This window comes from Bidens hawaiensis, unplaced genomic scaffold (genome assembly GCF_021521415.1).
Source record: "Bidens hawaiensis isolate Kalapana, Puna unplaced genomic scaffold, B.hawaiensis_p1.1 tig00053999_1, whole genome shotgun sequence".
NCBI lineage: Eukaryota > Viridiplantae > Streptophyta > Magnoliopsida > Asterales > Asteraceae > Bidens > Bidens hawaiensis.
Genome location: NW_027499725.1, coordinates 70,562 through 130,767, shown reverse-complemented (window position 1 = coordinate 130,767; position 60,206 = coordinate 70,562). Strand labels below are relative to the sequence as shown.

The 60,206-nt window shown below is 40.0% G+C and overlaps 2 protein-coding genes and 1 pseudogene across 3 annotated transcripts; all 3 read left to right on the top strand.

Annotated features, from left to right (window-relative positions):
* Window positions 1-21,814: 21,814 nt before the first annotated feature.
* Window positions 21,815-22,591, top strand: LOC143600382 (secreted RxLR effector protein 161 pseudogene; annotated as a pseudogene).
* Window positions 22,592-40,665: 18,074 nt separating this feature from the next.
* LOC143600380 (DDRGK domain-containing protein 1-like) lies at window positions 40,666-51,274 on the top strand. 2 transcript variants are annotated; one of them, XM_077078090.1, is made up of 9 exons: window positions 40,666-40,709; window positions 48,344-48,418; window positions 48,498-48,609; window positions 49,710-49,816; window positions 49,897-49,998; window positions 50,094-50,255; window positions 50,375-50,431; window positions 50,762-50,798; window positions 50,926-51,274. In XM_077078090.1, exons 1-9 carry the CDS (start codon window positions 40,695-40,697, stop codon window positions 51,129-51,131), a joined length of 873 nt encoding a protein of 290 aa, XP_076934205.1. In that variant the 5' UTR covers window positions 40,666-40,694; the 3' UTR covers window positions 51,132-51,274. The 2 variants fall into 2 exon arrangements, with proteins under 2 accessions (XP_076934205.1, XP_076934204.1); XM_077078089.1 differs by lacking the exon at window positions 40,666-40,709 and having other exon boundaries at window positions 48,294-48,418.
* A 538-nt stretch (window positions 51,275-51,812) lies between these two features.
* Window positions 51,813-54,986, top strand: LOC143600378 (COBRA-like protein 10). The gene is made up of 2 exons (XM_077078088.1): window positions 51,813-52,674; window positions 53,552-54,986. The coding sequence occupies exons 1-2, from the start codon at window positions 52,137-52,139 to the stop codon at window positions 54,976-54,978; spliced, it is 1,965 nt and encodes a 654-aa protein (XP_076934203.1). The 5' UTR covers window positions 51,813-52,136; the 3' UTR covers window positions 54,979-54,986.
* Window positions 54,987-60,206: the final 5,220 nt, after the last annotated feature.

Below are 60,206 nucleotides of genomic sequence, written 5' to 3'. Positions count from 1 at the left end.
CGTTATGATAAGTTAACGAATCAGAGGACGAATCAGATGATAAGGTGACGAATCAGGCTATGTTCAGATAACGAATTAGCTAACGAATTAGGCTTAATTTGTTATAGAGAATGAGTTAGCGAAGTAAAAAATCATTTAAAATTCTAATGGAAAATGTGTTAAGACAGTTAATGAAAATAAAATTTTTCCAAGCTGACCTGGCAGCTTAACCCCAGCCAGGGGCTCTGCCCCTTGGACCCCGCTAGGGGTTGCCACCCCTAGAACCCCCGCTGTCAGGGGCGCTGCCCCCGGACCCCTGTTCGTTGTGGGTTATAGTTAAGCTAGAAATGCGATATAGGAAGTGATAGTTAATTGATACGCGTAATTGTTATACAGTTAGCCGTGCACAGCTCAAGAAAGGGATAACCATTAATGGTGAACATAACCGCATTCAGGTGAGTTTCTAGCCCCATTTCCTTGTTATGTTTCTAGGGCTGTGTGCATACTCGATGTGATAGTTAATACACTTACCTTAAATGGTAAGTGTATGCCCAGTATGATTTATATGTTGTTTATGTATATCTTGAATGTGAATGAAATCTTGTCAGTACGTGAATGATTTTCGGATATTGCGCGTATCAACAAGGGAGGTATGTATATGAGGAATGAAATCTTGTCGGTACGTGAACAATCTTCGGATATTGCACGTATTAACAAGGGAGGTATGTATATGATAGTTAAATGTGAATGTTAGATATATGTACAATGTATGGATATGTATGAATGATTAAAGAAAGTATACATGTGTTATGGGTACGTAAAGATAGAATGTACGAAGATGAAGAAGAAAGGGATTAGACCCTAATAATATCTGAGATAGAGAAGAAAAGGATCAGACCCTAATAATATATGAGATAGAGAAGTAAAGAGGGATCAAACCCTACTAATATCTGAGATAGACAAGAAAGGGATCAGACCCTAATAATATCTGAGATAGACAAAGGAAAGAGGGATCAGACCCTAATAATATCTGAGATAGAAAAGGAAGGGATTAGACCCTAATAATATCTGAGATAGAAAGGACAGTAATTATATAGTATGAAAGTAATAAAGTATGAACGTATATATGAAATTATGTAATGAAAGTAACATAGTAAAGTAATTATTATGTATCTTCGGATGCATAATTGAAGGTATGTATATGTATTGTATGATTTGTGATTAACTAGAACTCACTCAACGTAGCTGACTTTTAGTATGCACGCAGGTGAGTAGAATGAGACAGCTGGCTTGAGCGAGTACACATGGCAGAAGAATAAGAGTATGGCATCCGAAGACTGATGATGTTTTATATTTAATGTTTTAAATTTGAAAGACAAGAATGTTTTAAGACAAGTTATGGATTATTATTGTAATGCTTATGAAAGTTTTATATTCCGCGTAAAGTTTTAATTAACTCTGATATTTAAAACTGTGTTTATGAGTAAATCCAACACCAAATATAGGGCACCCGGGGGGTGGGTTTGGTGTTGAGTTGATATGATTTAGCTTCCAAACAACATTTTATAGGCGTGTTGAGTTGACAAATGTAGGACTTAGTAAGGATGAACTTTAAAAAAATAATAAAAACCATGAAATTCCTCTTGGAAATGTAACTGAAAATGGTGTCATGGTCGTAAATAAGCAGAAAATGACAACTTTGATGTTTGTTTAGCCACAGAATTAGATTGGTATAATTTTAGTTGTTGTCTTGTGCTCTTATCAAGGTTATTATTGTTACAATAATACGAACTAAAGTATTCGACATTTAATCCCATACTTAGCCCTTTTTCTAATAAATAAGTAGTATCACTAACACTCGATAACTTAAAAGTAAATAACGTGTGTGATTAACTGATTTTGTATAATAATGTTATAAATTTCTTATTTTTGGTATCGTGTAAAGTATACTGACTATAAATTTTGCTATAACAAACCTAACATCTATCGACCAAATACATGTTACGTCTCCGCCGTAATGCCCGGGCTTTTCTACTAGTACGATGTGATAGGGCTACAACACCATTATATCTTTAAAATAAAAATCACCCTTCTGCTGATATGGCGTCACGTGTCAAAAATCGCCCTCATTTGTGGTACTTCACTACACATTGTCTATGGAGACAAGTATATTGCAAACAATTTGTGTTTTTGGAAAAAAAAAAAGGATAAATACGCTAGTTAATAGTGCGGGCCCAATTCATGTGTCTAGTTTTGAGTGTTTTCTTGCATGATGCATGCATTACATATATTGTCTAGGATATACATATAAACATAAGATCAACCACAATAGTGAAGGAGTAAAAAGAAATTAAACGCGACACATCAACTGTCGTATTAGGTTTTCATATATTCATTTTCAAATATCAAAAACTCTCAGTTCTATTCTAACACTACATCAACTTTTAAGCACCCTTATTTTCCACATAATCATATACTTCTATATTTTCTTTCTGTAAACTAAAATACTTTTATAAACTAAAATTTTGCTATAACAAACCTAACATCTATTGACCAAATGCATGTTACGTCTCCGCCGCAACGCGCGGGCTTTTCTACCAGTATGATGTGATAGGGCTACAACACCACTACATCCCTAAAATAAAAATCTCTCATCTGCTGATGTGACGTCACGTGTCAAAAAATCGTTTCCATTTTGTAGCCCTCCACTACACATGACCTAAAAAGACAAGTATATTGCAAACAATTTGTTTTATTGCGTTTGGAGTTTTTGGAAAAAGAAAAGGATAAATTCGCTAGTTAATAGTGCGGGCCCAATTCATGTGTCTAGTTTTGAGTGTTTTCTTGCATGCTACATGCATTACATAACTTGTCTAGGATATACATATAAACATAAGATTAACCACAATAGTGAAGGAGTAAAACGAAATTAAACGTGACACATCAGCTGCCACTTTAGATTTTCAGATATTCATTTTCAAATGCCAAAAGCTCTCATTTTACTACAACACTACATCAATTTTTAAACACCCTTATATTCCACGTAATCATATACTTCTATATTTTCTTTCTGTAAACTAAAATACTTTTATAAACTAAAATTTTGCTATAACAAACCTACCATCTATCGACCAAATACATGTTACGTCTCGGCCGCAACTCGTGGACTTTTCAACTAGTATGATGTAATGGGGCTAAAATACCACTACATCCCTAAAAGAAAAATCACCCCTTTGTTGACGTAGCGTCACGTGTCGAAAATCGCCCCATTTTATAGCCTTTCACTACACATAGCCTAAGGAGACAAGTATTGCAAACAATTTGTTTAATTGCATTTGGAAAAAGAAAAGGATAAATGAAGAGGTATGTACCCCGCCTCAACACCAAGCAAGGCGGGTCAACCCACAAGATAAAGACATTATGAAGGCACAAAGCCAAAACCCAGGCGCATGGCGCATACAAAACATGCTCAGGCATCATATGCTCGCGCATCACATATGCGCGCCGGCGCATATCACATGCTCTTGCACATCACATATGCTCGCCGCGTCACATATGCGCGTGGCGCACCAGCGCGCGGCACATATCACACGCTCGTGCATATCACACCTGCGCATGAAATATCTGCGCGTGAGAATAAAAAGAAGACTTCGCGCATCCTCAGGATGGGCGCATATCACACGTACACATAATCAACCTCGTCCTTATCCAAATCAGGATCAGGGCAACCTTGATTGTGCACGTCAGACAATCTTCCAGAAGGCATCTTTTTAAGAAGTAAGAATATGCTGATGTTGACAGCTGCCAAATGAAAGGTCGACAACTCAGCATGACACATGTGCTACCACATGATTACAACCAACGAGAAAGCGCCAGGTGTCCCAGAGGACACGTGGCGCAGTGCGATTGGAGGAGGCCAACGAGGCTGAGCCCAACCAGTGGAAACCCTAGCACTATAAATACAGCATCAACTCCACTTTGATGACACATTCATTCACACTCAATCATTGACAGTTACAAGCAGTGATATCACATTCAATCATATTGAATTATATTCACTCAGAGTCAGTTACAGAAAACACACAGTCACACAATCAAGAGTATTCAGCGATTCAGCAATACTCTTGAGATTCACTGACTCACACTTTATTATCTTCTCCACAAAGATACTGATTCTCACGCCGGAGGGTTACCCCAAAGAGGACCCCTCTGTCCCTTTCTGAGGGGTAAGTAACGGCGTTGTTCATTTTGTAGGTGGAAGAACACGGACTCAGAGGAACCATCGGTGAAACAGTTTAATCATACCCGAGGAAAGTAGATCTGCTACCAGTGAGTAGATCCACGGTTCTTCATTGGCGCCATCCACTGTTACAAACGGCAATCAGATCTCATCCAGATCTACAAAAAAAAAAATCAATCACCATGGTTTCTGGAGTTCGTAACGTTGATCAAGCTCTGGAGGATATTGAACGTGAGGGTGTTAACGACGGACAGCAGGTTCTGAGGGTTCCGCGTGATTCTACGCGTACCACCAGCAACCGTCCCTTCGTCACAACCCCTCACGGCCAGACTGAAACTCCTCCAGACGATCACACGTTACAAAATATGGCCGGCGCGAAGCTGAAAGGACCAATGGGTCCAGAAGATGAAGCAAATGATCCGAATGAATGGCTCATAAACGAGCAGCGGAGTCTGATTGAAAAGTACAACGAAATGGTCAAGCAGAAGAAGCTAGCCGACCAAACACAAAGGCAGGCTTTTGATAAGCAGACTACAAAGAGGCCGCGCGCGCCGGAAGAGGGACATTCTGTTCACACTGCACACACTGAGTTCAGTGATGAAGAAGTGCATAGCATGAGGAAGACACGGGATACTCATGCAGGAGGCTCACAGCTCCGCGCGCCTGTGAACATGGCGCCTGGAGCCAGAGCAGATCTGGATCTGCACATGCCCTACAGCCCACCGATCAGAGGGCAAGTGGACGTAACCACGCCCTACAGACCAGCCATCCTGGTAAAACACTCAAAGTTTACTGCGCGCATCGCGCAGGCTCCCATCCAGCACAAGACAAAGATGCCAAGTGGTCTGGGCAAATATGATGGCACAACAGATCCAGATGACTTTTTGCAAGGTTTCTATAACACGGGAAACCTAGAGAGCTGGACGATGCCAACATGGTGTCATATGTTTGCTCGCTGCCTCACGGGCGCCGCGCGGGGTATGGTTCGAAAGCTTGCCGACAGGGCAAATTGATGGGTTCGAGGAACTATTAGAAAAGTTCCAAGCCCACTTCGTACAGCAGCGCAGGCACACGCGCGATCCTGATGACATCATGCACTGCACACCGCAGGAATGATGAAACGATTGAAGATTACATCACTCGTTTCAATCAGGAATCCCTGGCAATCGGGGGTATAACTGAGCAGCTCCTGCGCGTGGCCTTTATACAAGGCGCGCGCAGTGATCAACTCCGCCGGGCTCTCGTAAGCAAAGATGGTATGCCCACCACGTGGGCCAAGTTAATGGAGGCATCGCGAGTTTTCGCGAGAAATGAGAAACAGATTGCCCAAGATAGGGCAAGAGAAAGAGCGCATCAGGCAGAATCACCGCGCAGTAAAGAGAAGAGGGCCAAACAGAACTCTGTATGGTCCAGGTTGCAGCCAACAAGTTTTCCTTCTGCGGAAAAACAAGCGCAACCAACCTCACCACAAGCCCCAGAAAGAAGTTCGTAATCGCGGGGAGGGGTGACAAAGAGGGAGGGCGGCAGAGATCCTAGCAGACCTCTGCCAAGAATTTGGACGCCCCTCACTAAAACACCTTCACAGGTGTTAAGTACTGAGAATGTCCAATTCAAGCCCCCCAAGCAACTACACTACAAGGGACCGCAAAACACTGGCAAATATTGTGAATTTCACAGGTCCCCGGGCCACAACACCGACGCATGCCATCATTTAAAGGATGCGATCGAGAAGGATGTAAAGTCAGGCAGGCTGGCTCACTTGGTAAAAAACCAAAGAATAGAAGATGAGCAACCGGAAGGAGCCTCTGCCAACAAGAAATATAAAAGAATCTGTGTGGCTGAGGGGGGACGACAAGGGCAGACGTCAAAAAAAAGAAGCGCGCAAATCCACGGAGATTGGCGCGAGGAGCAAGTCATCTTCCCAAGAATCAGGGGAGGCCCTTCAATAAGCAGTCCTCTCGTCATCACCACACACATTGCTCATTACGAAGTGTCAAAGGTCCTGGTGGACACTGGAAGCGAATCTGACATTATGTATGAGCAGTGTTTCAGAAAGTTAGACCCGGCAGACCAAGCGCGGCTCGAAATTGTGAACGCACCAATCTGTGGTGTCTCAAATGAAATCATACATCCCCTAGGCCAGATTCAGTTTGAACTAACTATGGGGGATGATGAGCACAAGCGAGCCGAAGTTGTTAACTTCTTGGTCTTGCCCACCACGTCATGCCACAATATGATCCTGGGTAGGGGAACGATTGCCCAATTTAATGCTGTACCGTCGCCAGCTCACGGCGCATTGGGGATCCCTACACCAACAGGCGTAACATTTGTTTACCGCGATCATTTGTGCGCAGTGACAAGCACGCCGCGGGAAGGGAGAATGAAACTTCCAATGGCTGACAATGCGCCAGAGAAGTGGATTTTAAACCCAAAATTCCCAGAGCAAACGGTCACAATTGGCGCTACCATTTCAGACGAAACGAGATTGAGAATGAAAAAGTTGCTCACAAAATACACGTCGGTTTTCGCGTGGCAACACTCCGATATGACGGGGGTCCCGCGAGACTTGGCGCAACATTCTCTTAACACGTTCAAGTCGGTGGAGCCAATTGCTCAAAAAAGAGAATCATGGGGGATGAAAAGGCGAAGGCCATGAATGAGCAAGTGGAGGACCTGTTGCGCGCAAACATCATCCGCCCGATCCGATACCAGACATGGGTAGCCAATCCTGTGATGGTAAAGAAAAGCAACGGGTTATGGAGAATGTGCATTGACTTCAAGGACCTCAACAAAGCATGTCCGAAAGACTGTTACCCCCTACCAAACATCGACGCAAAGGTGGACTCCGTGGCGCCATTCAAGCTCAAATGTTTCCTGGATGCCTACAAAGGCTATCACCAGATTCAAATGGCATCACAGGATGAAGACAAGACTGCCTTCAGAACCGACAAGGGTGTTTTTTGTTACACAAAAATGCCCTTTGGTTTAAAGAATGCGGGCGCAACCTATCAGAGACTTATGGATTCGGTTTTCAGTGAACAAATCGGAAGAAATCTAGAAGTCTACGTTGATGATTTGGTGATCAAGAGCAGGGAGGAGAGACAAATGCTCAAAGACATCGAGGAAACTCTTCAGCGCCTAACGGAAGTTAACATGAAGCTCAACCCGAGCAAATGTACTTTCGGCGCAGAAGAGGGGAAATTTCTTGGTGTAATGGTCACTAAGGATGGTTTCAAGGTGAACCCGGAAAAGGTGGAAGCCATCCTTGACATGCCTTCACCATCCACCATGAAAGAGGTTCAGAAGCTGAATGGTAGATTGGTGTCAATCAACAGGTTCCTGGCGAACCACGCCAGCAAATCTACTCCATTCGTTAACACCTTGAGGAACTGTTTGAAGAAGAGCCAATTCAAGTGGACGCCTGAGGCTGAGCAAGCTTTCACTGAGATAAAAGAATGTCTCATAAAGTTGCCAGCGCTCACAGCTCCACTTCCTGGCGAGACCCTTACATTGTACCTGTCAGCTGGAGACCGCGCGATCGGCGCAGTATTATTGGTGGATCGCAAGGGGATACAAACGCCGATATACTATGTGAGTCGGGTGCTCACAGACCCTGAGACGCGCTATTCCATCATGGAAAAGTTAGTTTTGTCACTAACACACGCGTCGCGCAAGCTCCATAGATACTTCAATGGTCATCCTATTGAAGTTCTGACTGGTTACAACATCCAGCAAGTCTTGCGACGCCCCGCGCTCTCCGGAAGGCTGACAAAGTGGGCGCTGGAATTAGGTGAACACACGATCACTTATAAGCCCCGTCCAGCGATAAAGGGTCAAGTTTTGGCGGATTTCATCACGGAAATCCCAGAGGGAAAGATTGAAGAAGCTCAGCGCGAGGTAGACCCTCCGCGAGCAAATGATGAAGAAGATGTTTGGAGGCTATTCACTGATGGAGCCTCCAACAGCGAAGGGTCCGGCGCAGGCCTCAAACTGGTGGACCCTGATAATCATGAATATACTTATGCTATCAGGTTGGACTTCAAGAGTACCAACAATGAGGCTGAGTATGAAGCCCTGCTGGCTGGTCTGCGCATCGCGCGCAAGTTTGGGGTTAAAAAACTAGAGGCGCATGTTGATTCTTACTTGGTAGCTGCTCAGGTCAACGGCCTATATGACGCCAAGGAGAACACAATGCCTCTGTATCTAGAGCAGGCAAAAAAGCTCGTTGAGCAGTTTCACTTCTTCAGAATCATACACATCTCGCGCAGCGAAAACAAGTCCGCTGACGCGTTGAGTAAAATGGCATCAACTAATTTTGATCACTTTGGCAAAGATGTCAGGGTGGAAATAATGAGCAGCCCGTCAGTGCAAACGCAATCGGTCCTTGTAATTCATACAACTCCTTCATCCTGGATAACTCCAATAATGGAATTCCTGAAGGAGGGGAAGTTACCGGATGATCGCGCACAGGCGAGAAAGATAAGACACAAGGCACAGAACTATGAATTACTTGATAGTACATTATATCGGCGCTCTTATCTTGGACCGCTCATGAAATGCCTGGATGCTGAAGAAGCAACCTATGTGATTAGGGAGATTCATGAAGGAATCTGTGGAATTCACGCTGGTCCGCGCATGGTGGTTGCCAAGGCGATGAGCTCAGGCTACTATTGGCCAGGCATGTACTTGGATGCGCTAAAAGAAATCCAAAAATGCAAGGCATGTCAGAGCTACGCGCCAAACACCATGCGTCCAAAGAACAACTTGATTCCAGTCACCTCCGCATGGCCTTTCCACAAATGGGCCATTGATATTGTGGGGCCCCTGCCGCAAGCGCAAGGGCGAGTGAAATTTTTGGTAGTGGCGATAGACTATTTCACAAAATGGGTTGAAGCCAAGCCACTAGCAAAAATCACAGCTGAGGCGATGAAGCAATTTATCTGGAGCCACATCATTTGCCGTTTTGGCCTTCCTATGGAAATTGTGAGCGACAATGGCAAACAATTCACTGACAGGAAGATATCAAGCTGGCTCAAAGAATTGCACATCAACCAAATCTTCACGTCCGTCTACCACCCTCAGGGGAATGGCCAAGTGGAGCGCGCGAATCAAAGTTTGCTAAATGGGATGAAGAAAAGGTTGGAGGGAGAATCCCATTCTTGGGTCGAAGAGTTACCTAATGTCCTGTGGGCGCACAGGACATTAAGCAAAACTAGCAATGGCGAATCCCCGTTCAGCCTAACCTATGGGACAGAGGCTATGATCCCAGCAGAAATTGGATGCCCATCCCATAGAGTACTCATGATGAGCAAAACTGATAACGAGCGCGAAAGAAGATTGGACCTTAACTTGCTTGAAGGGCGCAGAGAAGCGGCTATCATTAATGAAGCCAGATACAAGAAAAAGCTGGAAAAATATTATAATCAGCGCGTTAAAGAGTGCCACTTCAAGAAAAATGATTTTGTCCTTCGAAACAATGAAGCTAGTCGCGCAATACCCCCAGGAAAAATGTCCCCCAATTGGGAGGGACCTTATCAAATTTCAGAAGATTTGGGGAAAGGCGCGTACACTTTAAAAGATTTGAATGGAAAAAAGATACCGCGCGCGTGGAACGCGGCACAACTTAGAAAATGCTTCATGTAAAAAGTTCAAATTTGTAATCAAGGCTTTTAAGCCATCATGAATGATGATTCGCGCTATCTTTCAATATTTGTCGCGCTATCTTTCAATATTTGTTCTATTACCTTTGCATACATGTTTCACACTTCCTTTATTAAATTGGAACAATATGACAACACTATATTGACTTCAAAACAAAATAAAGCGAAGTAAAACATACATGCGCGAGCCTTAGCTCAAACACGTTAACGAGTCTTAACTCTAAAACGCCAGGGCCTTAGCCCAAACTTACGAGCCTTAGCTCAAACACGTTAATGAGTCTTAACTCTAAAAACGTCAGGGCCTTAGCCCAAAACAAAGAGCCTTAGCTCAAAACACTCACAAACATCCATCTTACATCCCGCGCAGCCTGATCATAAAAATCCTTAAACACAACTAAGGCAAAGTACATGCCATATCATGTTAAGGTCTCAGGTCGAGGCCGCGCGCGGAATCATAGTGGATATCTGAGTAACACAAGCTGACATGTAATGGCTAAACTCATACTTCCATACCGCGCGACAACGACGCGCGAAAAAGAAATAACGAAAAGTTAGCGCGCATGTCAGCATGAGCAAGATACTGCGAAAACCACAAACAAAATAGAACAGAGGTTAAGTGAATAATTTCCTTACAACCTTGTTCTTATTTTAACGTACAAGCATATCTTATATCTATACAACCAAACATGAAGAGATGAATGGAAATGCGCAAGATATGAAAAGGAGAGAACAAGTTTCATTCCATTGGATCGAAATTTACAAGTATGATGAGTTACAAATTACAAGTATAAAAAATAAATATACAAAATTTGATGAAGGGCTTCTCAAGTCTCCACGTCGACGTCAGCCGCTTCATCACCCTCATCATCTCCCGCAGCATCTGGCGCGGTCTGCTCCTCATCCCCGAACTGACCATAGTCAAGTTCTTCCTCCTCATTGGAGTCTTCGATCACAACGGTGTCAGGAGCAGATTCTTTCGCCGCGCCAGAGCCGCTGGCAGGGGCAACATCCCCCGCGCCACCATCATCGCCACCAGCCCTCTCGCAATCATCAAGCAACTTCTTTAGCGCGCCGAGGTCGGGCTGGTCAGCAAGCGCAGCTATCTGTAAATCATTAGAAAAGTAATGAGTACAAAACACTTAGAAAAGTTAGTCAAGTAAAACTCATTAAGATCAAGGTACCTGCATAAGGATGGGGATGGGAGTATTCATATACTTTTCCCCCACCGCGGCCATGTCCGCGCAGGCCGCATCGCTCTTGTAAGGGTACTCGGATGGGTTCTTCCTCAACATGCCATACTCATACCCATCCGTAAACCCTTCAGCTCGGCCCACCAAACGCGCGGCGGCATTGCAGTCCATCACAAGGGCTTGAAACTCGGCGGAATATTTCATCGCCAAAGCGCAGCGAGCCATGCCCTGTGACACCAGCCATTGGCGATCCTGCGCGAGGCCAGCAACAGACGTCTCGAGGGCAGGAACCTGAGAGTTTAATAACTCAACAGTTTCCTTAGTCTTTTTTAGTTCCTCCTTATCAGACGCTGCTGCCGCCAAAATTTTTTCTTTCTCCGCCTGCGCAGCACCAAGTGCTTCCTGGCTAGACGCCGCCGTCGCCAAGGCCTCATCTCTATCGGCCTGCGCGGCCGCCAAATCCCTTTTCAGGCGCGCAACCTCGCTCTCCAGTGATGATTTCTCAGTGATACTCTGGACGATAGCTTGGTCACGCGCCTCGGCCTGCTGTTCCAAGACACGCACTCTGCGCGCGTACTTGGCAACTTCGGCCTCCGCCAACTGCTGCTTCTCCCGCGCAGCTTGGAGCTCATGCCCGCGCTTGATGTATGCGGTGTTGGCACTTGCTCGGTTTTCACTGAGCTCCGCCTGGAGTTTCTCAGCTCGCGCGCGAGCATCAGACAGGTTCCAGGCGGCCACCTTAGCCTCTCGCTGGGCTTCCACAAGAGCGTCGCGTACTTTAATATAATCACGACGAAGCTCTTGGGAAGCAGCAAAGAAAGCCGACCCAGCGAAAACATGGTCGTTCAGCAAGTCCGCGCGGGTGCGCTCCTCCTGATACCTCCTTTCAGTAGGAGGCACGGCATGAGCCCAGAAGTCCTCGCATACGCCCATGGATTGAAAGGAACTCTCTTCATTAATATTCCATCTCGGGCGGTAAACGTGGTCACCTTCCTGCAAAACACAAGAAAATTTCTAAGTCATAAAGCATACTTATATGGAGGTACGCGCAGCGCACCAACAAATCAATACATACCTGCGGGGATGAAGCAGGAAAGGCAGCGCCAGCCCCACCAGAAGTCTGCGCTGCGAACACCTGCGGCATCACAGGGCTGGCGCGGTCTCCCAAGGAGTCTTCAACTTGAACCCCCTCGTCCTCCTCATCTTCTTCAACAGGCCTCTTCTCCTGCGACCTGGAAGGCTCCAAACCAGCCTCGCGGGGAGGGCTGCGTGCAAGAGGAGGCGAGGGAGGTCTCGACGCCGCCAGTTCGGCGCGCAATACGGTTTCCTGCTCCTTGGTAATCCCAATAAGGGGAGACTCAGCACTAGCAGGAGCAGGACCAGAACCAGCGGCGCCGGCAGCGGCGCCAGGAGTATCACCAGCAACTGTTGCGCCAGCTACAACTCCTATGAACAAATAAACAAGGAAAAAGTGTTTATGACTGACTCCAAAGGGAAAAAATTCAGAAGACATATGTGCAAAACTTACCTTGGCGCAATTCTGTTCGCGCATCGAACATCGCCATAAAATCCATTCTACCCTTTTCAGAGGGTAGAACAGGGGACTTTGATGGAGCCCCCGGCGCAGCCGTGGCACCTTGTGGCGCCTGCGGCTGATCTGTTACCGTCGCTGCCTCTGCAAACATTTAGAGGAGCAAAGGTTTAATAACAATTCAGCCAGATAAAGATAAATAAGTATACCTGTTGCAGGCGCGGCACTGCTTCTCTCTTCAGCCGCGCGAAAGGAGGAGGCGACGCCACCATACCTCAAGTGGACAGGAGGTCTGCCCACTCTCACAGGCAGAGAAGCTAAAGAAACCTTTGTGGTAAACACCTGGGTTTCCTTAGGTCCCTTCGTTTGAGCATGGGGATGAGCGACAGGGGTGTCATCTTTCTTCTGTTTCTTACTGGCCCCTGCGCCAGACTTCCCCTTAGCTTTGCGCTTTAGTAGGGGCGCCTCCTCTTCTTCATCCTCCTCTTCCGCGAGCTCTAGCTCGTAGTTTTCAAGCGCATCTACAAAAACAAGCGACAGAACTGTTAATAAACTTGGGTATTCTAAAGGAATGAGCAGGAGTGCGAAGGCTTACCAGGCGCGTCACCGTCAAAGTCAAAATCCAGATCCACTGGGATGAACATGTCATCGAAGCGATCCGGGAAACCAACCTCCCCAGCGCCAAGTTCGACGGAGCCGCCCTCCACATGTTCATCATAAGCGGCAAGGATGTAATCCTTGGTGACTGCGCAAAGACAAGTTAAATGATATCAGCAAAAGAACGATGTTCGCAAAAAAAAAAAAAAAAAAAAAAAAAAAAAAAAAAAAACTTACACAACCCGTCGACTTGGATAACGGGCTCAAGCGCGCTGTCGGCCCAGAGCCTGCTCATGCCGACCCCAACCAGCGCCTCCTCGCAAATTTTCTTCGCGGGGGATGGTTCGGCGGTCAGTTTCTTAACCCATGCGCCAGTTGGGTTCTTGAGGACACCCTCATCCGTAGGCGCAGAAGTGATAGAGCGCATGGTCATACGGATGGGGATCACACCGGCCTTAATGTAAAAAAACCTCTCAGACCAGTCATGAAGGCTCTTGAATGAAACAGTGGAGCACTTCACCTTCTGACTGCGAGGAATAAAAGAGATCCAATTGTCTTGGATCTTGGCCTTATAAAAATATTGAAAGCGCCGAGGAGTGGGTTCCTCGCGCTGGGATTTGCACATGAACTCAAAGTGAGTCACGCGCACGAGTCCAAATGGATGGACTTGGGATATGTGAATCCCATAGAACTTCAGCAGTGCACCCACAAACCTTGTCATCGGGAGACGAAGGTTGCAGTGGGTGAAAAAGTGGCTATATAGAGATATATAGCCGGCAGGCGGGTCCGCCGCCGTTTGCCCGGACCTAGGCAACATGCAGCCAAACAGGGTGGGAAAGCCCTGAGAGGTGATAAGGTTGTCGAGATCTGCCTGCTTCAATTTGCAGGGGATTTCATTCCACCTTTTGGTGGCCTTGGTCCTCCCTACTTCCTCCGATGTGGTCTCAACAACCTTCTTCCCCTTCCCCTTTTGCTTCAATGTCGACATCACCACAGATTTCACACGGCGTCTTCGAGAGGCAACGGAGGTGATTGAAGGGCTAGACGAGTATGAACTATCAGACATACAACTGTAATAGCCGATAATCGAGGATTCGAATCGATGTAAACACTCAAACCAGAATGTGAAAGCAGAAACTTGAATTTTAGCAACAATGAAGATGAAGATAAAAATTTCCTAAGGGCCTGCTTTTATAGGCCCAGGAGAGAGAAATGTGGCAGCTGATCGGATTTCACGCGCCCCCACTCGCAGGGGCAACCCAACGAAGGCGCGACACGTGTCCCTAACAGCTGTGTGAGGGGACAAAAAGATGTAACCGACCTGCCACGGAACAGAGACGCGCCCCCACTCGCAGGTACTAACCAATGCGAGTGCGACACGTGTTCAAGACAGCTGTGTGAGGGGACGTGAAAGGCAACTGTAGCACCTCGAGCACACGAAACGTCTGACACGTTTACGGCGCACGTCATCACCAACCAACCACGTGTTTGGACCTTTCGTTTTCAACCAAATGGATAGAACTTCGCGCGACGATGGAAACAACCAAGAAAACGACAAAACCCCCTATAAAAGGACAATTCAGTGAGTCTAATATCTATCTTACCACGCTCGCGCAAGATAAGACACACATTAGACTGGGGGGGCTTGAAGAGGTATGTACCCGCCTCAACACCAAGCAAGGCGGGTCAACCCACAAGATAAAGACATTATGAAGGCACAAAGCCAAAACCCAGGCGCATGGCGCATACAAAACATGCTCAGGCATCATATGCTCGCGCATCACATATGCGCGCGGCGCATATCACATGCTCTTGCACATCACATATGCTCGCGCGTCACATATGCGCGTGGCGCACCAGCGCGCGGCGCATATCACACGCTCGTGCATATCACACCTGCGCATGAAATATCTGCGCGTGAGAATAAAAAGAAGACTTCGCGCATCCTCAGGATGGGCGCATATCACACGTACACATAATCAACCTCGTCCTTATCCAAATCAGGATCAGGGCAACCTTGATTGTGCACGTCAGACAATCTTCCAGAAGGCATCTTTTTAAGGAGTAAGAATATGCTGATGTTGACAGCTGCCAAATGAAAGGTCGACAACTCAGCATGACACATGTGCTACCACATGATTACAACCAACGAGAAAGCGCCAGGTGTCCCAGAGGACACGTGGCGCAGTGCGATTGGAGGAGGCCAACGAGGCTGAGCCCAACCAGTGGAAACCCTAGCACTATAAATACAGCATCAACTCCACTTTGATGACACATTCATTCACACTCAATCATTGACAGTTACAAGCAGTGATATCACATTCAATCATATTGAATTATATTCACTCAGAGTCAGTTACAGAAAACACACAGTCACACAATCAAGAGTATTCAGCGATTCAGCAATACTCTTGAGATTCACTGACTCACACTTTATTATCTTCTCCACAAAGATACTGATTCTCACGCCGGAGGGTTACCCCAAAGAGGACCCCTCTGTCCCTTTCTGAGGGGTAAGTAACGGCGTTGTTCATTTTGTAGGTGGAAGAACACGGACTCAGAGGAACCATCGGTGAAACAGTTTAATCATACCCGAGGAAAGTAGATCTGCTACCAGTGAGTAGATCCACGTTTCTTCAATAAATATGATAGTTAATAGTGCGGGCCAAATTCATGTGTCTAGTTTTGAGTGATTTTTCGGATGTTGCATGCAGTACATAACTTATCTAGGATATACATATAAACATAAGATCAACCACAATAGTGAATGAGTAAAAAGAAACTAAACGCGACACATTAGATTTTCACACATTCATTTTCAAATGTTAAAAACTCTCATTTCTCTTTCAACACTGCATCAACTTTTAAACACCTTTATGTTCCACATAATCATATACTTATATATTTTCTTTTTGTGAACTAAAATACTTTTATAAATTAAAATTTTTCTATAACAAATCTAACATCTATCAACCAAATACATGTTACGTCCCCTCCGCAACGCGTGGGCTTTTTTACTAGTATGATGTGATAGGGCTACAACACCACTACATCCCTAAAATACAAATCACCCCTCTATTGATGTGACGCCACATGTCGAACTACACATAGCCTAAGGAGACAAGTATATTGCAAACAATTTGTTTAATTGTGCTTTGGAGTTTTTGGAAAAAGAAAAGGATAAATACGCTAGTTAACAGTGCGGATCTAGTTCATGTCTCTTGTTTTGAGTGTTTTATTGGATGCTGCTGCATTACTTAACTTGTCTAGGATATACATATAAACATAAGATCAGCCACAATAGTGAAAGTGTAAAAAGAAACTGAACGCAAGACATCAGCTGTCATATTAGATTTTCACACATTCATTTTCAAATACCAAAAACTCTCATTTGTCCTCCAAAACTTTTATATTCCACATAATCATATACTTATATATTTTCTTTCTGTAACTAAAATACTTTTATAAATATCTTATTTTTTATTTCATATTATTTAAATATTTATAGATGGTTATTATTTTTCAAAATAAAATTAAGATGGTTGCCACTGGTATGTAAGTTTAGAAACAAATAATATATTTTTATTAAAATTTTTTATCGAAAGTTTAAAAACAAACAAAAAAATTATTTTTTAATTCAGAAAAGAAAGATATTAAAGTAGGGGGTTGAAATTGGTTTTAAAATTTAATTAAAAATTAATTATATTAAACTTATTGATAATGTTTGCTTCTATTCAGTTTTGTGAATACTTTAAAATAAACATCAACTCCAATAGGCAAATTATTTAGAATTCTAAATAAGAACTAAACATGGCATTAGAGTTACTCTAATAAACCATTCAACTACATTAAAATAATATATATAGCCATGGGTCAAGTTATTCTACAAAGGGTAACAAAAATGAGAAGGATTAGAAGCCATAATTAATTGACATGTGTCATGTAGGTACCAAAGGAAAAAGAGTATAAAAGTAATATTACACAGTTTCTCAATTAACATGCAAGTCACATGTTAATTCCCCTATCATTTTTAGACGTCTATAACTTTTTCATATATATTTTTTTAAAATAAAATTCACCATAATAACAAGCTTTTTTTATCTTTAATATGCGTATAATTGTGTTATATAAGAATACAAAATAATTTACGTAATTGTGTCTTTTTGCTTACCATTGTGTCTTTCAACTGATCATTGTGTTTTTTCGCCATTGTGTCTTTCAACTAATGATTGTGTTTTTTTTTAAAATATTAATAACACCATTGTGTAATAATATATAGGGGAGAGTTATCCTAAAAATAAGAAGTTTCCTAGAAAGACAAGGAATAAATCATAACCAATGGATCATGTGAATCAATGGTTGAGATTTAAAATTACCAATAACAGACATAGTTTCTTATAATTACTCTTTCATAATTATAACCAACATAGTTTCCTATAATTGTTCTTTAACCATAATTTGAATGCCAAATGTCGAAAAATTGTTGGTTCTTATCACTCATAGGAAACTACTTATTCTTATTTAAACCCTTTGTTAGCCATAATTTGGTTTGGTCCGGTCCATCGAGCCTATGGTGGATCGGTATCTTGGAGACCAAGTCGAGCACATGATTTGGGCTACAAGTTATTTATTAATTATTATTTAGATTTGTTTTTACCAATTAGTATTTGAATATGATTATGGTATATGTATTATAGTCTAGTTGGGTTTTGAAATCTAAATTAGTATATATACCCGAGCATGTGGGTTATATCATATGCATTGTAATTTTTCGAGCTAATGAAAGTTACAAGGATCGAGCTTATGATCTAAATTCGTTTTGTGTTTTCGATTCTGGTTAACAAACTTTAATTGGTATCAGAGCTCGATTTAAAACACGAGTTCGTTTCTTTGATTTTGTTGTTTGAAGACTCTTTTATTAAAACAACAAATATTTTTATGTTGGGAGACCTGACGCAACAAGTTGGTGGCTGTGGTTGAATTCAACACAAAGTCAAAAACAATAATTTAGTATTCTGGATAACTACTTTCTTTATTAAAGGTATTGTTTTTTTGTTGAAGACCCGGCAATCGTTTCTCAATTAGTTGAAAGACTTCAATATAAAATAACAATTGTTGTTTCTGTTGAAGACCAGCGCAACATTCAAGTGTCTCCGTCAATTATTTTTTTTGTTTCACGATCGACTCAAGAACCCTAAAAACTTATAGTCGCCAGAGAAGAAAAGGAGTCATGGGTGATTCTTCAAACCGCACGGGAGGTTCTTCAATTCCTTTACTATGTCCGATGCTCACGAAGAACAACTACACCACGTGGGTGCTTCGAATCAAAGCCGTGTTTCGAAGCCATGATTTGTGGGATGTTGTTGAGCCGAGATCGGTAGCTGCAGTAGATGAGAAGAAGAACAGTGCTGCGATTGCATATTTGTTTCAATCCATACCGGAAGAACAAATCTAACAAGTTGGCCAATACGAGTTCGCTTGGGAAATTTGGAATGCGATCAAGATCCACTATGTCGGTGAAGAGAGGGTTAAGGAGGCTCGACTAAATACCTTAATTACTGAATTTGAAACCATGAGGATGAAAGACACCGATACTATTGATGACTTTTCCGGGAGACTATCCGGTATAGCCTCAAAGTTCGCCTCGCTCGGTTCGGCACTCGATGAACAAAGGCTAGTAAGAAAGTTTTTTACAAGCATGCCTAAGAGTTTTATAAGTGTTGTTGCCTCGTTAGAACTAGTTATTGACTTAAAAACCATAAAGTATGAAGAAGCGGTAGGTAGACTAAAAGCCTACGAGGACCGTGTGAAAGTGTCGATGATATGGATGATAATCATGGTAAGCTCTTGTTTAATAAATCTTCCTCTCCGAGCAACTCCAAGGGTAGGAAAAAAGGGAAAGGAAAACGACATCAAGAGCAATCCCGAGACAAATCGAAAGGAAAATACAACCGGAACAAAGAAGGTGATTCGGGTATGAAAAAGGATTATTCGGGCGTTCAATGTTTTCGGTGTGACGAGATGGGTCACTTCGCTTCGGCATGCCCGGAACGAAGAGGAAAACGAGTACGAAATCTTACTTTTCTGTGAGAACGAAGAAAACGTGCATCCGAAGCGGTACGATTCAGAACCGAAGGAGGATGGCGTTTGGTACCTCGATAATGGGGCGAGCAATCATATGACGGGTACGAAATCTTACTTTTCTGATTTGAAATGGTTGCTGGGCAGGTTCGTTTCGGTGATAGTTCGTGTGTAGACATAAAGGGAAAATGGTCGATAACTACTATTTGTGATGATGGTGTTGAGAGGGTAATCACTAACGTTTATTTTATTCCAAGTTTAACGTGCAATATTTTAAGCTTGGGACAAGCTACCGAAAACGGGTGCAAGGTGATTATGGAAGATGACCAACTTTTAGTGCTTGATAAATCGAGAAAGGTAATAATGAAGTCGGTTAGATCAAGGAATCGGTTGTATAAGGCGCGGCTTCGGGTTGGAACGCCGGTATGTTTATTATGAAACATTGAAGATCCGGGTTGGTTATGGCAAGCGCGTTTAGGCCATTTGAATTTCGAGTCAATGAAACTTCTAACAACCAAGGATATGGTACGTGGTGTTCCTTCGTTTATTGCTTATACTAATCCGTGTGATAGTTGTTTAGTAGGTAAGAAAACCCGAAAACCGTTTCCCGATCAAACACGTTTTCGAGTCAAGAAACCACTTGATTTAATTCATGGCGATTTATGTGGTCCAATTTCACCGAGTACACCGTCGAGTAAGAAATTTATTTTTCTTATTGTTGATGATCACACGAGGTTCATGTGGGGATTTTTGTTAAAATCAAAAGACGAATCTTTTGATTATTTCAAAAAATATAAAAGTTTGGTGGAAGGTGAAAGTGGGTACAAAATTGGAATTTTTCGAACCGACAAGGGAGGAGAATTCACGTCTTGTGAGTTCTCAAAATTTTGCACTAGTGAAGGAATCACACGACATTTTTCCGCCCCATACACACCCCAACAAAATGGTGTGGTGGAGCGGAGAAATCGAACCGTGATTGACACAATTAGAAGCATGCTCCATGTCACAAAAGTTCCAAAACGGTTTTGGGGAGAAGCGGCGAGACATGCTATTTATATCCTAAACCGAGTAACAACGAAATCACTACTGGAGAAGACTCCCTATGAAGCTTATAAAGGTGTAAAACCGAATCTTGATCATTTACGGGTTTTCGGGTGTGTCGGTTATGTGAAAACACCTCCAACTACTTCGGGTAAAAAGCTTGACAACCGAAGTACCCCTATGGTTTATCTCGGTACCGAACCCGGGACAAAGGCATACCGGATGTACGATCCGGTTAGACATCAAATTCATGTTTCTCGAGATGTTATTTTTAACGAGAAACAAGGTTGGAATTGGTTTAAAAGTGGTGAAAACTTGGCTGAAAATTTGGTAGTTAATATGGAACAAGTTGGTAACGTTATAAACTTGTTTGACCAAAATACCCCTAGCAAAATCAGCCCAAACAGCAGCCAAAACATCCCAAACAGCACTGATTTTAGCCCAACAGCACCCAAAACAGCCCAAACAGCACCGAAATAAGCCCGAACAACATCAGTTCAGCAAATCAGCGGCCCGTTTCAGCAGTTTCAGCAAACCGCGCGCATCAGCAGCCCGTTTCGACTAATTTACATGCTGACCCAGGTCCATCTACCCCAAGATGGTCGAACCGAACCTCAATTTTACCTAAAAAGTTGAAAGATTATGTGTGAAATGTTGAATTTCCATACGGGGAAGAAAGGGATGAAGGGTTTGAAGATGAAGAATTATTTTTGACTCAAGATGGTGAACCAACGAGTTATGTTGATACATCCAGAGTAAAAGAATGGGATAATGCAATGAATGAGGAGATTGCATCTATTGAGCGAAACAAGACGTGGGTACTTGTTGACAAGCCAAACGGGTTTAAAGCGATCGGGTTGAAGTGGGTTTATAAAATTAAAAAGGATGCTATGGGTAGAATAGTAAAATACAAAGCACGGCTTGTGGCGAAGGGTTATGTTCAGAAATTCGGTGTGGATTTCAATGAAGTTTTTGCTCCCATTGCTCGAATTGAAACGGTTAGATTATTACTCGCCTTAGCCGCTCGAGGGGGGTGGGAAGTACATCACTTGGATGTGAAGTCGGCGTTCTTACATGGTGAGCTTGGCGAGACCGTGTATGTTAGTCAACCGGAAGGTTTCGAGAAGAAAGGAAGTGAAAATAAAGTTTATTTATTAAAGAATGCCCTTTACGGGTTAAAGCAGGCACCGCGGGCTTGGAATGTGAAACTCGACAAAGTGTTGCAATCGTTTGGTTTGTACCAATGTTAACGAGAAACGGCGGTGTATCAAAAATATATAGAGAATGACATATTAATAATATGTGTGTATGTTGATGATTTACTTGCCACGGGTTCAAGTAAGGATGGAATTCTTAAGTTCAAAAAACAAATGGAGGAATAATTCGAGATGAGAAATTTGGGTTTATTGTCATTCTATCTCGAAATAGAAGTCTCACAACCGGGATTGAGATCAAGCAAGAAGCCTATGCCAAGAAGATCTTGAAAGAAACAAATATGGAGATTTGTAATCCTACCAAGTGTCCACTTGAACCGAGCACAAGGCTTTCAAAAGACAAGAAGGGGAAACCCGTTGATGCTACCGTCTACCGAAGAATAATCGGGTGTTTGAGGTATTTGTTACATACGAGACCGGATTTGAGTTTTTCTGTTGGAATAGCGAGTCGGTATATGCAAGAGACAAAGGAATCTCACACGGATGCGATTAAGCATATTCTTCGGTATGTTAAAAGAACCGTGTCTTACGGTTTAAAATATTCGAGGGGTGGAAGTCGTCACCTTTACGGGTATTCCGATATTAGCCATGGAGTTGATGACGATGATGGCAAAAGTACTACCGGGTATGTTTTCTATTTTAATGATGCCTCGGTTACTTGGTGTACTCAAAAACAGCCAACGGTAGCTTTATCTTCGTGCGAGGCGGAGTTTATGGCAGCAATCGCGGCTACGGGTCAAGCCGTTTGGCTCCAAGAATTACTTAGTGAAGTAAAGGGATGGCCGATGGAAACCGTAGTATTATATGTTGATAATACATCTTCCATTGCACTTATGAAGAACCCGGTGTGGCATGGTCGAAGTAAACATATAAAAACAAAGTATCACTTCATACGAGATTGTATCAAAAACGGGGATGTTACAGTGGAACATATTCCCGGAAGTGAACAACGAGCTGACACGTTGACGAAGGCTCTAGCTCGTATAAAGTTTGCGGAGATGCAAAAGCTTCTTGGAGTGGATGATCTCTCGAAGAACAAACTTAAATTAGAGGGGTGATTGTTAGCCATAATTTGGTTTGGTCCGGTCCATCGAGCCTATGGTGGATCGGTATCTTGGAGACCAAGTCGAGCACATGATTTAGGCTACAAGTTATTTATTAATTATTATTTAGATTTTTTTTTACCAATTAGTATTTGAATATGATTATGGTATATGTATTCTAGTCTAGTTGGGTTTTGAAATCTAAATTAGTATATATACCGAGCTTGTGGGTTATATCATATGCATTTTAATTTTTCGAGCTAATGAAAGTTACATGGATCGAGCTTATGATCTAAATTCGTTTTGTGTTTTCGATTCTGGTTACCAAACTTCACCCTTTTCATAATATATATATATATATATATATATATTATATATATATATATATATATATAATGAAAAATACAAGCAAATTATCTAATACGTAAAACAAAATTGTAACATCATGAGAAATTCGAATTAAAAATGCCAAGTTTCCAAAGTCAAGGGATCAATTCTGCCAATTTTCAAACTCCGAGGAATAAAATGAAAAACCTGATTCTTTGGCTAATCGCGATACGCGATGTCCTTAGGGTCAAGATCATCGCGTATCGCGATGACCTTTCTGACAATGTGCGACGCGTGGCAAACGGTGGCAGAACGATCGCCACGTGTCAACACGTGGCACACACCCTGCCACGTGGCAGGTCTAAGGGGTGACTGGGAGGAGCTACGTCGCGATAAGCGACGAGTAGCCAAGGAAGCCATCGCGTATCGCGATGAGCCTCCTGGTTTGTCTATAAATAGCAAGCTACGAGTCCTTCACAACTCACACTCAAATTCAGCTCTCGTCTCTCTCTCTAACATCTCACTAGAACCCAACAACCATACCTCGATCCACCTCGAAGTTCGTGCCCTGATTCCTCGTATTCATGTCTATTGCCTTGATATTCGTGCCACCATCCAACGGCGTTCATATCAAGAAAGTGATATCATCCCGACATCCCGACGATACCTTTCAAGAATAGTTGGTGTCTCGTGAAGCGTGCCAAGGTGTGGAGAAGTATCGTTAAAGAGAAGGCGACGAAGGAAAGATTGTTGATCAAGAAAAAAGGGCAAACGAGACGGCGACGAAGTGCTACTCAAAGTGTAGGGTTAAAACCCAAAGTCGAGGAAATACTCGATACCTCGATAAAACAAAAAGAAAATATAACAAAGAAAGTATATATATATATATATATATATATGAAATATATATGTGTGTGAATATTCTTTGTTATAAAATTATTATTTAAGCAATAATAACTATTCTTAAATAATAAAGAAAAGAAAGATATACGTTTCTTAAGAAAGAAGAAACATAGGGTTTTAAAGAAAATAAGATATCTATAGGTTATCTTATAAAGAAAGAAAGAAAAGCATTTAAACTAAAAGTTTAAAAAGAAAAGAAAAGAGATTACTTTATAAACTAGAGGTTTTAAAGTAAATCGAGGTGGCGATTATAAAACTAAGAATAAAGGTCTTAAGCCGGATTGTATATCCGACTAACAAAGAGTTATACTCGTACTATAGGTGCGAGATAGCAAGGGAAAGACCCTCGGACGGTATTTGAAGCCGATCCAAATTGAAAAGGTGAATACGCCCCAAACTTTTAAACTTGTTTTCAAATGAGTCAAGCATATTATGTGAAAAGGGTTTACATGAGATTACGTTTCTTTAAAACATTTATAAACAAAAGTAAAAACCTAGCCCTCAGGCTATAGTATTCGTTTATCTGGATCCTTACATATGTGGTAAAATGCGATGGGCACATCGCACCATGCTTGGTCACGACCTCCAGCCACGATGGGCCTGATCCAAGTACGTCCGTGTGAGACTGACCATGTGTTTTGCTGGGGTGACTTGTGTATAGATTTGAGTTTATAAATTGTATTGTTTTAACTTGATTATTCCTAAGCCACGATGGGTCGGACCCAAGTTATATCTCGAGGGCTAATCAAGTAAAAGAAAATATTTTAGCGTCAGCATATTCACCAGCATTCGTTGCTGACGTATTTTCTAACATTTTGCAGGTAATCAGGATTAGCGCTATGGAGACGAAGGGCTAAAGAATCCGATGGCTTAGATATTTTTGTTAAAACTTAAATATTAGTTAATGGTGGTTTTGTAAAACTTATAAACAAGTAAATTTAAATGAGACGTTTGTCTCATCATTTTTATTGTAAATATTGATAACTTTAATCCTCATGTTTTATAAGACTTCCGCTAAAAAAACCGCAACTTTGATTTATTTACAAATATGGTACCAACTGTTGGTCGCACTCCTAGGCCCTAGATAGGGGTGTGACAACAATGATGAATACATATTACACAATGCCCTGAAACGTAAGACACAATGCTAAATACATATAACACAATGGCCTGAAACGTAAGACACAATGGTAAATACATATAACACAATGGCGTGAAACGTAAAACACAATGGAATCTACACATTACACAATGGCTTGAACGTAATACACAATCAACATAATATATTTTTCAAATTAAGTGAATGCATAATAACTAAAACACAAAGATATGTATAAAGCAAATGTTGAGCACAAAGATACAATGAAAAACGAAAGACACAATGACGTAATTTTTGTTTTAATTTTTATCTTTAATACGAGTATCAATTGAAAAACACAATGACCAAAATATATAACACAATGCATAGAAAAACTCAATTAAAAAACACAATAGACAACCAAATAACACAATATAATAAAAACCCATCAACTTTTTTTTTATTTTTATATAACAATATGATATTCATATTAAAGATAAAAAACGCTCGTTGTTATAGTAAAAAAATTTCCTAAAAAAATGTCATATGTAAAAGTTATAGATGTTTTAAAATGATGGAGGAATTGACATGTGCCTTGTATGTAGAGAGAGTCAGCATAAGTGGGTTATTACATTCATTCTCTTTTTATCAATTTTTATTTTTAAATTAATCTCCATCATCTAAATCTAAGATCAATGGATTAGATTCTTTCTCACCCTTCTCATTCTTGTTGTCATTTGCATTTTAACTTTACCCATATAGCCATTATCTGACGTTATAACTATCTAATGAGCTTTTCTTTTTCTTTTTTTCTTTTTATTTTTTTTGATTTAACCTTTTATGTGCAAGTATATTGAAATTAAACTGAAAAGCAGTGATCAAATCAAAACAAAAGTTAGACAACAAGCAGTGATCACATCAAAACAGAAGTTAGGCGGGTAAAAGGTTAGCCGCTATGCCTTTATGAATTATAACCCAATATTCTATTAAAAACTATTGGCTGATCTTTTTATTATAATATTAGTATGTTTTATTATGTATAATATTACTATGTTTTCTTATGTTCTTTGATTAGTATTGAAGACAAACATACACATGGAAACGGACAAATACAAAGCAGCATTATATTCTAAACGGGCGTCGGCATAAACATAGACCGGTATTATTATAAGCAAGGAGACACAACAACATATATTCTAAAGGAACGTCGGCATAAACATAGACCAGTTTATTATAAGCAACGAGAGAGACGTAGAGCAAGGAGATGGGCTACTGAAACAACACACACGAAGATGCATGATTTATGTTTAGAACTCGACGTCATGTGGCTCGCACTTTTTAGACTTGAGATTGCATGTCGTGGGTAGGTTGAGCGCCCTGTCCTCTATCAAGGCGACCAACATAGGCGAGTCCCTATCTATTGATCCCAACACCGTCTCTATGACTGGACACATACACTCCTCCCCCGCATTCTTTAGCTGGGTGCAGCAAAGTTTCAGTAGGGATTTATCTGACTCGACTGTTACTGTACATAGAAAAACCACACAATAATAATAATAATAATAATAATAATAATAATAATAATAATAATAAGTAATTGGTAATCATCGATTGAAGGACCTGCTCAAACCATATATATAGGGGCTTATTCCGAGTGTAAAACACATTAAAAATATATATAGTCCCCCTCAAAGCAAAGTAGAGTTTCAGGACATTATGCTTTGGTTTGTAATTCTAAAAAAGGGTGGTAAACGACGCATCTTGTTGTCCGCTTACTTTTTTGTTACGATATAACCACTACTTTTTGGTTTCGATTTGAAATTTATCTTTAATTACGTAAAATAAAAATTGAAGCTCCTTATATTTGCTTAGGGGTATCTATCTGGATACCCCTAGATCCACCTACGAAACCTAATATACACTAACTACTAATTTACATATTTTAAAAAATGAGGCGTTATTTAGGTGGGGCTAACGCCCCAATTTTATAAAGGGGTATTTACATATATCCCCTTGCTAAGATGATTTATTACATATTTACCCAACCCTTAAAACACAATTATATATTTCCCCCTTCTAAACTACACATGTTACATATTTACTATTTCATTAAAATTTCACTCTTAACTTACTATTTTACCCTCATTGTCTTTTTATTTTTGAAATCCAATTTAAACCCACATAAATATCTACACGCAACCATAAAAACAATCAAAAATCAACCCAATTGCAGACCCCGCCGGCACACCTCATTAGCTCAAAACAAACCCAAACCTTAAACTGGAAAACACCCCACGCGAAAAATTAAACATCGGGTAACATACACCTCACAGTGATTCAAACCGACATCATCGGCGGAGGTTGGTTTCAGTTGGGTCTTCACCTCCGGCAGAAAAGGGCGGCGCTTGACGGTCGGAAACCTGCGACGACGTTAGAGTGTACATAAAGCGGGATAAGATGACCTTTTCTGGTTCATGGTGGCAAGCGGTGGCTGCTTTACACAGGGGCGAGGATGATGGCTTACGATGGAGTTGAAACTGGTTCATGGGAATTTTGTTTTCCATCAATGGTTCATGGGAATCGAATCTATGTTTAGATCTGTCAGGAATTCATAAAACATTAATATTATAAAAGGGTAAATGGGTAATTTTATAAGAAAAGGGGGAAACATGTAAATTGATTTTAAGAATTGGAAAAATATGTAATAAAAGCTTTTAGTAGGGGGATATATGTAAAAATTCTTTTATAAACAACTCTCCTTTCAATGCGAAAAAAGATGACTTTCATCTAAAAATCATCGAATTAAAATAATTTGTAACAAAATCAATCTTTTATGACAAATCTTCTTTTTATGAAAAAAAAGAAGATGAAATTCACCTAAAATGCGTCCGAGAAAATGAATTTCAAAAAACACAGAAAACGATGAATTTTGAAAACTCACGGGCCCAATAAATTTCATTCGAAAACCATAGTTTCTGAGAAGAAAATTTTGGCTTGAAAATTATCGATGAAGACAGATTTCGTTGTAACTTTCACGTTACCTTTACACGTGTCATATTATGACTGGATAATCAAATCTCACGTCAGATTACCATTGTATCGCTGCAGATGAGTTTCCATGGACTATTTTAAGAATTTTCAAAACTTTGAGACTATTTTAAAAATCTCTCTCCTATTTTAAACTATTTTAGGAATATTCCCCATTATATTTGCTTAGAGTTATCTACTAGGATGCCCCTAGATCCACCTATGAAACCTAATATACAATAACTACTAATTTACATATTTAAGAAAATGAAGGTGAGGCCTAATGCCCTAGTTTATTGGACAGCCCTGAGGGAATATTGAAAAAGAGGAGGTTGTGCGCGGGGCAATACTGACTTGCAAGTGAAACGAGGTAATCGTGGCATTGGTAGAGACTGCTCTGTTCGTCCAATTTTTGAGAGCAGTCATTGGATTCAGTACGGAGTGGTGATGATGGTTTTGGGTGAAGCCTCGGCGGCTTGCCACCATTGCTACAAGAACAAGTAAGACCGAAAGCCTTGACTTGTGAATGTTTGATGTGTTTAATGATATATGAAAGTTGGTGGATTTATAGACCGAGGATGTTATTGTTAACACGTCGCTTTTGCATGTCATTGATATTTGTAAATTGTAAATTTTGGATGGTAATAGTGTACATGTACACGTGCTACCTTTTACTCCCTTGGTCATCATAGTCATCATAATTTTATATTCCAATTATGTCGGATAAACTTCTTATATAGAGACAACATGATACACGACACATATACGTAAAATTATTGATTCTCTATACTATATATCAGTTATGTATTAAGATTCTATTTTTTTAATTTAAATATAAACATGTTACTAGGTTGGCACATCTGTGCAATATCAATAATCAGTTTAAATAAATATCATGTGATCGATAAGATTTTAGCATTAACATTTAAGTGAAAATTATTAAAATAAACATTTTTGATCAAAATTAGTTGTGTTATTTGATGTCACACCCCATTCTAGGCCTAGGGGTCTAATCCATAGTTGGTACCATATTTGTAAATAAATCAGAGTAACGAGTTATAGCGGAAGTCTTTATAAAAAAATAAGGATCGATAATATAAAATATTTACATTACAAAAGACGAAACAAAAGTCTCGTTTAGTATTTACTTGTTTATAGTTTACAAAACCACCATGTTTTAATATTTACACAAAATTATCCGAGCCATCGGATTCTAGAGCTTCTTCGTCCTTCAAGCTCTAATCTTCGATTACCTGCAAAATGTTATTAAAATACGTCAGCAACGAATGCTGGTGAATATGCTGACGCTAAAATATTTTATTTACTTAATTACCCCTCGAGACCACGTAAGTCTCGGCCCTTCTTGGCTTAGGAATAATCAAGTTAAAACAATCATCATAAACCTCGAGTCTCTGCACTAGTCACCTCAGCGAAACACCGCAGCGTTTATGAGATAACTTAGTACCATAAATATACACATGGCCATTCCCCACTCGGACGTAACTTAGGTCCGGCCCATCGTGGCTGGAGGTCGTGACCAAGCGTGGTGCGATGTGCCCACCGCGTTCCACATATGTAAGGATTCAAACAAACGTATACCATAGCCTGAGGGCTGGCTTATACTTTTATTTATAATGTTTTTTAGAGACACGTAGCCTCATGTTGTTTGTTTGTTTGAAAACAAGTTTTGTAAAAGTGGGGGCGTATTCACCTTTTCAATAGGATCGGCTTCCAAACACCGTCCGTAGATCTCTTCTTGCTATCTCGCACCTATAGTACGAGTATAACATTTATTAGTCGGATACACGATCCGGCTTTAAGACCTCTAGTCTTAATTATCTCGATGAACCTTTAGTTCATTATCCCATTTTACTTTAAAACCTTTAGTTGAAAAGTAATGTTAATAAACTTTTAGTTTATAAAAACCCGACGTTTCTTCTTAATTAAGAAAACGTATTCTTTTCTTCATTATTTAAGTACACTCATTATACTTAAATAATATATTTCTAACAAAGAATATTTATATCTATATATTATACTCATATATATATATATATCTTATTTCTCTTTCTTTATTTTCTTTGTTATTCATTTCTTTGTTTATCGAGAATAATATCGACTCGGGTATTAAGCCGTTATAAATTTTATTATTATTTTGGTCAGGCATTATGCCTACCTTTGTTGGCTTAGAAATACCCCAGCACTTGGGCAGCATTCCGACGCTACTCGCTTTCCAACTTTCACTTGATCAACACTTCCTTCCACACTTGGCACGTTTCTTGAGGCACTAATACTTCTTGGCACGTACTTCGAGGTAGCTATCGGGACGTCGGGCAGCACCTCCTCTTTACTCGGAACGTCGTCGGAAAGTGGCATTGTTTATCGAGGTGTAGGGCATGGGAAAACGAGATAAGGGGGCACGTTTAACGAGGTGGATCGATGGCACGCACTACGAGGTCTAGAGAGAGAGTAGTGAGAGTGAGTGTGTGAAATTTTATGAGTTGGGAATGAATCCCGTGGCTTCTATTTATAGAGCCAATTTTGGACCCCATCACGGTACGCGATAGGTCCCCTGGCTCACCTATCGCGTACCGCGATATAGGGGTTGGTGAGTCACAGGGTAGACCTGCCACGTGGCGACACGTGGCAGGCGCCGCTACACGTGGCGACACGTGGTAGACGTGTTTCCACTTGGTGACACGTGGCGGCAGACGTTGCCACGTGGCACACGTGTCACGTGTGTCAGACATCCCTATCGCGGTACGCGATGGGTGTCTCCTCTGACCCATCGCGTACCGCGATATGTCAGGAAAATCAGAATTTACATTTTGTCCATAGGGTTTGGATTTTGGCAGAATTGATCCCTTGACTTTGAAAATTAACATTTTTGGCCCGAAATTTACGTGATGTTACATCCTCCCCACCCTTGAATTAAATCTCGTCATCGAGATTGCCTACGAGAACAAGTAGGGGTATTTCTTTCTCATCTCGGACTCGAGTTCCCATGTATACTCGGGTCCTCGTCGGGAATCCCATCTTACTTTCACGATTTTCAAAGTTCGTCTTTTAAGTTTCTTTGTTTTTGAATCTTCAATTTTAATTGGTCTTTCAATGAATTTTAAGTTTTCGTTAATTTCTACATATTTTAGTGGCATCGAAAGAGACTCATCGGCTAGACACTTACACAGATTCGATACATGGAATACGTCGTGTATCCCTTGCATTTCCTCGGGTAGTCGCAAACGGTATGCGACGGTACCAATTCGTTCAAGTACTTCGAAGGGTCTAACGAATCGAGGACTTAATTTGACTTTCTTGCCGAAACGGCTTTCCATGGCGAGACTTTTAATAAGACCTTTGTCACTGACATTAAATTCTAACGGGCTTACGACGGACATCGGCATAACTCTTTTGTCGATCACGTGCCGTCTTAAGTCGTTCGCGGATTTGGAGAATTTTGTCTGTAGTTTCTTGGACTATCTCGGGTCCAGATAATTGATTATCTCCAGTTTCATACCAGCACACGGGAGTTCTACATTTTCGACCATATAAAGCCTCGAATGGTGCGGCTTGAATACTCGTGTGTGGTAACTATTGTTATATGAAAATTCCATTAGGGGTAAGTGGTTCATCCCAACTTCCACCTAAGTCTATCACACAAGCGCGGAGCATATCTTCCAACGTTTGAATTGTCCTTTCGCTTTGCCCATCGGTTTGTGGATGATAGGAAGTGCTAAGGTTTAGTTTGTACCGAGTGCTTGTTGGAAGCTTTTCCAAAAGTGAGACGTGAAACGACTCTCTCGATCAGAGATTATAGATAGCGGTACTCCATGTAAAGAAACAATGTTGTTCACATATATACGCGCTAATCTATCCATTGAGTACGACTCATTGATAAGTATGAAATGTGCAGACTTTTTTAAACGGTCTACAATTACCCATATAGCATTATGTGTCGAGTCGTTTCCGGGAGTTTGGTTTATGAAATCCATGGTTATTAACTCCCATTTCCACACAGGAAGTTCGGGTTGCTGAAACAGTCCCGAAGGCTTTTGATGTTCAGCCTTGACTTTCAAGCAAGTTAGACATTTTGCAACATGCGAAGCGATGTCCTTTTTCATTCCATTCCACCAGTAGTTCGACTTAAGGTTTTGATACATTTTGTCACTACCGGGGTGCATCATGTACGTGGACTTGTGAGCTTCGTTCAGAATCTTCTCACGCAAGTCCCCAATGAATTGGTACCCATATCCGGTTTCCCATTCTAAGGATACCATCGTCACTTTTGACGAGCGATTCAATGGTGCCATTACGTTTTTCATCGGAGATCTTGTTTTCATTGATCGCTTGAATTTGACCGAATTTGATTTGGTCAATAAGATCTATTTGAAGTTCTAGCCTTAACGCATCGGACCTCTTTTTGGCTTTCGTGCTCTTTTCGACTTAAGGCATCAACCACAACGTTGGCTTTACCTTCGTGATAAACGATTTCACAGTCTTAGTCGTTAAGAGTTTCCCATCCAGCGTCGTTGGCGCATATTATGCTCTTTTTGCTCAAAGATGTGTTTCAAGCTTTTATGATCGGTGTACACGATAAATCTAACTCCATAAGATAGTGCCTCCATATCTTAAGTGCAAAGATTATGGCGCCTAACTCTAGATCGTGAGTCGTGTAGTTCTTTTCGTGCACCTTGAGTTGACGAGAGGCGTAGGCGATAACTTTCTTTTGTTGCATTAATACACATCCCAAACCGGAATGGGACGCGTCACTAAAGACAACGAAGTCTTCGGTACCTTCTGGCAAGGCAGTATAGGAGCTTGGGTAAGCTTTTGGTTTAAGTATATCAAACGCCTCTTGTTGCTTCGTTCCCCATTCATACTTGATATTCTTGCGAGTTAAGGAAGTTAGGGGAACGGCGATTCGGGAAAAATTTTCAATGAACCTACGGTAATAGCCGGCCAATCCCAAGAAACTTCGGATCTCGGTTGGAGACTTTGGGACCTCCCACTTAGAGATAGCTTCAATCTTATCGGGGTCCACTTGAATACCGTTGACGTTGATAATGTGACCAAGGAAATTGCACCTCGTGCAACCAGAATTCGCCCATTTCGAAAACTTAGCGTACAACTTCTCGGTGTCAGGATTTCAAGTAAGGTTCGAAAATGATTTTCATGATCGTCCTTAGACTTAGAGTAAATAAGTATGTCGTCGATGAAAACGATAACAAATTTATCCAAGTAAGGCTTACGAATTCGATTCATGATATAGTCTAAAAGATACATGTTATTATATAAACATTTCCTACATTTTTTAAGTATTTTGAGCCAGGTTTTTATTGAATATATTTCTATTTGGCACCATATTTAAAGTTTAAAGGTTTTTAGAGATAGTGAGATGAAAACAAGTAAACCAACACAACAAATAATAACTAATGATTGGTTTTTTCTATATAATACTGTTTACATATTAATTTAATACCATCATGCTATTATATAAACTTAGTGAAACTTTTTATTTACGTTGGATTTTAAAATAAAATGGCTTAAAGATATAAATGAAATTAATTCAAATGAAGCCTATACTCATATGTTTATTAAAATTCAACTTGTGAAGTTTACTAATAATATTTTTTCGTTGATGGCATGACAGGATATAAAAGAAATCAAATGGGCCATAAAATGGAATTTAAAGATTTGGAGTTGGGTATGCGAGACAAAGACGGAAAGTATGGGCCGAAGAGATGGAGACAAGTTGGTGGTATATTGGAGTGTGGCTCAAGTTCTATTATTTTTGGAAAATGATAAAAAAAACCCTACATCATTATTATAAAAATGGTGTTTTGGTTGCGTTTCCTGTACCCACAAATACAAGGTGCAGCTCACGTGAAATCGGAGAAGAATATTATTGTTATAAATTTCGTGAGGTGGGGTTTTTGGTGCAAACAAGGTCAACTTTATTTTAATATTTTGATGAACTATAATCTCTATTTTACTTTTGTTTCGTACCTTATTATGAGTAGCTAAACCTTTATACTACCTAGGTTTTGGTTGAGTACTATGTTAGATTTAATGGTTTGACGAACTACTATTGATTTTTGGTTGATTTGGTATTATGGTAAAGTTTTTAATTGGTTTGTTCACAATATTGTTGAGTGATTAAATCTAGTTTATTACTTTAATATTTATTCCACTTGTGTTTGATAGTTTTTGGTGATTGTTAGACGCATGATTAGGTTGTCTACTTTGTGTTTTCAACTTGTTTGCGGTTTATGGTCGAAATAACCGTAGGAATAATTATTGAAAGTTTATTAGATTTTATTGTTCTTTCACTAAAGAGACCGGGAGGTGATTTAGTGTTGTGTTATCTTTGTCTTTTGTGGGTTTGGGTAATAATTGCACGGGAGTGAGTTATCCTAGGTCCCTTAAGATTATTGTGATACAAGTTGTGTTCAAGTTAATTAAAAATACCCTTTTTATATTAATATATATTGTATTCGAAGAGACCGGGAGGTGATTCGGGTTTTGGGGGTACCATAATATTATTAGGCAAGGTGAGACCGGGAGGTGATCCAAACCTTTAACAATTGAGCTTCACATGTCATTAGAGTTCTAAGGTGTCGTTGGTGAGGCCGGGAGGCGATCTAGCGTATTTTAGTGGTCTTTAATGTCATATTTTTAAGATATTGTTTTCAACCAAGTCAAGTTCGTTAACTATTAATTTAACTAGTATGGTTCCATTACCTAGGTAGTCGTTTCTCATATTTGTTTTAAAACCTAATTTTTATAAAGTTTTATTTTTAGTTAATTTATAATTAGTTAAGTTTTATTAGTTTAATTAATATAAAAAAATCAAAAGAAAGTCGAGGTTAGTAATCTTTTAGGTTTAATAATAAGAGTTTACCCATAGTGTCCAAGGTTCGATATTCGTTCTTACTTGCTAGCTACATTGAGTCCGGTACACTTGCCGAATGTGTGTGATTTTTTAGGTGAATTCGGTAAAACTTGGTTTTTAATATTATATACTCTTTTCACACATTAATTCATCATATCCATGAACGCGGCTGGCGCATTAGTGAGTCCAAACGGCATGACCGTGAACTCATAATGGCCATACCTTGTTCGGAAAGCCGTTTTCGGAATATCTTCGGTTTGAACTTTAAGTTGGTGATAGCCAGAACGAAGATCGATTTTTGAAAAGTAGCTAGCACCTTGAAGTTGATCAAAAAGGTCATCGATATGCGGAAGTGGATAATGATTCTTAATTGTAACTTTATTGAGAGCTCGGTAATCGATGCACATCCGCATGGATCCATTTTTCTTCTTGACGAATAGTATCGGCACTCCCCATGGTGATGAACTTGATCGGATAAAGCCTTTATCGAGAAGCTCATCCAATTGTTTCTTTAGTTCCTTCATATCGGTTGGCGTGAGGCAATACGGAGCCTTGGCGATCGGAGTAGTACCAGGAATAAGATCGATCCTAAACTCTACTTCACGATCGGGAGGAATGCCGGGGAGTTCGTCGGGAAAGATATCGGCATAATCGGAAACAACAGGAACGTCTTTGATATCTTTGGGCTTTGATTCTTCGATAACTTAGGCCATGAATGCTAAGCATCCTTGATTTAGACATTTGTTAGCCCTTAACATAGAAATTAGGGTAACTCGGCTAGCGTCTTTATCCCCTTCAATTCGAATAGTTCGTTTATCAGGGGCTTGAAGTTCAACGGTTTTGCTATTGCAAAGGATACGAGCATGGTTGTTGGATAACCAATCCATACCCAATACAACATCAAAACCAGCAAGAGTCATGGGTAGACATTGAATAGGCAAAACATAACCGGCTAATAAGATTTTTCCGTTTTCTAAAGCTTCGGTGATTTTAACGGTTTCGCCATTAGCGGTCTCGACGCTTAGAGTTTTATTTAGTTTGATTAAAGGTTCATTTAATAGACTAAAAAACTTATAATCTATAAAACTTAAATTGGCTCCTGAATCAAACAAAACTCTAGCATAAGCGTTGTTAACAAGGAACGTACCGGTGATGGTTTCCGGCATATTGGCCGCTTTCTTCGTGTCTAGGATGAAGACTCTTGCATTGCCCTTCTTGGGCTCATTCTTCTGACCGCTACCGCCCGCACCACCAGTCCCGGGCTTGTTCTTGGGACACTCGAAGCTAAGATGTCCCATATCTTTGCAATTATAACAGGTCATCTTCTTCTTCCAACAATCGGTCGTGGCGTGGCCGGGTTTGTGGCATGACTCATAAAGACGTGGAGTTAAAAGGCATCTACCCCGATGATACTTCTTATAGATCTTGCATTATGGGATGCCGGGGTTGAAGCCTAACCTTCGTTGGTCAACTCCCTTACCCTTGAAACGGGTATTCCCTTCCTTCTTCGTATCTTGCGTCGTTACGCCATTCTTATCTTCTTCTTTATTGCGGATCATTCCGCCTATCAAGTATCCAGCTAACTCCATTGCGAAGTCAGCAGTTTGTGGCAAGTGCGATCTTACCATGTCACGAATCTCTCGTGGCAGTCCCCATATGTAACGAGTAACTTTGCTGGATTCTGGGGTGACCAGCTGGGGAACTAAACGACAGTACTCGTGGAATTTTGTATTGTACTCACGAAGGTTTGTTCCGACAACCTTGGGAGCCAAGAACTTGGTTTGTATCTGGTCCGTCTCATGCATCGGACAGAACTTTGACATCAACAACTCCTTGAATTCGTTCCAAGTCATGCTATACATTACCTCCCTTCCTCTACTCATCATTAGTGGGTTCCACCACCAGTGCTTCGCCTTTAAACATCAAGGCGGAGTATTGAATCTTTTCCTCGTCAGAACACTTGCTCGTAATCACAATCGTCTCCATCTCTTCGAGCCACCTCAACGTTGTGATGGCTCCCTTGTCGCCATGAAATTCTTTTGGCCCATAATATTTAAAATCTTTAAACGAGCACCCACTAATCTTAAGTTTCTTAAGTTCTTGACGAACCCCTTTTTCAGTATTGGATTCATGGTCGCTTTCTTCCTCACGTGAGAGTCGAGTACGAGGTTTAGAAACAGATTTGCGGGAAGGATTTTCAGATTGTGAGTGTTTTGTTTGAGATCTAGACATTGATTCTTCTCTAACAGCATTTTAACCATTTGTTGGATTTGTTTCAGATATTTGTCGGGAATTGGTTCCTCTTTCTCGGGACCCTTTCCTTTCACTTCACGTCTCTCGGCTTCCTTTCGGGAAATCTCTCGATTATCACTTTGTTGAGACATTCTTTTTATCTTATATTCTTTTATCTGAAATTTTAACATATTTCTTTTCTTAATATACAAGTTTATTTATTTCACATTCATATACATATCATAAATGATATGTATATTATTGTTACAACAAACTTATAGATCCTATCCTTATTACATATGATACACATATCATACAAACTATATTACACACATAACTTCATCTCTTAAACGCACCATCTTCATTTTCTCAATTCTTTATAAACTTCTTCACAACTTTGGTGAGCTTGTTGCATTTGCGAAGAAGCTTGTCTCCCATCTTCTTCTTTTTCTTCTCATCCATAGCAATCTTTTTCCTAAGGTCATCAGTTTCGTGCAAGGCTTGATCCAAATGCTCCTCCTGGGACTGAGGCATGTTAGTCGGATACCCATATCTTGGAGGTGGGTCGCGGTAACCCATCATCACAATATTGTAGTGGTTCTTGGTATCAGGGTATGGAGTTGCCGTCTCATCAGATTGGTAATTGAAGAAAGCATTGGCAGCCTCATTTTGTTCTTGAATTACCTTTGCTTGCTCTTCAAGGGATGGAATCTCACCTTGGTATGGTGGGAAGCTTGATGACGCCTTACCCTTGAGTTCCTGGAGAAATTTCATGTATGGATCCACAGAACCATAGCTTGGAGCTGAGTGTCGTTCTTTCTCCGATGTGGTTACTTCATTTGGGTTGTCAGGAAATTCTTCTTCCTCAGGATCTGTCTCCTCCTCAGGTTCCTCTTCCGATTCTTCCTCGGGGTCGGTTTCTTCTTCCGGTTCCTCTTCTTGTTTCTCTTCTAGTTCCCCTCGGTCATTGCGGGCATGTGAATCTTCTCGTATGGCATAGTCACCCTCATCTTGGGTTTGCTAGATAATCCTTCCTTGTTGACGTGAGAATTGGAAGTATCCATACTTGAAGTGCCGGTATACCACCTTTGTTGATCGGAGTGGCATTGCATCCATTCGGAGGATGAAGAAGTTTTTGGTTCTTCCTTAATTGGTAAATTGGAGAGGAAAGCATATGAAGGATGAGGATTCGATGGTAATTGTGTTGAACTTCCAGATGGATGATAGGTGGGAATTTCAGAAGGATAGTATGTCGGGATCTCAGAAGGTTGATACATAGGAAGGCTTTACGAATGATAACTTGAATGCCTTGGGGGTTGGTATATTTCATGTGGTGTGTTATCTAGGTGGTAGATTGGACTTGGGTTGGGGTTTTGTTTGCGTTCTTCATTGAAGAATGAATCAAAATAATCTTTACTCATGATGCCTTGTGGAAATTTGTAATACTTCTTTGCTCTTCTGACTTCCTTGTCATAATATTCCATTAATTCTTCATAAGACATCTTTTGGGTGGTATAGATTGTATAGATGGAAAGAAAGGGTTACCAGCCAATCTTATCCCTATTCACATTAACAAGTAAATATTTCCTACGCTTGAATCGAAGCTTGGGTATTGTTTTATGATACCCAATTCGCTAAGATCGATAGCTCTGATACCAACCTGTCACACCCCCATTCTATGCCTAGGGGTATGATCCATAGTTGGTACCATATTTGTAAATAAATCAGAGTAACGGGTTATAGCGGAAGTCTTTATAAAAAAATAAGGATCGATAATATAAAATATTTACATTACAAAAGACGAAACAAAAGTCTCGTTTAGTATTTACTTGTTTATAGTTTACAAAACCACCATGTTTTAATATTTACACAAAATTATCCGAGACATCGGATTCTAGAGCTTCTTCGTCCTTCAAGCTCTAATCTTGATTACCTGCATAATGTTATTAAAATACGTTAGCAACGAATGCTGGTGAATATGCTGACGCTAAAATATTTTCTTTACTTAATTACCCCTCGAGACCACGTAAGTCTCGGCCCGTCTTGGCTTAGGAATAATCAAGTTAAAACAATCATCATAAACTCGAGTCTCTGCACTAGGTCACCTCAGCGAAACACCGCAGCGTTTATGAGATAACTTAGGTACCATAAATATACACATGGCCATTCCCCACTCGGATGTAACTTAGGTCTGGCCCATCGTGGCTGGAGGTCGTGACCAAGCGTGGTGCGATGTGCCCACCGCGTTCCACATATGTAAGGATCCAAACAAACGTATACCATAGCCTGAGGGCTGGCTTATACTTTTATTTATAATGTTTTTAGAGACACGTAGCCTCATGTTGTTTGTTTGTTTGAAAACAAGTTTGTAAAAGTGGGGCGTATTCACCTTTTCAATAGGATCGGCTTCCAACACCGTCCGTAGATCTCTTCTTGCTATCTCGCACCTATAGTACGAGTATAACATTTATTAGTCGGATACACGATCCGGCTTTAAGACCTCTAGTCTTAATTATCTCGATGAACCTTTAGTTCATTATCCCATTTTACTTTAAAACCTTTAGTTGAAAAGTAATGTTAATAAACTTTTAGTTTATAAAAACCCGACGTTTCTTCTTCATTAAGAAAACGTATTCTTTTCTTCATTATTTAAGTACACTCATTATACTTAAATAATATATTTCTAACAAAGAATATTTATATCTATATATTTATACTCATATATATATATATATATATATATATATCTTATTTCTCTTTCTTTATTTTCTTTGTTATTCATTTCTTTGTTTATCGAGAATAATATCGACTCGGGTATTAAGCCGTTATAATATTTTATTATTATTTTGGTCGGGCATTATGCCTACCTTTGTCGGCTTAGAAATACCCCAGACACTTGGGCAGCATTCCGACGCTACTCGCTTTTCAACTTTCACTTGATCAACACTTCCTTCCACACTTGGCACGTTTCTCGAGGCACCAATACTTCTTGGCACGTACTTCGAGGTAGCTATCGGGACGTCGGGCAGCACCTCCTCTTTACTCGGAACGTCGTCAGAAAGTGGCACGTTTATTGAGGTGTAGGGCACGAGAAAACGAGGTAACGGGGCACGTTTAATGAGGTGGATTGATGGCGCGCACTACGAGGTCTAGAGAGAGAGTAGTGAGAGAGTAAGTGTGTGAAATTTTGTGAGTTGGGAATGAATCCCGTGGCTGCTATTTATAGAGCCAATTTTGGACCCATCGCGGTACGCGATGGGTCCCCTGGCTCACCTATCGCGTACCGCGATATAGGGTTGGTGAGTCACAGGGTAGACCTACCACGTGGCGACACGTGGCAGGCCCCGCTACACGTGGTGACACGTGGCAGACGTGTTTCCACGTGGTGACACGTGACGGTAGACGTTGCCACTGTGTGCCACGTGGCACACGTGTCACGTGTGTTAGACATCCCTATCGCGGTACGCGATTGGTGTCTCCTCTGACCCATCGCGTACCGCGATAGGTCAGGAAATCAGAATTTACATTTTGGTCCCTGGGGTTTGAATTTTGGCAGAATTGATCCCTTGACTTTGAAAATTGACATTTTTGGCCCGAAATTTACGTGATGTTACATTTGATCAGATAAGATGGAGGATAAGTTTGTTGCAATCCTTTCAATGCTTCTTGTTGTTTACACTTTACCTATCAAAATGTTGGCAGGTTCCGCCGTCTCGTGATGAAAATGAAGAACAACAGAAGGTTAGAATTTTGTAACAAATGGTGTAGCAGATTGTACAAACAAATAAGAATCCAGTTATCTGAATTTCTGAACCCGACATTAGTTTGGTAATGCCCCCCTTCCGCAATTATATGAAGACCATCAACGACCACGATTACGGTCTTGAGATTCATCACCGCGATGATTGCTCTTAGGGCTTGTTGGTCGCAATTGGATCTTGAAGCAGAAAAAACAAAACAGAAAATTGGACCAGATTTCTACTAACTTTTCTAGTTGTATTTCTTATTAAAAATACTAATTTGTAGTGATGGTACATAATCAAAGTTGCTTGTCTAACATATTTTAACCCAAGTTTAAAAATGTATTATGTTTTCACCTGCTGTAAAAACATAACTAAACAATAACACATAATCAACTAACATTCATCCCCTTGAATTTGTTCTTCAAAATTGTTAGGTTTTCAACTCCTAGCATATCCCTAATATCTATAAACTTGACTCTTGGAAAGGCTTAGTCAAAATAACAGCTTTTTGTTTATCTTCACTCACGTACTCTATCTTCACTAAATTCTTTTCCACACATTCCTGTATGAAGTGATACTTAGTATCAATTTGTTTGCTTCATCCGTGAAATACTGGATTCTTCATTCACAATTGCAGACTTGTTATCTACACGTAGTGTTATAGCTTCCACACTTTTCTCAGCTATCTCCTCTAATAAACCTTTCAACCATATTGCTTAACAAGTTGTAGCGATTACAACTATAAATTCAGTTTCACAAAATGACAAAGCAACTTAATTTTTCTTCTGACTACACTGTGTTATCGGACCACCCCCGTAATAGAACACCATTCCTATTGGGCTCTTACCATCCATTCGATCAGTTGCATGATAACGGTCACCATAGCCTACCAGCTTTTCATTTTCATTTTTCTTGTAACAAATCCCAAAGTCAATTGTGCCTTTCACATACCTTGTAACATCATGAAAATTTCAAGTTTAAAATACCAAGTTTCAAAAGTCAAGGGACTAAAAATGTAAAATTCTAAACCTTAGGGTTTAAAATGAAAATTATGTCTTTTCTGTTCCATAGCGATACGCGATGGGACAAAGGACAAGCCCATCGCGTATCGCGAAGGGCTTGGTCAAATGTTCATAAAGAATGGTCAATGGCGATATGCGATCGCCAAAGAACCAACGTCATCGCGTATCGCGATGACGTGGTCTGACAAGTTAAGACACGTGTCGCCACGTGTCACACAGTGGCACTGTGTATCGCCACGTGGCATCGCGTCCGCACGTGGGGTCACGTGGCAGACTTATTGATGACGACACACAGCTATGTCGCGATACGCGAAGGGAAACTCAAGGGTGCCATCATGTATCGCGATGGGTCCCCTAAGATGTCTATAAATAGCAAGCTCGGGTTATTCATTTCTGACACTCCAAATCACATTCATCTCTCTCTCTAAAACATCTCTCTAGACCCGTAAAAGTATACCCTCGATTACCTCGAATAGGTACATAACTATATCGAACGTTGCGGTGTTTGCTGGGGTATTTAGTGTAGAGACTTGCGTTTATAATTGTATTGTTTTATAGCTTTGTTATTGCTCAGCCACGATGGGCCGAGACCTACGTAGTCTCGAGGGGTAATAAAGTAAAAGAAAATATTTTAGCGTCAGCATATTCACCAGCATTCGTTGCTGACGTATTTTCTAAACATTTTGCAGGTAATCAAGAGTAGGGCTTGGAATGACGAAGTGCTAAAGATATCCGGTGGCTCGGATCTTTTATTAAACTTTAATTATAAAATGGTGGTTTTGTAAATAACAAGTAATCTTACTAAACGGAAGCTTTGTATTCCGTCTTTTGTGAATGTAAATATTATATTTTAAATCCCCATGTTTTAAAGACTTCCGCTTTTAATACATAACTATGATATATTTACAAATGTGGTACCAACTGTTGGTCATATGCCAAGCCCTAGAATGGGAGTGTGACATACCTCATCACATGTTTCACAGCTTGTGAATGCCATGTCCTTTGGGACTCCATAAAACGACTAGCTATACCAACTATATAGCTAATGTATGGTCGTGTGTGTGTTAAATATCGAGGACAACCAAATATTCTTCTATACTCAGTGGCATTGACACACTATTGATCCTCATCCTTTCCGAGTTTTTAGACATGAATCCATGGGATATTTTGTAAGATTGCATTCCCATAAATTTTCATCTTTGAGTATTCTCATGGCATATCCTGCTTGCTTCAAAGTAATACCCGTCTTGTATTGTTTCACTTTTACTCCCAAACTAAGTTAACAATATCAAATCACTCATTACAAAGCGGTCTTTCAACTGTCTTTTAAATGCACTGATCTCAATTTTACAAGGTCATGTGATGATTAAATCATCTACATAAACGGACCTGCCTTGGTAGTTTTCTTGTACACGGAATGTTCTCGTGGACAATGAGTAAAACCAAGTTGTATTAGTGTTGCAACTAGCTTCGAGTTCCAAGCTCTCGGAGCTTGTTTCAAGTCATATAAGGCTTTGAACTGCTTGAACGCAAAACTTTCTTTACTCGGTTTCTCAAACCCTTTGGGTTGAGACACACGGACATCATCTTCAAAGTCTCCATTCAAGAACGAGGTTTTAACACCGAGATGGTGAGCTTCCCACCCATCTCGTGCGCCTAGAGAAAGAAGTAACCGAACGGTTTCCACTAAGGTAACCGGAGCAAGCACTTCTTCATAATCGATACTGTGCTTTTGAGCATAACCTTTTCGCAACGAGTCTTGCTTTGTGACAGGTGATGTCATCTTTGGCGTCTCATTTGGCTTTGTAGACCCACTTTAGACTAAAAGGTTTAACACATTTCGATAGTTGAACCAACTTTCAAGTACCATTATTCTCAATCAAATTCAATTCGTCTTGCATAGCAATTCTCCATTCCTTGCTATCTTTAGCCTCACTAAACGAACCTTGTTCTTCATTAAGTAACATCAAGTCTAGGTCTTTAAATCTTGGCTGGTTAAATGGTATCTGTTAAAATTATTGGGTCCTTGAATAAACATTATTCTAATGGCGAACCTTTTTCTTCAATAACTAACATCAAGTCTGGGTCTTCAAATCGTGGCGAGTTAAACGGTATCTGTTGCAATGATTGGGTCTCTGAATAAACATTATTCAACTGGCGAAGACTTTATGTAGGCGTGTCATCATAACATGAGCTAAAATTGGGGCTTACATATGATGAACTAGGATGCCCAAAAGTGATCGGACTGTTATTGGTCACAATAGTCAAACCACGCCCATTTATTTCATTCTGGACAACAGCTATCTCACTTTGACTGGGCAAAATCTGGGCCGAAATAACACTGGTGGTTTGAACCTCATCTTCAACGGTCATCTCGACCCAATATTCTTTGTTTGTCTCGAGTTCTTTGATCTAATTCTATGGCTTGCTTTCCTCAAAACTAACATCCCTACTAGCACACGCCCGTTTGGTTTTTGAATTGTAAAGTCTATGAGCTTTACATCCTGGTTCACTCTCGAGATATACCATTGATTCGTTTATGTCCCCCAGTTTTGTTAATTGTATCGTGGGTACTTTAACATGGGCAGTGCATTCGAACACTTTCAAGTGTTCCAAATCTTGCTTCTGTCATTTCAAGGCTGGCTACGGGGTCTTTTTACCCAAAGCTTTTGTAGGTGCTTGATTTAAGAAGTAAACCAATGTCTCACACTTTTACCCCATAACCATTGTGGCAGCTTCATTGTTTTTATCATCGATCTTGTCATTCAAGTATCACTTGATTTCTCTGTTAAACAACATCGTTTTTCTATGGTGTATTCGGTGTGGTTAAGTACCAATTTTTTCCATCTTCATTGCACAGTTGCTCAAAGTTTGTAGATACAAACTCTCTTCCATGATTAGTTCTTAAAGCCTTGATTAGATAACTTGTTTCAACTTGCGCATATTTCTTCCAAAGCTTGATCTTTGCAAATGCTTCCAAAGCTTGATCTTTGGACTTAATCAGATATATCCACATAAATATGCGATAATCATCAACAGGTAACATAAAATACTTGTTGACGATTGGTGTGTTTGGTTAAATTAGACCACAAAGATCGGCATGCATTAGTTCAAGGGGCTGTTTTGCTTGATACGAAGCTGAAGATGGAAATGGAAGCCTTCATTAGTTGTTGACAAGGCAACTCTTACAAATTTGTGATTTGTGGTTTACGTTTGGGACCTAATCACCAACTTTTCTTGTGTTATTATTCTCATGACATAAAAGTTTAAGTGTCCAAGACGTGCGTGCCAAATCCAAGTAGTCTCATTCATTTTTGTGAGTAAACAGGTTGATGAAACAACATGAAGACAGGCCTTACAAATCCGATTTTGGAACCTCTTAACCTTCTTCAATGTTGTTCCTGATCGGTCATAGAGCTAGAGATAACCTTTCTCCATATGTATCTTGCATCCAACCTCATTGATTTGTTCAAGAATTAATATGTTAATACATAAATATGGAATGCAATATACAATAGTAATGAGTCTTTGGTCGTCGTTCTTGCATTGCAAAAGAATAGAACCTGCGCCTTTAATTCCAACTGCTGGACCATGTGATTGCTTGCATCATTATCCAAGTAACAAATGTCTTTCTCGATACTGTCTTTTGCATATTCTCTAGGAAACACCTTTTCCTCATTTAACATCTGCAAATCTTATGCAGACTTTGTAATCATTAAAGTGGTATCATCATCTGTGTTTGTTAAATTCTCTTTGTTTTCGGTTCTTCTTGGAACTCGACAATCGGCTGCGAAATAACTGAGTATGTCATAGCTATAGTATCTTTTAATATTTTGATCAGTTTGTTCTGGCTTTTGTTGATTATTTGAGGGGTGTCGACCCCTTCATCCACGACTACCAAATATGTCATGTCCTCGACCACGACTGCGGTGATTAGTTGATGGTGATGATCGGCCTTTGCAAGCTTGCTTCGTCTTAGATCTGTGTTTGTCTTTCCATTCAGATATTGTTAGCAATAGTTGACCTGAAGAGTCTTTGGCTGCTCTAGTGGGTTTGAGACTTTCTTCATATGCTTTGAGGCATCCAATGACCTCCTCAAACATCATAGTATTCAAGTCAGAATATTGTCTATTGCAGCAGTAACAGGAAGAATTCTGGCTAATGCAAAGTTCAACAACTTCTTTACTTGCACAGTTTCTTCAACTATCATTTCAAGTACCCGAAAACATGCATGCAATCGCGTCAATCTTTCTTACATAATCTTCAATGTTATCAACCTATTTCATTCTCAATAATTCAAATTCCTGATTAAGAGTCTGAATCCGAGCCTATTGTACCCTTTCAGCACCAAGATAATGAACCTTTAGGCGTTCCACACGTTCTTAGCCTCATTGTGACATGTAACTTGCAACAAGATGTCTTCCGTCAGCGCCTGAAAGATGAAAGCCCTTTCTTTCTTCATGATTTTGACATCCACATAAACTTCTTCAAGTGGTTCTATGGCATCCCATATTCCTCGAGCATCCATGAATGACTCCATCTTGATAGCCCAAGAGGTATAGCTCATTGTACTTAGTAACGGATATTGGCACAATTTTGTTCCCTCCATTTCTATAATTGGAAAAACTACTGAAACAAAGTTAGAAACGGAGTTTCAACCTCCAGTGGTACTGTTGCTATCTGAATCAGCCATAGAGACTAGATTTATTTCGATCAGATTCTGGGCGTGAATACGAATTATGGCTGAAAACAGGTCGACACCTTCGACCTTTGTGATTGGTGGTGGCTATAGTGTTTTTTTGGATAGATTTATGGAGCTGATCATCCTTTTAGAACAAAGCTCTTATATCAATTGTTGGCCAAAATTGGATCTTGAACTAGAAAAAAACAAAACAGAAAACCGGATCAAATTTCGACTAACTTTTCTAGTTGTATTTCTTATAAAAACTGATTATTCGGAGTGGTGGTCGTACATAATCAAAGGAATAAAACACTTTATTTATAGAGTGGAAAACAAAAACTTCTTGATATCCAACTTGAGACAACAAGTTGTTTTTACATTATCTTAAATTTTCAGTTTACTACTCTAGAGTTAGACCAGTTGCAACACAAGTTTTTCTTCTATTTTATTATCACAACTTGACATCGGTGTTATAAAACTCGGCCTAGGCGGCCGAGTAGTCGCCGCCTAGGCGCTCCTTGGCACTTCACTGCACCGCTTTTCTTCTCCAAGGTCAAAATAACCGGAATCGGTCCTAGGCTGTCCAACTCGGACCTAGACGGCTCTACTCGGCCTAGGCGGTCCAACTCGGTCTTAACAAAATTTTGACTTTTATTAAAAATACCCAATTTCTCCAAGAGCCCACCATTGTTTTTTTTCCTTCTCACGCTAAGACGCAACCTAATTTCAGTTCTAAACTCACAAACCATCATTGCTATCATCTTATTCAAAGTTCTAAACTCACAACCACCATTGTTATCATCTTATTCAAAGTTCTAAACTCACAAACCTCTTATTCAAGTTCGATTGAGGTATGTATTTCATCAATTAAGACATGTTCTTGAACTAATATGTAAGTATTATTGGTTGTTTTTGTATTTTTCATTTGTATGTTGTAAAATATCTAGTAAACTTTTGATATTTAACATATATATAATCTCCAAAATATTAATTTCTTTATATAATACCATGCCCGAGTACACCCCGCCCAAACCAAGTACTCACAACTCCCCAGTCGACCGCCCTGGAAGCGCATAACGACTTTTGCAACTTTGCTTGACATCCAAGTTGCTTGTCTAACATATTTTGACCCATGTATTACGTTTTTACCAGTTTTTGAATTCGGACTTAAACATTAACACATAATCAACTAATAAGGTTTGTTATGAATGAAGAGGGTTTTGTGGTGGTGGCGAGAAGAGCCGTACCCGGGGCGGTGGCGCCCGCCATGCTATAATGGGCTGCTTGGCCGTTCTGTCAGCTTCATAAATTAAAAGATAACGTGCATCAAAGAAGGTGGTAATGGTTTCAACTGATCAAGTAGACTGGCAAAGGATTCGAACCGGCTGGTAGTCAATTGCATGACCAATTTGCTATCATCGACAGGGGCGTAGACATTGGCGAGTTGGTCAGCAAGAAGTTCCAGTTCTTGACAATAAGTAAAGGCGTTGGGGTTTTGACTAGTTTGTTATTGAGGTGAATAGCCTTAGACCTCAGTGACGATTTTGACACATTAATCAAACTAAAAGGATAATAATTCAATCCTTAAAAAAATACTAATAATTTAAAAAGTTGAGTGGTAGAAGTATAAGTTTAAACAACTAGAGGGTTCTTGTGGGAAGTAAACAAACATTGATGATTGATCGATCATCCATCACCTCTATACCAAAAACCCCAAATTCAACTACCGATCGCTCTATTTAACCCTAATCTCACAAATCCAAATTCTGGGTTATTATTAATTGTTTGAGAGTAACTGAAATTGATCAGAAGACATTATGGAGGATATGTTTGTGGCTATCATTTCAATGCTTCTTATCGTTGCGTTGATTCCGCTTTACCTGTGGAAACGCCGTCAGGCTCAGCCGTCTCGTGATGAACACGAAGAACAACCGCAGGTTAGGGTTTTGAAATGTATCGTGTGTTGAGTTGATTACAATTTGAAAGGTGTTGAATTGTGGTTTTTGGTATTTGCAGGTGCAGCAGAGAGAAGCTGTTGTGAGACCGACCAGTGCGCGAAGTAGGATGCGCAGGAGGAATACTTCGGCTGCGAGTACATCTTCTTCGTCTGCTCCGCAAACAGTCGAAGGTTTAATGATATAGTTTACTCGTCGATTTATGTTAGCTATAGTTTGCTTGTGATGGTATTAGTCGCGTGTTTATGTTATATGGATTACGCGAAAACTTCATTAGATAGTAATCAAGTTTCTTAAGTGTTTCCTGTAAAGTCGCTTAACTTTTATTAGGTGTTCCAATCTTTATATTACATTTTTAACCAATATTTAAGTTTTATAAAAATAAGTGAGGTGAACAAAACATATGTGAAGGTTTTTTTGCATTTTTATTTATTCATCTGTTGCTACAGTAATTTACTCATCAGTTTATGTTAGTGGTAACTTCTGTCATTACTAGTATTTCTGGCATGGTTGTGGCTTGTTATTCTCTAAGTCAGCAATTTTTATCTGATCTGGATTATTATACTATACTATATTGTAAACACGAACAGAGTTTTTGGAGCAGGGGGTTTCAGTAGGAGCAGCTTTTAGTTAGGGATGTGCAAAAACCGAACCATAACAAAAAACTGAACTGATAACCGAAATTAAACAAAAAACCAACTAATTCAATCGGTTATGGTGAACATCTGCATAATCCAGCCGTTGGTTATGGTTTCAGTTTTGTCCCATTGGTTAGCCGATTTAGTTGAAACAGAACTGAACCATGCATCTTTCCATGTATGTCAATGTATTTTCATGTAATTCTCTGCATAACTGAGCTTAGAACGTACATATTTTAGATTGGAAACTGCATAAGTGAGCCCGGAAAACCATAAGCGAACCATTTTAGTTTGAGCAAAGCAAAAAAACATTGGACGGTTGACCAAAACCGAACGATAACCGACGGTTAACCGACCCATCTATAACCAAAGCTTAGTTGTCTATTATGGTTAATGACCCTACCTTAACCGAAGCTTGGTTATCGCTTTCAGTAAATCCCAGGCTTTGCACACCCTAAGACAATGGAAAGATTTGGCTTTGTCCCACCCTACACAGACCCTACAAATAACTCTGTTATGAGTGGGATTCTACTGGATTCTTTAGTTAGTTAAAGCTTAGCTACATTAGATCTGTCAGTTAAGCACTTCACATGATGAATATCTTGATCAATGACAATTGTTGTGGTTTGAAGCAGAAACTGAGGATGGAAGTGATGAAGAAGCTGTTGAAGGGGAATATTATAATGCAAAAGCATCAAAGAAGAAAGGAAGGAAGAAAGAAGAGCGCCAAGCACAACGCCAGGTTAGATACAATGAAAGCGTTTTTATTTATTTTAAACTAATCATTTCAAGTTAAATCATTTCGTTATTATTAACTTGAAGGCTGACGAGGCTGCACGTGAATTGAAAAATACAAAACAAGATCGTTATGCAGAAATGCGCAGGAGGAAAGATGAGGAACATGAAGCAAGGGAACGGATGCTGGTCTGTTATACATTTTATTCTCCACACATGGTTATGTTTTCACGATTGTTTTAATCTTTGAAAATCTTGTTTAAATTATTATTTTATCTGTTCAGGAAGAAGAAGCTGAGGCTCGAAGGCTTAAAGAGGAGGAAGCAGCAGCTTTAGAGTTTGATAAATGGAAAGGAGAGTTTTCAGTAGATGCTGAAGGTACCACAGAAAATGAACTTCAAGATGGAACACAGGGTTTGCTTTTTGATTTTGTCGAGTACATCAAGGTATATTGCTGTTTAATTACTCAACTTAAGTTAACACACGAGTTATTATTATGATGGAAATGGATTATTGGATTATAAGTTGATTTCTTCACGGTTGTTACCGGTTCTTGAACTTACAGAAACAGAAATGTGTTCCATTGGAAGATCTTGCTGCAGAATTTAAACTAAGGACTCAGGTGAGTTTTGTGTTGTACTTTTTAGAAATTTTAAGTCTATTTATATCTGAATATGCAAGAGTGTTGATAGATTTAAACCTATATTTATAAATTTAAGCTTCTAATCGTAATAAAATTGTTTTGTAATCATAATCAAGATTTGAATTATTCATGATAAAAAAGTAAAAAAAAAAATTGGATGAAAAAAGTCTTTGTGGGTCAACCCGACCTTTTACCATCCCGCCATCTTACTGCCTCTATTTCTGAGCTCATTTTTAAGTCTTTTAGTAGGTAACAAAGTTTTAAGTTTTTTTTAATGAAATTCTTATACGGTTTTGTTTTATACTACAGGACTGTATCAATCGAATCGCCTCATTGGAAGATATGGGTATGATAAGTTCATATCTTTAATTTCATTTTTCTTTTTATCTGGCCCAAAAGTTAAATCTTAACAAATCATCAATTATTATGCAGTCGTTTTTTTATATGTGAATATTATTTTGTTCTTGATGTAGGGAGATTGTCGGGTGTGATGGACGACAGAGGAAAATACATATACATCTCACATGAAGAAATGCAGGCAGTTGCAGACTATATAAAGCGCGAAGGTCGGGTCAGCATTGCACATCTAGCAAGCCAGTCAAATCAGTTCATAGATTTGGAACCCAAATCACAGTTTGTTGAGGATTTGGGCATTGCAGATGAGATTACAGTTGCTTAATCCACATGTATAACATAATCCCTTGGATCTAAACTTAGTCAGAACAGTATACTTGTCTGGTTTTGTGTAAGAAACAGTTTTACATGTCATTAATGGCCGTGACACTAACTTTGGTAACAAATATTACTTATCTAATGATCCTATCCAAAGCTGCAATGTTTGAGTGAACACATAATTTTATATGCTGGTCAGATATGAACTCATATCAGTAAGATTAAAAAAAAAAAAAAACTAAAGCTAAAGAGTAGGCTGGTTACATTGCTTAGTTTTGGGTAGTGATTGAAAGAGGCGTAAATAAGTTGAGCAAAGTTTGAGTTACCCTAATCTTGAGATTCGTTTACATAAAAACTCGTAGTTGGATGGTTTTAAACTTTATATCTATAACTCGAGCTTGGTTAGATAATAGTTTCTTTGGCTCCTAAACTCTACAAATTTGCTATACAAAGCTTGTTTTTGAAATCGTTTACTAGATGAGCTTTAATTTAGACTCGAGCTTGAACCATATGAATAACTTGACTAGTTTATGTATATAAGTGCTACATGTACTGCTAATTATTTAGTTCTAATTCTTAAATGTATCCCAAATATCTAAAAAGGAAAGTTATTAATAGTCCTCAATAATTAGAATAGAAAGCTATGCCATTTATTTTCTTTGTGAAGATTACTAGCAAATAAACATAAAAAGCAATCTTAAATGTATATATATGTTTAATAACTGTAACACATACTATACAAACTTATATGATGTTTATAGAATTATGGAGGCAAATGCAGATCTAATTCCTATTTAAACGCCAAAACAAAGGAAGAGAATGCAGCTGAAATGGTCTCACTCCCAACTTTCCATTAATAACAATTCACTTATCTCTTAACTCCTCGCCGGACCACCGCTGATCCCCTCTCCACCACCACCACAACCACTGATCACCACCGCTTAAACCATCACTGACACCTTTAATATATCCAAAATCTTGAAACCACTAAGAACACCAATAACACAAGGATATGAGAGTGCCATGCAAAACATGGCTTCTCCTATTTCTTTACCAAATTTACCGCGTCACGAGTCAAGATGGTGCAATCAAGCTACCCAAAGAGGTTGACACATGTAATGGGATCTATCTCCAATACACCTTCAATTCGCGAGAAAAAGAGTACCCACACGTTAAAAACGTCACAGCGCAATCATGGGCTTTCAAATCTGAATTAATAGTCCTCAACGTGGGCACCACCGAGTTAAAATCATGGCAGGCGTTTATTGGGTTCCAACATGACGAGATCTTGGTGTCGGTTGATGGTGCGACGGTTCTTAATGGTGATAGTTTTCCCATGAAGGTTGATAAGAATGGGACGCGTATGACTGGGTACCCACAGGCGGATATGAAGACTGCAATTGACACCGCAAATGATTTGACTCAGATGGGTGCCAAGGTTAAGATCAAGGGGACCATGTTTGGGGTGAATATTGGAGGCAATGTCATGCCTAAAAATATTAAGCTTGAAAATGATGGGTTTAAGTGTCCTAAAGCTACAACCAAAGGAAGTATGTGCTATTCTTTGTTCTATGAAAAATTTTTTTTTTTTTTGGATTTAGGAAGTGGTTTAGGATTAAGCAAAATAGGCGTTTTTAAATATTTTGTTTATATATAGGTCGTTCGCTAGTCTCTACCGCTCAGGTAAGCTACTCATGCAAGTTCTGACATTATCTTTATTTGGAGTTTCGTATGGCGAGCCAACTCGTCACGTTTGCTGGGATGGCACGTGAACTTAACATGTTTTCTTAGGTGGCACACAAACTTTGTAAAGTTTTCACTAAACTTAACCCGTTGCTTACAATTTTCCACCAAACTATATGGAGTTCGTTTGCCACCATCAGGTTTGCGTGCCACTCAAGCGAACTTTCCGAGTTAGTTTGCTGGGTAGCAACTTAAAAGTACAAAAACAAAAAAGAAAAAAAAACATACATGTTCTGAAGTATCAGTCTTGTCTTGTCGGGTAGAACGTCTTCTGCTGTGGGTTATCTAGTACTTAGCTAAATACTTAAATATCTAACAATCCAAAAACTTCTATAGAAAAATTTTCAAAGTTTGACTGTCTATGATCAAAATAGTCGTCTGGATATCAGTCAAACAACCATTCTAGCCAATAATTTTCCAAATCTGACCCTGCTATGGTCAGAATGGCCATTCAGATATTGTGCAAACAGCCCTTCTGACCGACATTTTTCAAAGTTTGACTTTTTTCATTTTCTAAAAATGAACGTTTGAGTGTTTCATGAACGACTGTTTAACCGTGTCACATCAAATTTGTATGACCCATTAAAGAAACTATCTATGCTAATTTCTTTTGTTGAGTTCAATTCTAAGCCATCTACTAACTAATAATTATGTACACTAATCACTTTCTTGATCATGAAACAGAAACAATGCACATATGCTGCACCAAAAATCCCAAGTTCAAAGCAAAGAAGAAGGCAGCACTCAAGTTCTTCCCACGCCAAAAAGCTGATCTTTCGATAACATACGACGTAACGCAGTCCTACAAAAGCAGCTATCTAGCTCAAGTAACCATCGAGAATCACCACCCCCTCGGCCGCCTTGACCACTGGAACCTAACCTTCGAGTGGATGCGAAACGAGTTCATTTACGAAATGCGTGGGGCCTTCACGCGTCGTAAAGACCCCTCCGAATGCCTTTACAGCGCAGGTGGACAATATTATCAAGACCTTGATTTTTCCAAGGTCATGAATTGTCAAAAAAAGCCGGTTATTTCCGACCTTCCCCCGACCCTGAAGGACGATGAGAAGGTCGGAAAGTTACCGTTTTGTTGCCGCGACGGCAACATTTTACCAAAAATTATGAACCCAATGAAAGACAAGTCTGTTTTTCAAATGAATGTCTTTAAACTCCCTCCGGATTTAAACCGGACCGCGATCAACCCTCCGCAAAACTGGAAGATCGAAGGGTTTGTCAACCCGAATTATAGATGCGGCCAACCCGTTCGGATTGACCCGACGGAAACACCCGACCCGAGTGGAGTCGAGGCCACTGTCACCGCGATCGCGACGTACCAAGTGGCGTGTAATATAACGAAACCCAAGCGGAAAATGGCACAATGTTGTGTGTCATTTTCCGCGTATTACGCAGACTCTGTGGTCCCGTGTAATACTTGTGCATGTGGATGTGATGATGAGGATCCTCGAAAATGTGTCGAGGATGCTCCAGCGCTTCCGCTACCTGCAGAAGCGCTGCTGGTTCCGTTTAGGAACAGAACCATTAAAGCCCGGGCGTGGGCTAAAATAAAGCACTTTGACTTACCTAAAAAGTTACCCTGCCCGGATAACTGCCCGGTAAGTCTAAACTGGCATGTGGATAGTGACTATAAAACCGGGTGGACCGCCCGGGTAACTTTGTTTAATTGGGACAAAAAACCGTTCGAGGATTGGTTTTTGGCGGTTCATATGAAACGGGCATATGTCGGGTTTGAAAATGTTTACTCGTTTAATGGGACGAAGTTACCGAAAGTGAACAAGACGATTTTTATGCAAGGGTTACCGGGTTTGAATTATTTAGTCGGGTTGACTAACGGGTCCAAACAAGGGGAACCGCCGGTTCCCGGGAAGCAGCAATCGGTTATATCGTTTTTGAAGAAGGGTACACCGAGAATACGTGTGCCGCGTGGTGACGGGTTTCCGACTAAGGTGGTGTTTAACGGTGGAGAATGCGCATTGCCTAGGAGGTTGCCGAAACGTTCGGGTGGGAGTCGCGGGGCTCCAGTCGGGTTGTTTTGGGCTAGTGTTGTTGGGGTATTGACGTTTGTTATGATTAGTTATTATCTTCCGTTGTAAAAGAGTTATAATCTACAAGTTCTACACTTCTACATTCTTTGTAAAAATATTCCGTTTTAACTTGTCTTATTTTTTTCGAATTGATTTCTAATAAACTTTTATAAAACAGGTTCGGGTTAAAACGGGTCCATCCGAAAAATGATCATTTTGGGTCGGACGAGGAAAGGTAGGGACGAAATAATATAACATTACGGGTCATTTTGACCGTGGTCCAAAATGCTTCACTAGTACTAAAGCTATATTTTGCAATGGGTTGAATAAAAAGAGAGTGACATAATTTTAAGATCCAATTATGCAATGCTAGCTTCATCAATGCAACACTACAAAACATACAAAAAAATGATTTTTTTTTTGTTATGTAATCTTCAAATGCATTATTTTTATTTATTTTAAAGATTTCTAATTAACCTCCAATTCGAATTAATAGTATGTTTATGCAATTAGTTATTAGTATGTTTTGCAATTAGCAGTTCGTTTTAATGTTTAATGTATATGATAGTAATGAGGTCCAAATTAAAATATAAAAAATTACTTAAAAGCCACACTCGAACTTTTTCATAATTTTACTTCTCCGATCTTATATTATAAAAAGTAAAGTTGTTATTGTAACTTTTTCAAAAATCGAATGGGTTTGTAACAATTATTTTTTCCTTACTATTAAAAAGGTCTAGCAACATCAATAAATTTAATATTGTAGTAAGAAAATAAATTTAAAAGGTGCAAAAGTTGTCCTTTTCTTTAATTATTTCGGTATTCCAATCAGTCTATATAAGGCTATGTGTAGTGGAGGGGCTACAATTGGGGGCGAATTGTGACACGTGGCGCCTAGTCAGCAAAAAGGGCGAATTTGTTTTTGAGGTGTAATGGTGTAGGGGCTACAAGTTGGGCCCACAGTATATTTTTTATTATTTTCTTTTTATAATTAAACTAATCAAATAAAAACCAATTTCTTCAAATAATTAAATAAAAATGCATTAAAATTAAAAAGAAATACAAAAAAATACATAACTAAAAATATAAAAAAACATATACTGTAGCTCGGTTGGCGTACATGTTTAGGTTCGGGTCGGAAAATTGAAACGGATAGCTCGGTTGGTACATATACATATACATATACATACACACACACAACATATATACATATACATATACATATATATACACACACAACATATATACATATATACACATATATATACACATACACAACATATATACATATATATACACACACAACATATACACATATATACACACACAACATATATACATATATGCATACATATATATATATATATATATATATATATATATATATATATATATATATATATCACGCACACAACATATATACATATACATATACATATATATCACACACACAACATATATACATATACACATACATATATATATATACACACACAACATGTAATAAAATAATAATAATAATTCTTCTTCAACGGCGACAAAAACAACCCGCCCCCGTCCCTTTTCGCCCACATATCGCCCGGGGGGGGGGGGGTGTTTGCGCCCAATTTCGCCCCTTAGATAAACCGAAGGGTTTTTTTGTTATTATGATTGATGATTAAAGAGATACAAGATAGCCCATTATATAGGGAACAAAGTTACATATTACTACCATCTAAAGATATAAAATACAATAAACGTTCTAATAGTCCCCCGCAAGCTAAGGGCGGGGAACGACCTGACGCTTGGACCGTAGAAGCAGAAAACGTTGTGATGGTAGAGGTTTTGTGAAGATGTCATCTATTTGATCACCTGTGGATATAAACTGAACATTTAATTTGCCTTGAGCCACCTTTTCTCTGACAAAGTGAAAGTCAACTTCAATGTGTTTTGTTCGTGCATGAAACACGGGATTGGCAGACAGATAGGTAGCACCCAGATTGTCGCACCATAGTGTGGGTGAGATTTTAGTTTTAATGCCAAGCTCATGTAGAAGAGCTTCTAACCAAATTATTTCTGTTACCGTATCTGCAAGAGCTTTATATTCTGATTCAGTAGAGGAACGGGAGACCGTACGTTGTTTGCGCGGTCCACGAGATAAGATTGTGTCCCAAATATATAGCGAACCCCCCCGTGGACCGACGGTCATCCGGACAGCCGGCCTAGTCGGCATCAGAATAAGCTCGAAGAGAGGTTGGTAAGTGAGCATCTGTGAAAGCATGGAGAGTATAGCCCGAATCATGACGAATGAAGAGACCGTACCCAGATGTGCCCTTTAAGTAGCGCATAATTCGTTTTACCGCAGCCTAATGGTTTTCAGTTGGAGCATGCATAAACTGACAAACCTTATTAACAACAAAAGTGATGTCGGGGCGCGAAAGAGTGACATACTGCAAAGCGCCAACAGTTTGGCGGTACTTGACTGCATCAAGAAGCAATGGGCTGTCATTGAGGGTCAAGATATGGGAAGCACTCATCGGAGAAGAAACATATTTACACTCCGAAAGGCCTGATCGTTGAAGAAGATCCAAAATGTATTTCCTTTGAGATAGGAGAATATTGTTACCCGTGTGGAACAATTTCAATGCCCAAAAATTAGTTTAATGCGCCGAGATATTTGATGGCAAAAGTGGAACCAAGCCGATGAATTATGTTGTTAATAGCATGATCGTTGTTGCCCGTGATGATGATATCATCAACATAAACAAGAACATAAACAAGTGTGCCACCGTTCTTCAAAATAAAAAGAGATGGATCAGTTTTAGACCCATGAAAACCGAGTTGGTGAAGAGTAGTAGACAAGCGATGAAACCAAGCTCTTGGTGCTTGTTTGAGGCCATACAATGAATTGTGAAGAAGACACACATGATTAGGCCGTGTGGGATCCGTAAAGCCAGGTGGCTGCCGAATGTAAACTATTTCAGTTAAATCACCATGCAGGAATGCATTTTGTACATCTAACTGTCGAAGGGACCATTTGTTTGTGACAGCAAGAGACAACACTACACAAATGGTTGTTGACTTTATAACTGGGCTGAATGTCTCATGAAAATCAACACCAGGTTGTTGCCTAAAACCTTTGGCAACGAGTCAGGCTTTATAACGAGTTACCTTGCCAGCAGCATCCTTCTTTAACTTGTATACCCATTTGCAATCAATAAGATTAGTGTTTTTGACATAGGGTACGAGTGACCATGTTCTGTTCTTAACAAGAGCATCCATCTCGTCATTCATGGCTTGTCGCCACTCGGGAGATTTGTTAGCGATGGTAAACGATGTAGGTTCAACTGAGGTGTGATAGGATGAGGGATTATATGGTGTGGTCCGTTTGGGATTAGGCCGAAGATTGGCGGGTCGAGAGCGGGTAGGTGGTGGTGGTGGTGGGGTTGGTGTAGTTGGAGACGGTGGGGTTATTGAAGCAGCATAAGTAGGATCAGATTGAGGTTCAGTTAAGGCAGGTTCGGAGACAGATTTGGTTGAGGCAGGTTCGGAGGGAGGTTTAGTTGAGGCAGGTTCGGAGAGAGGTGAAGTGTTAGATACAGATTCTGTGGTGGGAAAACTAGTAGGGAAAGAGGAGATATATGGATCAGTAGGAGGTTTAGGAAGTGATGGTGAAGTGGACAGTTGAAATGGTAAAATCTCCTCATTGAAACGAACATGTCTAGCGATATAAACACGCTCGGTGGCCAAATCCAAACACCGATAACCATGGTGAAATGGACTATATCCAAGGAAGACACACGGAGTGGATCGGAAATCCATTTTGTGTCGATTAAAAGGACAAAGGTATGGAAAACATTGGCATCCAAAGACACGGAGAAATGAGTAATCCGGGCGTCGTTTAAAAACATGTTCAAAGGGTGATTTGTTGGAAGAGACCCGAGATGGAAGACGGTTAATAAGATAAACCGCTGTTTCAAAGACGAAGTTCCAAAAACGTTGTGGGAGGTTAGAATGAGCAAGAAGGGTAAGTCCCGTTTCCACAACGTGACGGTGTCGAAGCTTTACCACACCATTTTTTTCACTAGTGTGTGGACAGGAACGTCGGTGAATTATCCCGAGGGAGGTAAAAAACAAGTTCAAGTTGCGAAACTCCCTACCCCAATCAGTTTGAACAGTTTTTAATTTAGTGTTGAATTGACGTTCCACCATAGTAACAAATGTTTTGAATGTAGAGAAAACATCTGATTTTAGGGCTAAGGGGGTAAATCCACATATAGCGTGAATGATGGTCAACACATAACATAAAAAACCGTTGACTATAAAAGGAGAGCGTTGGTGCAGCCCCCAGACATCACAAAATATCAAATCCAAAATACTATGGTTACAAAAATTAGATTCATATAAAGACAGTTTAGAAGATTTTCCCAACTGACACGACGTACATAATGATGGAGATAGTTTTGTAGAAACATGTAAAGGAAAATTAGAAACAACTGAATGAAAAACTCGTTCATGAGGATGCCCGAGACGTTGATGCCAGATAGTGGAAGATGCTCGAGTGGCTGTGAAGGAAATATTTTGGATGGACTTGAGTTGAGGGAGACGGATGGAGTAGAGACCATTTTTACTTGGGCCCATGAGTAGGGTAGTGCCTGTACGTTCGTCCTTCACAACAAAAAATAATGAGTGAAACTCAAAGAAAACGTTATTGTCAAAACAAAATTGTTGAACGGACAAGAGATTCTTTTGAATTTCTGGTACGTGAAGTATGTTTGAAAGATTAAAGGTTTTATGTGGGGTATAAATTTTTGATGAACCAATGTGAAAAATGGGCAGAGGTTTACCATAGCCAACATGGAGGGCATCATGACCATAATATGCTTCTGAGTTGTCTAAACTTGATAAGTCCGGTGCAACATGGCTGGTTGACCCCGTATCAGGAAGCCAAGTAGCACCAGATGATGAACCAGTTTTTGAAAAACTTGTAAGATTGGCCTGAGGGACTGTTCGAGTGGTAGAATTGGACTGATTTGGGCATTCAGATGGGAGATGTCCAATACCACATCGGTTGCAATGTCCATATACTGTATTTTGGGTTGATGCCCATGCAAACTGAGTTCGATTTGCCCCATTGTTACCACGGACCCTGTTGAAGTTGCCACGAGAGTTTCCTCGTGAGTTTCCACGCCTATTCCCTCGATTGCTGTTACGAGCAGTATGGAACGCCTGAGGTTGAGGGCTGCTATTGGTGTTGGAACCAACAGGGTTTAATTGCAGCCCTAGTTGTGAGGCTAACTGTTGCAGAGCTGACACCT

What these genes read in the sequence shown, in the direction of transcription:
- LOC143600380 (XM_077078089.1), top strand. Translation starts at nt 48,299, where the DNA reads ATGGAGGATATGTTTGTGGCTATCATTTCAATGCTTCTTATCGTTGCG. An exon ending in AACACGAAGAACAACCGCAG is followed by an intron (nt 48,419 to 48,497) that starts GTTAGGGTTTTG and finishes TGGTATTTGCAG; the next exon opens with GTGCAGCAGAGAGAAGCTGT. An exon ending in TGCTCCGCAAACAGTCGAAG is followed by an intron (nt 48,610 to 49,709) that starts GTTTAATGATAT and finishes GGTTTGAAGCAG; the next exon opens with AAACTGAGGATGGAAGTGAT.
- LOC143600378 (XM_077078088.1), top strand. Translation starts at nt 52,137, where the DNA reads ATGAGAGTGCCATGCAAAACATGGCTTCTCCTATTTCTTTACCAAATT. An exon ending in TAAAGCTACAACCAAAGGAA is followed by an intron (nt 52,675 to 53,551) that starts GTATGTGCTATT and finishes ATCATGAAACAG; the next exon opens with AAACAATGCACATATGCTGC.